Source organism: Phaethon aethereus (assembly GCF_964289735.1).
Source record: "Phaethon aethereus genome assembly, chromosome: 21".
Taxonomy (NCBI): Eukaryota; Metazoa; Chordata; class Aves; order Phaethontiformes; family Phaethontidae; genus Phaethon; species Phaethon aethereus.
Genome location: NC_138597.1, coordinates 4,870,172 through 4,941,410, shown reverse-complemented (window position 1 = coordinate 4,941,410; position 71,239 = coordinate 4,870,172). Strand labels below are relative to the sequence as shown.

The window sequence follows — 71,239 nt, the reverse complement described above, 5'->3', positions numbered from 1 at the left end:
GCATTGCAGCTTATTCTGGAATTCTTGGGGGGGAGGGGAGTGACTTTCTGGAAGGATTTGGTGATCAACAGAGTCAAATTTATAGAAAAAGAAGTAGGGCTGATAAAGCTGTAATAATAGGACACTTAGTCCTTGTGGGGTTTACTGCTGTATTGCAAGATCCATGTTGGCTCATCGCTCTTGTATCCAGATTGTAACATTACAGAGCATATTTAAATGAAAATCCTCATCCACTGAATAAAAACAAAACCCAGGAAAAAAGATGTTCAAATTGTAGCAATTATTGCTCTTGTTTCTATAAAACTTAATCCCAATCCTGGGCTATTAGACAAAGTCTTTTTAAAGCTATGTTGGATAGAAAGGTTTACTGAGATAAATCTGGAGGTCATGCAGAGCTTTAATGTTGTAGCTAGAGGCTCATTAATTTCAGGGGGTCTCTGCACAGACTTCATGGCAGAATCAGGATGTTGGGGATGAGGTAAAGGAAGTAGTCCTGGAACAACCCAATGAACCTTGTATGGTAAAGCATGGAAAATGCTTGGTAACAACCTTGTTACTTAATTCTGGAGTGAAGACAGCAAAAATCAAGAGACAGGAAAGGTTGGGAAGGATTGTTTAAAGCTAAGCTAATGATAATAAAAAAGCACATATGGAAGGTAATAAATCTGATGGGATGGGCAGCCATTTTGCTAAGCATTTTATGCTGATGTTAGCCAATAAAACAGCAGAGCATTTGGTAACTGAGCTCATCTACTCTGTGCATTCCACCCTTACTTAAATTAATTTTATCCTCGTTAGAAGAAACCCTCATGATTTTTAATGGAAAGATTGAATCAAGTGATGGTGTACAAATCCAGGGTGGTGAGAGGTATTAATCTCAGAAGCATATTTCATTTCATTCTTGCAGGTACTTTGTTAGTTAAACTGCAGACAAGCACAAAGATGGGAAACAAAGATATTCAGATCAGATCACTGGCACATTGAAAATTTTCCCCACCTTACCTCTGCTGTAATTCCAGTTGGGGGATGACAAGAGCATGTAGGTAATGCAGTCCATCACCGTTATATTATGATTTCAATTGGAAGCAACTCCAATTCTTCTGCATAGCAATTATATGGTTCACTTGCATTATAGCATTGTCTTAAGACCCCAGCAAGGACCAATGTCCTCTCTTGCTAAACTCTGGAGAGATTCAGCACCTGCTCCAAACACCCTGAGTAGATGACATGCAGGGAATTGTTCCAGGTTTCCAGAAAGTCAGTGGGACATCAGGAATGGCACATATTTACTGAGCCTCCAAGTGATTACACGGGCTCATAGCATGCTGTACAATGACAGTGCTTTTCTAACCAAAAGGACAGTGAATTGAGGTATTCATGTGAATTTACAGCCGAAAATGGTACTGGGTGCATTGTCTGTATATGCATTGCAGCATTCTCGCACTGTCCTGGCTTTCAAGGACTGAGATGAGGACATACTGAGGAAGTAGCATGATTGCTAGAGCCTCTGGACTCCCCAGGGAAACAGAAGCTTGGCCAAAGAGATGCTAATAACAAAAGGATGTCAGTGTGGCTCAGAGAAAACTGGTACAGGAACAAGGTGCCATTTTTCCACAAAGCAAGCCTATGCAATTTCAGTGCAAAGCTGGTTGAGTCCACAATTTGTGTTTGCACTCCTTGTGGAAAAAGGCATAAAGTATGAAGGTTGGATGTGGGTGCAAACTCTCTCCAGCTTCGGGGATATTATTCTTCAGTGATTCTGGTTGTGGCCATTTCCCCCCTCTTTCACGCAAAGACAAGATTTGTAGTTGGTGTATAAGACAGGGCAATTGCACCATTGGTACGCATTGTCTAAGGATCTGTCCTTGATGCTTCAGACCAGTTCTTTGGGATCCAGGACAGACCTCTTAACTCTGTTCACTTGGTCTTCTACAGCTGTCCCTTGCCTGTTAAGTCAGATATTGAGCTCAATTTTATTTAAGTGTAGAGGATGGGCTTTGATAATGATTGCTTTGTTCTTAGGGTGGACGAAAGGAAGAAAATACAAAAGGAAAGAGGGTAAAAAAGAGATGGAGCAGAAAGGAGGATAAGCGTTTATTTGTACGTACACACTATAAAACAGTGGAGAGCCTTGTCTGTGTCCTCAGCGAGGCAGGGGAATCTGTCTCCACCGAATTCCATAGAGGGATTGAACTACAGCCTCTAAATTCAGTCTTCAGCTCCACCAAAGTTGAACGGCATTTGATTTTGCTATCAGTCCATTGCTTGCAGACGTAGCTTCATGGAAGCACCTTAAGGCTTCAGAGCTTGAGAACAGAATGGACTAGCACACTGGAACCCTAATGGCTTAATATGAGTTTGGTTCTAACAATTTAATTTGGCTAGGGAGGGAAAGAGATGTTGCGTGGAAGGTGCAGGGTATGATTAGTGACTTTCACGCTTTGTTGTGCTAGAACTGGAACGTTCCTCTCAGACTGGCATGTTGCCCTAGGAGGGTGGGAAACACCAAACTGGAGCCTGCACCTTTTAAGTTCCCCACCCAGCCCACTCCCCATTCATGAGATATTTGATCCCTGAGCTCACTCCTGAATGGGGTCCAGGTAGCTCCTCCATGCTTCAGCTGCTCATCCTGGAGCCCTGGATCACAGACTCTCCTCCCATATGTTTCCTATTAATCCTAGTCTTGCCTGCAGAGAAGCTTGGTATGGGGATGGAGGGAAGTGGGTTCTCCAAGAGGGATGCTGCTACTCTTTTCCATTGCTCCTCTTTTCATTCTCCACATCTCAGGCTTCTTTCTGCCTATATTTGGCTGTATAAGCTATATTTGCACTGAACTGCCAAGGGTGGAGGAACTCTGCTCACCCACTGCACTTCAGTAATGCCGGCTTTTGGGAAAAGGCTGTCATGGGCTCCTGGTATTCCTCACAGAACCCCAGGAGTTTTACATACCCTTTAGAGGGAAAACTACTGAGGCATCTCAGAATTATGCTACAGGTCATCCTTGCCCACAGCATAAACATGAACTACAAGTCACCAGGATTTTCTTATGTTCGTAGCAGAAGCAGAACTGGTCTTCCCACCGTCAATGGCCGGCATATCTCTCAGTCAGCACTGAGCTAGGCTGTACATAGGCAGTCTTTTAACAGTCTCCCAATAATCAAGGGCTCTCACGGCTCTCAGTCACTTGTTCCAACTGATTGCACCTCCTATTCTTCTGGAGAGAAAAAACAAGACTGTAAATTCTTGGCCTCCATGGCATCCTCTTACCACAATCTCCTGAATCCAGTTCCACGTTAGTGTGGAAAAAATAATTTTCTTTTGCCAGTTTTAATTTTACCCATTTTCTCATTCCCTTGAATTCCCTTCTTTCTGACAGCCTGCTGCTCCTGGTGTTGGGTCAGCCCTGCAGTGGTTGCATGACACAGTATTTAAAATGGTAGCTTCTTCTTAGTGTCTTGGCCCTGAGAGCGGAACGAAGCCCATTTTGGTGATGGCAAGATGATTAGTAACAGTGGCCAAGACTTTGAACAAACCAGGGCCTCCATCTGTAGCATCTGAGCACAGCTGACTGAGAGGCAGTACATGTTATGACAGACAACTGCTGACCTTTGGGCAAGGCAGTCTCTGCCCTGGCCTCATCTCTGCTTGCTCATTTTGTGCCTGCTGCCTTTGTGCTTCAGCTTTCCACATGTAAAACAGGAGGAGTCAATGATCGCGGACTGCAGAATGAGACAGATAGAAGGAATTCAAATTATGTGTGTATACTTTACAGCCTTTAGGATGTTCACTAAATCACTCAAAGTACTCTCAATAAAATTTTGCTGACAGAATAGCCAGGTGAGGTGTCTCCTCACTATGTTTGTAAAAATACCTATGTGTCCTGCATGCTCCTGCACTCCTGGACTTTGGTTACCTTTTCAGACATACACTTTGCTGAAGGCTCCCCCCAAAATATGAGCAGTGAACTCAGCCATTCTTAGGGCAGCTGAGTGCTATCAGTGTCTTCATGACCACCAGAGAGATTTCTTTGATGGTGTTCCTGACAGGGATGCACTTTGGAAAAGAGAACAGAGCTTCACATACGTATCAGTCACCTGACAGACACCCACTTAATGCAGGCTTCTAGATCCCTTTCACCAGGTGCTTCGGCAGCTCTAAGTTCAGACTGTCAGTGTTTTCAGGAAAGAAACATAATCCTTCATGCTCTTGCTTGACTGTGTTGCTGGTTTTAATCTGAATGCCAGAAAATAGCTGAGTTGCAGGCATCTATCTGTTGTGTTGGACTATTTTACCAATATTTCAGCTAGCTGAGGACTTGAGACAGAACTGTTACAAAAACGTCAGACCCAGCTCCAGCTGCACTCGGTAGAAAAAGAGTAACTGACTTCAGTAGGAGCTGGATTGGGACCTAAACCAGTGAGTGTAGTGCTGCTGCAACGTCTTTCATCTCAAAGTTGCTGGGTGAAATCCAGACTATGCTGGTAATGGTTGGGAAGCTGCCAGCTGCTAATGATGTGGAACAAGTTGGTGAGTCCTTGCTCCAGTTTGTAGGAAGCCACCAGACAAAACAAGTCCCAAGAATAGCCAGCTCAACCCTTTCCTGGTTGGGTTTGCGCTGTGCTAGCAAGGGAGTAATTTAGGAACTTCCCCTGATGTGGCTCCTGTGGTGTCTGATCTGTGGAGGCCACAATGCTTCTGTGCACATTTATCCCCATGAAATTCCCTAGAAATACTCAACATTCTATAAAAACAGTGTCTGGAACATAGTGCTTTCCCAAATCTGGCCCGCTCTCCTTGTGCTTTTATATGCTTTATAACAAAACCACAAAACCTGTTTTCCTCTTTGATATCCCTGCCTGTAGCCACATCTCCTGGACTGAGTACCTTACACTCTGCAGTGCTGTTTCGGCTCCTACAGGTGAAGTGCACTGTTTGATGGAAGAACAGACACATGGTTGTGTGGGGTACCTTAAGAGCTCAAATTCAATGGATGGCTGAAGCAAGAAGGAGATTGACTTTCTAACAACATCCCACTGGACATGTGAAGCAGTGTGGGAGATTGGACAGTCAATAGTTTTCCCAATTTCAGACCAATACTGGAAAATTGTGATGGGGAAGGAGAGGCAGCCCACCGCGCAGACTGTCTGTGCAGCTGTTGAGGCAAGCAGATACAAGCGAACATACCTCCTCATCCCACCTAGCTGAAGAAAATGGAAGTAAAGATGATGACAGTCAGGAAGCAGGTAATACTTCTGCTGTCTGGCTCAAACAAGCGAGGTGCCCAAACAATGCCATGGCTTTGTTTTCTGGGGCTTCAGAAAAAGTCATCGATGCCTGAGCTTTTTAAAACGGATCTCTCCTTTGAGAAGTGTTTCGTGAAGAGGAACGAGAGCCACAAGACAGAGTATCTTCAAAGTGTCCAGGAGGGATGATAGGAATATATAGGCAAAACTGGAGGTGCAGTCAGAGAACATGTGGAGGATGGGTTAAAGATCAAACCTTATACACTGAACTCCTCACTGCTGTAAGGTGACTGTGATTCTAACATTGTTCTTACAGTGCTCTCTGCTGGGGAATGAGAGGTAGAGGCTGCAAGTATCCTTTAGCCTAGAAGGTAGACAACTTTCACAGGCTAAGGAACGGTGTGCACAAACTTATCATTGCTCCAGTGAACGTATACAACGTCCTCTGGCCCACCCGGACAAACCAGGCTGAACTGTGCTCGAGGAATAAGCTTCTAGCCAGTGCAGAAGCAGGTGGCACAAATGTCTGGAGCCAGTAACCTGTTGCTGTCATTCTGCTGGCGTGACAGTGGTCCCCAAGGCAAACAGGCTTCTCATGCAGCTTGGAGCACGCTCAGGCTGCCCAGCCAAGGCACCCCGCTGGAATCACGTGTAACAGCCTCCTTAGTGAGCCTGGCAAGACAACGAGATTGGTGTCTTTTACAGCTTCTACTATGCTGCTGGCCATGGTAAATAGGGTAAACGGTAAACTTCACTAGGATAACTGATCACCTAGTAAAATGGAAAACGGTAAGCTGTTGATCACCTAGCTAAGCTAGCTAGGAAAGGCCCTGCTAACCTCGGATTTGGTGATGGAAGAACGCTTTTGTCACCTTAACATATGCCATTTTCAGAAGCTGATAATGGTGGCCTGGGGAAAAAAAACAAACACCTTTCTGTGCTCCTAGATGGTACTTCCACCAGAGGGCTCTGCGGACATATCTTCACGCTAGTGTAGATGAGCAATCCGGTGAAAAGGTATGGTTTTAATCAAAATATTGGTTCCAGCCAGCATGGTGTTATGTTATGGCAGAGTCCTCTGCTTTAATTAGTATTTTTTAGAGGCAGTGCTGTTCATAAATAGCCCGTGGCTGCTTCAATGACATTATACAAACTCTCAATAGCTTTGCAAAATGTTCCTAAACATTCTTAGTGAGGATAAATTGGGATATGTGGTCTCATACCCTACAGCAAACAGAGAACTAAGCAGAAAAGTGTTCATAGGTAGACAGTCTTGGTAGTTGCCTAAGAAGCCTGCACTAGTGCTGCAATGTATTAAATTTAACTGAAATCTACAAACATTTAAATTGATATGCTGGGCTTTAGATGTGATGACTGAGGAATCAACTCCATCAGCTCTTGCTGCCCACGGTCAGACATCTCCTAAATCGCCTCCACATGAATTATGAGACCTCAAGTACCAAACTTCAACGGCTGCCTTTCTGGCAGTACTAAGGGGCATAAAGTGAGCGCAGATGCTTCTGTAAGAGTTGAGTTTAAAGAAGTCATCACAGGCCTGGTAAATGTCACAGAGGGGGCAGGCAGGGAGGTGCTGGACTGCAGCCTGCCCTTATGGCTATTTTCTGTTGCTGCCCATCTTTGCTTTTGTATGGGGCCATGGGATGCAGAGCATACATTAGACCAAAGTTATAAACAGTATGAAGTTTGCTGACCTTCATCTGTCCTACCTCAGCCTAGCCCACATGGAAATAGAGAAAGTGGAAATCAGGCTCTACAGCTTTAACGTTGAGAATTGTAACATGACCTCCCTCCTGCATACGCAACCCTGCCATGGCAGTCAGTGAACCGACTCCAAATGGCTGTGTTTAAAAACAGCACAGCCCTGGACACATCCTTCCCCAGGTCTCAGATCACAGGCAGCCTTCTAGAAACTCTAGTCCAGAGGCTTTTCTGGGAAGCTGTTTGATGAGTGGCTGTCTTGAGCCTACGCCTCCCGCACGCCCCCCACATGGGCTGCCACCCAAGACAAGGGCCCTGGTGCTTCCCTCCCGTCTGGCAGCTGCTCTCGCTCCGGCCCGGCCCTTTGCCTTACAGAAAAGCCCACTGCCCAGTTACCAGCTGGCAGCTGCAAGAAATTCTTCAATGTGCACAACGTAAGGGCAGGGAAAAAGCAAAGGAACTGCAACAGACTAAAACAAACCAAGGGAAAGGACACCCATCCCGTGTGCACATTCTTAAGGACCCTATATGCTCCTGTTACTTAAACTGACTTTTCCTCCTCCTTTGTGCCCAGAAGGCGCAGCTGCTTCTCTCCTCAACCACCCTCGCCGTAGCAACTTCCCATCCTTTTTCATACAGCTTGCACAACTCTGGCCTGTCAGAGCCTGTCAGGACCAGCTTCCTCCATGTCTTTGTGTCCTTAAGACAGCTGACCAGTACCTTTCTTACTTGGACATCTCACCTTCATCCTCTCCCTCCCATGTCACAGTCATCCCACACGCTGTTGTCCAGGAAGGCTGATTTCTCCTTCCTTTCCTCTGCCCCCTACTTGAAGCAGATTTTCTCCTGTCACTCAAGTCAAGCTTCTTGTTTCCACTCTGCAAAGATCTGCCTAGCACCTCGCCAGGCTATACAAACCCATTTTATCTAGGAGCTGTTTTCCTAAGTTTGCTGGTGGGCTAGAAATAACCTCCTGTCACTGCATATCTCTCCACAAACTGTTATGTTTGTGCATGTTCACGCACTGTGAGAAGGGCTGCTTTGCCTCTGTGGAACTGGAAGCACAAGACTGGGGCCTAAAGATGGTTTTGATGGCGGGGGGAGCTTTTTGATTTGGGCATGTGGGAAAATGCTTGGCCAAGTTCTGTCAAACTATGTGCATGTATGTGTAATAGGGCCCTGTGTGTGTGAATTTGAAAGGCTAGCAGTCCTGCCTTTGTGCATTCCCAGTTTATATATGTGTGTAAATGAGAATATTTGGCCCAGCTTTCACTGTATATATGTGCTTATGTGAATCCTTACCTATTTGCAGTATGCATGTGTACCACTGCTGTGCTGAGCTGGAAGTCAAAAGGGGTCCTTAGAGCCAGTTCTGGCTGTGTTGATGTTATCAGGTGCCATAGACGTGTTTTCTCAATGCTTATACCTACCTGGAAGTTTTTGTCATTGCGATAAGGTCAGTGGTTTTTATGGCTGGTGAGAGGCACTATAAACAAGGTGGGTCTCCAAAAATCACATGGTGGGTGAATCAATACCTTGAGCAAACAAAAGAGATACGTTAATAGTCATCTGCATTTTGATAAACCTGCAATGGTTACCAGCTCTCTTCTGGTCACATCCACTCCAGATTTTTTTATTCTTAAGATTCATTTCCATTATCCGTTGGCATTATGCTTTAGAGAAAATTCTTCATTTATCTCACCATTTGACAGGTCCAGCATCATTGGTATGTTTACCGCTAGCAAATTCATGTTGCTGCCTGGATCTCTGATATATAGCGTAGGTTATTACAAAGAGTAACTTTACAGAATCTCGATGATGACTTGGGGTCCTCAGGATCCCAGGATGTATGGGGACCAGGTGGTCAGAGCTGTAACTTGGCCTCAGATCCTATTTGCACTTAATGCTGTATTCATTCCCTAACTTCAGCAAACTCTGTAGACAAGGGATTCCATCACCCTCGCCCACTGGACTGATTCTGCATCAGTAAATCATTACTCTTCAGCCACCACACAAGATCACTTAGAGATAACTGTTCTTTATAGCACCTTAGGATTCACCACTGTCACTTCAAAAAGAAACAGAAAGGTGTAGAAGGACTGTTCTTTGGAGACTGAGGATCCAGGACAGCCACGCCCAAACTGCACTGACCTCAGTGTGGAGCCAGGTATCGCTTCATCTCTTGGTTTTAACCCGTAAGCCATTTTTTTTTCTCTGAGTAGGCTGAAGTCTAAATGCTGGGAATGTGGACACCCGAATTTCAAACTCCACTGCCCAGCAGTATTAGGACTGGGAAGTTTGGTTTGTGCCATAAGGCAGGAGTGAAGTTCATGTCTGGATCTGAATTTAAGCTAGAAGGCTGCTTGTTCAAGCCTGTTGTCAACAATAATAGAAAACTCGTGTATGTGGAAAACATCCAGACCGAGGGTGTTTTTGTAGATTTTGATGTTTTCCTCAGGATTTTAACTTTAATGTTAAAAGCCAGACATTCATAAACATCCTGACTGTGAAATTAGCCCACAGCGTATAAATTGATAGCATCTATCCTACAGATGAAGGTAGATCATTGCACTGGCCAAAGTTCTTCCACTGACTTTAGGGGAGTGTAAATTTTAAAAGCCTCATGTCATCTGTCACTTAAATACAAATACTTCTAAAGGGGAGTGTAAATTTTAAAAGCCTCATGTCATGTGTCCCTTAAATACAAATACTTCTAAAGGGGAGTGTAAATTTTAAAAGCCTCATGTCATGTGTCCCTTAAATACAAATACTTCTAAAGGGGAGTGTAAATTTTAAAAGCCTCATGTCATATGTCCCTTAAATACAAATACTTCTAAAGATCATTGTTGAGCCACTTCTCAGAAATACTCAGCGGATCACCTACTCAGCAGTGTAGATGTCTGAGCTTTCCCCCACGGCATTCAAAGGACTGGAGGAAAGCTGCAGGCTTTGAATATGTAAACAGCACTTTTGATTTTTTTGTTGGATTAGTCAAATAACTGAGGTATTTCCTCTGTTCTTAATATACAAATAGAGGAGCCATTTGCATAAACAAGCATTTGACATTTCTGGAATCCTTGGGGACTAGGGAGGGAGAAGGACTATTTCCATACTGCTCACTGGATGCCACCATTCAGACATGCCAGAGCACAGGCTACAGCACAGCATGATTTTCATACGTTTCTGTGTGTCGATGCCAGCGGCCTGTTTGGCAGATCTATGCTCTTCTTGCAGGGTCTCAGCTTAAATAAGCTGCCTACCACATCCACTCTTGCAGCGCGTGGTTCAAGAACATATCGTGAAAGGCCAACTCATCCGCAATGGGATGTTGCTGCCACAGCTGACGGGATTTACAGCGATGGAGCTGTGCATGCCTGTGGCTCACATCACAAAGGACCTAGCCTGAGCTTTCTTCTCTGTGTGCCTCTTTACCCTACATCTGCACGCAGGTATACATCCAAGAATGTGGGCCCAAAGCAACTCTGAGCTTTAGCAGTCTCAAACACAGGATAGATACGCTCCGAGGAACTAGCTTAGTGAGCTCCGCAGGGGTACAGGTGATAGCACAGGACTAGGTGTACGTGTACGCAGTGGCGTCTGCACTCACGATGACCCGTCACATGAACAAGCTGATATGTATTTCTAAAAATACTGTGCCTCATAACGCTGTCCCGAAAGTGGGATCGTATACCCAGTGTGCAGCACGCCAATATACGCACAGAGTAGAGGTATTTTATTTAAAGCATATTTGCGCAGATATGGGTGCTAGGTGGTATTCCAGAAAGCACCACACAGAGGAATCACCACATATTTATCCCATTACACAGTTTGTGAAAACAATAGAGAACCTCCCAAACTGACGTTCATTGGCTAGTAATTACCACATTGTTTATTACTGGTTACACATATTTAGATTACTGTGCATGCTGCTAGAAAGGGGGGGTGGTAATTCGCATGGTCCCTCAATTGAGTTGGAGGTCGCGATCTCCCTCGGCCACCTTTACCTTTACCCCCGTTGCGCTGGATTCTGCTGATCTCATGACAGTTACATTTTTCAAGAGTAAAAGAACAACTCAGTCTTCATGACTTACTGCTTAAGTACAACTACGTCTTCATCTTCTTGACCACTAAATCCGGGTTCATTAATCTTTCTTTAATTGTGTTGTCTCCTACTGACCTACCCCCTTGAATCTTTCATTTGTCTCCCGTCCCCAGAACGCCACCTTGTTTAACGCTAGAAGGCCCCCGGAGCTGCGGAGGCAGCCCTCGAGCAGCCCAGAGGCCTCGGCCCAGAAACGAAGCGTCCGCCAGCAGCGTAACCAGCCACCACCTCCGCGCGGCTCCTGCGGCCCTCCCGCGGCCGCGGACCCGCCCTGCCGCGCTCCTGGGCCGCCCGGCGGGGCTCCGCCAGCCCCCGACGCCCAGCGGGGGCGGTGCTGTCCGCGCTGACGTCACGCGCCGCCGTGCGACGCACCACGCGCCGCCCGCCGGCGTCCCGTGCGCGCCGCGGCCCGGCCTCCGCCTGCAGCTCCCGCTGGCGGAGCCGGAGCCGGCGGCAGCAGCAGCAGCAGCGGCAGCAGCAGCATGGCGGGCGCCCCGCAGGAGAACACGCTGCTGCACCTCTTCGCCGGGGGGTGAGTGCGGCCGCCGTTGGCGGAGGGCTGGGCTGGGCGCGGGGTTACCGCCGCGGTGGAGGCCCCGCCGCCCGCCGGTGGAGGCCCCGCCGCGAGGGACGGGGCGCGCCCCGCCGAGGTGCCGGGCCGCTGCCTCGGTGAGGGGCGGACTGGCGGCGGAGGTGGCTGCGGCGCGGCCTGGCACGCCCCTTGGCAGCGGGGAGACGGGCTGTGGGCCCCGGGCGCACTTTTCCACCCTCTCCCTCGCAAACCTGCGTGCCCTCTGGACACCCGTGGCCGTGACAGCCAGGCAGCTTTCCCATCGCCGTCTGGGTGAAGGAGGCGAGGCAAGCGGTGCCTTTCCAGAATTAGAAAATACATCCTTAGCGAGCCAAGCAGGAAGGGTAAGAAAGGACCGTGGTGCAACTTGAGGTCAGCACTGGGCAGAGCTAGTTGGGCTGCTGTGACATTTAGCTATATATAATTTCAAAATCTTACACAGCCGTGGCATCCAGCTCTGTTAAATGAAACATTTAAATCCTGCTTTCGTGTGTGGCTTCTGCTCAATCAAGCAGCAGCTGAGGGATGTAACCCCAAAAGCATTGTCCAGACAGCAGGCTTTATGCTTTTTGATGGACCATAGCATGATTTTGTAAAGGAAGGTGAGTATCTGCACAACACTTTAATAAGCTCTGCATAGGTGACAGTTAGTAGTGGAGGCTGTGTAACTGCCTGATCCATAAAATTATACGGAAAAGCAAGTATTCCAAAAAGGGAAACGGAGTGGGGGGAAGGAGAGTTAGAGGAGGTCCCAGTACTACTGATTAAGTGACTTGGCATGCCAGGCCACTTCTTTCAAGTTCTTGTAAGGAGTTGTAAACTTCTTTTTTTGTTTTTTTTTTTTTTGTTGTGCTGAAAGCTTAAAGCAACAACCCTACCCACCCCAACCCACAAACCAACAACCAAAAACCCTCCCAAAAAGCCTTGTTAATTAACTTACCACAGTAATTTTAATAGTAGTCCAGTAAGATCATTTTATGGTGTAAATTAAAAACAAGTTGTAAAAAAATCTTCTCTTGTGCAGATAGTAATTGCTGTTCTATGCCCTTCGTCCTTATCAGAAATCATCTTTTGTTTTAATCTTTTTTTAGTGGCTTAAACTATTTAACTAGTAGAATACTCTGTAGTGCTTGTCAGCTGACAATAGTTAGGAAGCCAACATGAAATCTATTGTTAGTTTAAATCTGTTTAATAGTAGACCATTGTTTTTTCTGTTGCTAAACAGGAGACTTCAGTCTCCTCTGACATGTCCCTGGAGCAGTAGGTTCATTTAATACCAGAATAAACACAACAAAGCTGGGTTTTTCAGAGACACTGCCCTTCTGCTGCTGACTTGAATACTATGCATTGTCCTCTCTTTCCTTGCCTCCCCCACTTGCATTAGAGTAATACCTGGGGCCTGTGACAGAAACTGGGCCTGAATGTGCACATGCAACTTGCTTGGATAGTAACAATGCCTACCCAGAACTCTAGGTGTCCTCACATAACTCATCAGATTATAAATAAATAGGAATTTTAAACTCATCAGAGTTTTAATCTAGTACTGGCTGATCAGCATCTTCCTTACTCATTTAATGTACCCTCTACCTTCTCTAAGGATCCTGATAAACAGCCATTTTCTGCAGCAGGCCTAGGAAGTCACCAGGTCCGACCTGATTTTGAGAGAGCACAGGGGAAAAGAATGGAAACACAGCCAGGAATAGCCTTCTGACCACTCCGGTATAAGAAGATTGATCTATTTCTAAAGCAGTGATGAAAATACAGCACAAAAGAGATGGTCTTTTAGGGTATACTGTCCTTGAAATGTTCATTGCTGGACCTGATCCTTGTTCTGCATATCTTGTTATTTACAGAGACACAGAAAAGTGTACCATCATTATCTTGCTGTGATGTTACAGAAAGGAAAATGAGACAGCAAATTTAGTCTTCTCATACACCAGCCAATGCTAAAGTGTTTGGTCCACTGCACACCCACCTGCCATCCAAACAGTTTATTTCAGAGTGGTTCCCTGTTCAAGGCCCTGAACTTCCATATCCTGTGTTGTGTACATACCTACTAATGCTATTATTTCTGCTTTTCAAGCAAGCAATGCAAACTGGATAGAACAAGAAATTGAACATCAGTTTTGAACTGCTGCCCAAGCTATTAAAGCACCTTTCTGTATATGTAAGAAATGTAGCAGGAAATTCATCATGTGTTTGGAGGGGTGCTGGACCAGGCAGCTGATAGGCAAGCTAGAAACCCAAATCATACTAGATATGAGGCTCTGTGCCATGTTTGCATTACACATTTCAGTTTGTAGTGGTAAAGGAGTCCTGCTCCATAAAATCTGATTAAAGGAGTTCAGCTGTGATAATATTTTGCTAGATCTATTTCATCATAAAAGGAATTTTAGAAAGAATTGTTAGTGTGTTAGTGCTTCAGTAATAGTCTCTGTTGAGGTCCTTCCTCAGTCCTTCAAATACCTTTGCACTTTCTTTCAGAGAACCCCATTATAATAAATGGGTTGTATTGTGATGTAAAGCTGTTTGCAGAACCAGGACCTTGGATAAAATTGCCCCTCCAGCAGAAAAAAGTGAAGTTCAGAATACTTTATAAGTTGTGTAAGATGCTAACTTTTGTTCAATTGTAAGGTTTTTTTTTTCAGATAAAGCAAGAGCAGCCCATTCACTTGAAATAATTTTGATAGAGACATTCTTGATATTACGATAGTTTCCTGGGAAAGTGAGGATGGGGTGTGGTGTCAGTTTAAGATGTTATACAGTATCCTTATGTGTGCACAAAAAAGGCAGGCCAGCCTCAGATAATCCTAATGGCCAGAAGAAAAGTGTTTAATACTGCAGAGGTTTGGAGCAATGAAATGCACTTCACTATTAGAAGGCATTCTCCACTTGTTGAAAGAGACTGCTTCCTATTAGGCAGCTTATTACAGGCAGACTCGTTGGCTTCCTTTTGTTTCTGTTCCTTTTAAGGCTTACACTAGTAACAGCAGTCCAAAGGATCTTGGGATTTTCATGGGAAGATGACTCTGAGGGCAGGAAAGATTTCAGAAGCAGCAAAGAGAATGATGCCCGAGTTGCACAACAGTTGTAAGCATGTTTACAAGTCTGGGTTCCTGCTTCCCTGCTGAAGTCAGTGCAGTTGTTGATTTTTTTTGGGGGGGGGGGAGGGGGGAGGAAGGGGGGGAGGGGAAAACTGTGGATCAGGCTGCAGCAGAGGTTACTCCATCTTGTCTTCCCAGCTGGAGTAATACTTGTTTACTACAGGTTTCCTAAGAAGTCGTATTTAGAGGCTGGAGTACCCTTCATAGAACTGTCAAAGAGCAGAAACTGGGAACAAACTTTTAATGTTGATTTCATATAGGTACTGTGTGATATGTCTTCTGTAGTAGTTTGGTTCAAACTGGGGGGACTGTTTGAATATAACCATGTTTGTGACTTTTTTTTCTGTCTTGGTATTAAGGCCTAAGTCCATGACTTCTTTGCTCCTATGTCTCTGAAAAACAACCTTAGATACCAAAGCTTGCCTAAGCCACCTGTAAGAGTTGGAAGCATACTTTGGGAAGGCTGGTGACATCAAGCTCAATTGAAGGCATAGTGACATCTGTCTCCACAGGCATAGGTTGATTGCCTCGGCTGCAGCTGAGAGGTTTGATGTGCTAGGTTGCTGAAAGCCTTGTCTAAAGTGTTTGGATTTGACCTGGGTTTGCCTGAGGTTCTTGTACAGGTGACAGAACTAATGCAAAGTTACTCCACAAATTAGTAACCAAACACATAGTGGGGAAAGGGACTGGTATACTGCTCCCACAGATGTTAATTGTTAAGCGATGTGCTAATGCTGACAAACCATTTGGGAAATAATGTTTCCATCTGTAAAATGGAGAGGAGCAGTCTTCACTTGAAGTACATGTGTCTGCTATACTCTGTGTAGTATACTTTGTCCAGGACAGCTAGAGTTGATGACGACTGACTGTCTTCCAGCCCTTTACCTAGTTTAGGTTCTCATGGGCATTATGTAGTTCACTAACAGTGTATCGGCACCAAGGAATGCCACAGGTGCTTACAGGAGTATCTATACCTGATGATAACATTATTAGCTGTAAATTTATTGAATGCTTAATAACTCAAAATTGAGGCATGAAGAACACAGTGTATTGTTTGGTACTCAATTTCCTATGGCATCTGAGAATGCAGCAGCTTGTTTTGTTTACAGTCTTGATGATACAGTAATGAAATATCAAAGACATAACCTGCTTTGCTGTTTCTGCTATATGTGTTGTGCTAGAGCATGTGGCATGTTTTAGAAAAACAGAACAAAATTCCTATTGCACATACAATGTTGTTTAAAATTTGCTGTGCTTGCTGTGAATATACTGCTCATGTTGGGATTTCCTTACCTGCCTTCATAGGCATGATCCTATGTCAGCAACCAGGAAAGCAGAGAATACTCTGCATAGGTAGTGCCATGGTTTAGCTCTCTCCTTGGGCTGTGTCACTGAAGTCAGTGGGACAGAGTTGAGCTGTGTTGGGGGAGCTCTATAGGCTTCTAAATTCATCAGATGGGTCCAGTCAACAGTACCAAATGATTTCCCAAGGGGTACTTTGACGTTTACAGCCATCCATGAAGTGTGAATTGACATATACTTGTCAACCTGGTTCTTAAAGTAGCCCATTAAGTATAGTTGCCAGACTTATTTGCACTAATACTTTTCTTGAAAAGTGTTTCACTTGACACCTGTCTGTCAAAAATTCACTGTTAAGTGTTGAGAGTAGGTGCTGTCCTCTGGGGAGGAAGTGGTAATTTCAACTGCTCACACAGCAAAATGTGTCAGGCTGGGTTATAAGTTATGATTCCTCTAACCAAGCAGCTCATCATCTTTGCTCATGATCTTGGTAAAGTTGGTGGTACTCTACTGAAAGATCATTAAAGGTTTGGGTGCTTTTTTTTGTTTGTTTTGCAGAACTTCCTTTCACATTCAGGATTGTGGTGTTATTCATATTAAGAATATTGCTCAGTGATTAAATCTAGGATGGATGAAGCAAGCCCTATTCTTAATTAAGATTCTTGGCATCTCTATCAATCATGTTAAGAGTTTTTTTCATTGGTGTATTGGGGGTGGATTTTGTAAAGATAGAAAGCTGGCAGCAAGAGAAAAATTGGAATTAGATTTTGAGATTTACATCCTTGGCATGTTTTTTAAACAGTGTTTTCTTTTTATGGAAGTAAATAATTTTTCTGCAGCTCTTAATGTCAGTACATTATGTATCTCCATAAACACAAAGTATGTTTCATAGTCTCAGACCAAGAGCTTCCGTAGTTCCTTTGTTTGGACATCACAGAGCAGAGAACTGTATTTTACTGCTCTAATGTCAATATATGCCTGGCCCATCAAGTAACTAGAGGAGGCATTCAAAACCTGAAGTACAAGTACTTTTTTCTCTGGCAATACGTGACAAGCCAAAGCTGATGAATAGCTGGGTGTCTCACATTGAAGAGAGTTTGTATCTGTGGTACATGCAGAGCACAGCGGGGAACCTCTTGTTGTATGCTTGCCATGTGACCTGTTGGAGATACTCTTATCATACTGTTTTGTTTCTGGGGAGGTTTCTATCTTTTGACTAAGGACAGATTTAGAGATTGTTTTGTGATTTTTGCAAGAGACTAGTGCAGTAAACACTGCTTAACGTGTATGGAACTGTAGTTCTGCACTTATGTATCAAAAAAACCCCTGATTCAAACAGGATGAAGACTTGGGGGTTTTGCCTTGATTGCAGCATACGGTTTTCCCAATGACATTTATTGGGCTGTGTAACCATAGTCTGAATCTTTCAGGGTTTATGGCTGTTTATGTAGCTGGGGGAGGCTGTTTGTTTTTCCTTTCTTCCCAGATGTAGGCATTTGGAACACCCTAGGAATACAAAGTGTTTCTTTTATGCACAGTGTGTTATTTTTCAGCCAGCTTTCCAGGGAACAGAGCAACACCAGGGTATGATGCATAGAATTCCCACCTGAAGGAAAATCAGCTCATCTGAGAAAGCTGCCCAATACATCAAAGTCCTTACTTGGAACTATCTACTGTGTATTTATATTTGGGACGTAATGTATGCACCCTGTTGACATTCTGAGAATTGCTCTGCTGGATAATGATTTTTTCTTAAATGTTGCACTGACAGCATAAACTATGAGCTGTTAAAACTGATGATGCAGATATTAACTCATTGTGTTAAGTATCAGAGGATTATATATGCATTACCAGAAGTACTTAAATGTTGAAGGCTGCATAAATCAACTGGATTATCAAACTAAAAGGGTGAAGGCAAGGAGTGGGCTAAGAAGGCAGGAAGACAGCTTATGCAGAAGAGAATATGCCAGAGAGGCTAAAAAATTGTATGGCAAGATGTCACTCCAGACTGAGCTGCTGGTAGTTCAGAAACAGCAAATGGAATTTCAGTGTTCTGAGTTTATGAATTGTTACTGTGAAAGCATTGTTTTATTTTTCATAAATGTGAAATAAATGAGGGCTGAAGACACCACACTAGTGGAGTGTTGGTAGGTAAATGAATTGGGAATTAAGGCAATCAAATTCTCTTCATCAAGTTCCCACAGACTTACAATTTCTCTTGAGTATGTTGATTACTCAGGTGTTAATTGTGTCTGTATTGGATATACGTAGTAGGAAAGGTGGCAGTGGGGATCTGCAAGAGGGATCCTCAAAACACTTCCTGCTCCAAGTTAATAAGTGTGAGCTGTGGGAACAGGGAAGGTTTTGCTGGAGGAGCCATTCTTGACCTCTCTTTTTCTTCCCAAGATCTAATTTCAGAGAAATGTGAGCAATGTGAGATGCATCTGACAAAACAGAGAAGGATGAACTGAAACGATGTCCTCCAGAGTAGTATTGACACAACAGAAGGCTTGTGTCCAGGCCCTAGTTCAGTACACAAAATAATCAGAGGCCTGATAAGGTCTTTGTGAACACTGTCATTTTTGAGCCAAATGACACACAGCTTCAGCTTCTGTGTACCTAGTACTATGAACAACTTGTGACTTTATTCAACAGTCAAAGCATAAGTGGTTTACGAGGGATGGAGGCAAAGCACGCTCTTGTAGTATCTGTCACTTTGGATGTGTGGATTGTCCCGAGTTTAGTTTTTCCCCCACCTTTCAGCAGGGAAGAGGAAGAAGCAAGAACTTAAAGGAGAACTCATTGAAGCATGCTACTAAATCATATTGCCAGTCTCGGTGAAAACAGTTTCTTCTGTTGAATGCCTTTGTATCTGAAAAGCATAGTATTTGGGATCATGTACTTGGACAGAATTTTGCAGAACATGAAAACTGTGGTAAGGAAGTTGTATTCCCCGGCCATGTGGTCTAAGGTGTCCTTTTGAATATAAAGAACCTTAATTTTTGTGGTTTTACAGCCAGGGTGGCCGGGCTGTTAGTGCAAGTGCAGCGGATTCAGGGTTTTGGCATAGAATGGTTACTGTTTGGTATAATACATACTGTTTCAGCAAGCAAAATAAGCTGTACTGGGTAAAGCATTTATAAAGTAGTATGTATCTACAGCTTGGATTTTTCTGCCATTCTTGGCTTACCGTTTTTCTTGGGTTTAAAAAAAGATTCTCCTAGTAAAATAGTTCATGTATAAATGGGGCTTTCGAAAACATGCACTACTACCTTTATTAATGTCCTTTTATGGATCTCTGTTTCCAAATTAGTGCATGCAAACTTCTTATGAGTCTAGCAAGCAAAGCTTTTTTTGTCCGCAAGACAAAGGGTAGGATTTTTATTTTTCTTAATTCATCTCCCTTTCATGGAAAACTACTTAAATTACAGTTTCACATGAACATCAAAGAGAGTGATGTTGCTGACTCGTGTTTTCGAAGGAAAATCACAAACACAGGTTTTTGAGGGAATCGCATGCTTTGACACTTGTGTAAACAAAGAAAATATTTCCTAGTCAATAGATTCAGTTGTAGTAAATGCCCTTGGAAAAAAACGGAAGTCTTCAGTTAAGTCTTCCTAAATCCCAATGTGTTTGATTAATAAAATTTAATCTGTAGTGCCTTTTAGCCAACTTCAGCGTTATGCTTAACTGTGAAGTTGACAGAAGGGACATTCAATTACCAAAGAGGAACAGCAGCAGGGAGAGAAATGGTTTGACCAGTCACTTTCCAGATCACCGATTAAAAATAAAATTAGGATTCATACACTTTATATTCTTGGCCCGGTGTGCTTTTTCTGAGGCTCCGTCTGAGTACAGAAAGATGAGTATATGCCTATTATAGGATCGTTAATTTCTTCTTTATAGATATGTTTATATGTGTGTGTGTGTCTGTATATACATACATACACATGTATGTGTGGGTGTACAGTATTTTATTTTTTCCCTTCTGTTATCAGAGTATAAGAATTCTGTTCTTTAGTAGCCTTTCTGTCATGTTGTGTTTTCCCACCCTCCCTCTCATCATAGAATCATAGAATCCTTGCAGCTTCCTCCCCCTTACCCCCAAAAAAGTAGTTGATATCCATTGTTTTTAAGAGGGCCTAACTTAGTAGTAGTTACTAACATAGTGTAGTTTTGATATTTGCTACTTCTGTAGACAGCTGTTTTAATTGTAAGTACTGAATGGTGAAGAATTAGATCGCTGTGTTTTGAATCTATAGTGTCCTAATCCCCAGTGGCTTGTTCTCATCAGCCAGCTTCCTGCTTCCCATAAGAAAAATCCGTCCAAGGGTATGTCTGGTTTAGGACAACAACCTCTGAAACAGGGATGCCTCTGAAGTTTTTACAGGCAGAATTCCAAGTCCTGGCAGAACATGGGACCAGCAGATGGTCAGTCAGGGATTTTTTGTTAGTGCTGGGTATCGTCTTCATGTTTACCAATCTCATCACTACACATGATCATTATAACAGTTTCTCAACGTTCTCTCCCCTCCCCCAGGGCTTGGGAACAATCCCCCTTGCCTAATGCCAAAACTGCCCTGCGTCCTAATAATTTGTCGACAGTGCGGAGCAAGTGGAGACAGGTCTTCAGATTTTATTTGTATGCCATGCTGTGATTTGACACAACTGTGCAGCTATGTTTTCTTGACTCTGCCTTGTGTTTAAATTGTATTTTACAGATGTGGAGGAACAGTTGGTGCCATCTTTACTTGTCCCTTGGAGGTAATAAAGACTAGGCTGCAATCTTCAAAGTTAGCTTTCCGGGCTGTCTACTACCCACAAGTTCAGCTGGGGACCATCAGTGGTGAAGGAATGGTCAGGCCGACATCTGTATCACCTGGGCTCTTCAGTGTTCTCAAGTGAGTACTGCTCCTCCTGTCATTCAGTGTTGCTTGACATCAGTGATCTGAGTTGCAATTCCTGTGTGCAAACATGGAATGCAAATTTTGCTCCAGACTTGCACTGGAAGGATTGATGTCAGTTGGGCTTCTGCCTCAGCAGTATAAAGATAAATTATTCTTTTAAAAACACATACATATTCAGGACTCCTGAGCGTTCCTTTGAACTTCCACAGAAATTTGTTTCCACCACTTAGAAACTTGCCGAAGTTAATTGATTTGAATAAGTGTCTGGAGGTGTTATTTTTAAATTGTCTCCTCACATTTAGGTTTTTTGGTAGTTATGACTTCCGAGGGTTCAATACACAGGACATACTGTAAACTCTTGACATGCCTTAGCTTGTGGGACCTATCACAGAAAATATTCCAGAGGAAAGGACTTTTTCTCTTTTTTGACACTGAGAAGTGATGTCTTTGTCCCTTATTGTGAATAATCATGTTGAGCATTGGAGCAGGTAATCCTTGCTAGCTGGGGCCAGTTCTTGGCAAATGACTGAAGGACTGAATAAGCCATATATGCTTTTTTCTTTGTCCTGGACCCGTTCCCAGTTTGCTTTGAGTAGATAGTAGAGATACTTGTTGCTATTGCTGCCCATGCTATTTACCTGTTTGATGGAGGGAAGTTTTAATCCCCTGTCTTGAAGCACTCTCTTTGGAGCATCATATAAAAGTGAGAGTGTAGCCTTTCCTTCACCATAATGGATCAGCGGTTTCTGATTCTCTGCACTCAGTGATGTGTGTCGGCCCCTGATCTGTCTTTGAAGCTGGCCCTGCACTGAGCATGAGTTTGAAGCAGATGACCTCCAGAATTCTGTGTTTCCCATATATTTTAAGTTATACTTGTCTGCACTCCTGTGTGGATGAGCTTTAACTGAAACTTACGGGAGTGGGTGAAGGACACTTTTTGCAAAAGCAGCCTCACTAAAATACAATATCTAATTGGGGTCTTGGAAGCTTTTATCTTTTCCTCAGCAATAGCTGACTTAATGAGCTCCCGTCTGTTTGCTATTGGATGTTATATTTGCCAATTGTTATGCATCAATCCTATCTACACCTGTATTACTTACGTTCTACTTGAAAGCTTTGTGTGGTTCAGACTGCAGCAGCTGATGCTCCAGCTGTTCCCTTTTCAGATGCGTATTCATAAAGAGGAAATGTGAAATCATCTAGCTTACAACTGATGAATAGTTTTACCAGCAACTCAGAAGTCTAAATCTCTACTACTGTATTTCATATCAAAGCACCATAAACTTATGGTTCAGACCTCATGCAAATGGATTCAGTTTATTTGGTTCATTGGGCACCCCAGGGTGATGCAGGGAGCTCCTGTTTAGATCAGGTAGCAGAAATGCCAAGGAAAATAATGACTAGCAGAGCAAGTCGAGTGATTTTATGTAAGGCCAACATGCTTGGCAGATTGCCTGGGGAGAAGCTGCACAGTTATATAACAGTACAGTGCTAATTCAAATTCTCTGCAGAACTATCTGGCTAGAGTCATTCTGGGACTTGAGTTTCTGTATTGTAAACAGTGCTGCTTTCCCCTGCCAAACATTTCTTTGTCTATTCAGAGGTGAGTCTAGAGCAATTCGTGACTGAGAATGTAAGGTAGTGCCAGTTGTCTTTGATTTTCATCTCCTTTCTCTTGCTATCTTTTCACCTTGCAGCACTGGACTTTAGGCAGCCCTAACTAAAGGAAGTGAAAACTTCAAGGCACAAGGCTCTTAATTCATCCTTTTGGCCCATCTTTTTCTGGGATTGGCGTTTTTGGGTTTTTTTTTTTTAGGATGAGAGGAAATGGTTTAAAATTGGGTCAACGTTTTAATATATTTATTAAGCTCATTAAATTTGGTGACTATGATCATGATTTCATTTCACTTCAGGAATTGCCCAGCTGCGTGTATCAAAAAGTTTTCAACCTTCTTACTTCAGAGGATTGAAAAGTGAGAGTGAAATATTTATGCTGCCATTCCCTTGCAGGCAGCATCTATGAAGAACAGATAATGCTGTTGATTATGATCTTTCTGATAAAGTACAAATGTATGAAGAAAGAAGTGAAGTTAGGTCTCTTGCTTTTACTCTTCCATCCCTTTCTCAATCCTGGTCATGCCTGCATTGCCAAACTGGATATGACTTGGGCCTTCTGGTTTGGGAAAATTGTGTGGCTAAAGCAGCAGCCATAGAGCCCTACACATAAAATTGCTCTGTAAGAGCTAAAGGTGTTGAGTATGAAAGCCCCTTAACTGCTGTAAATAGAAAGTAGGTACTCAGAGGGGCAGGTTAAGCCTGCTGCTGAATAGCAAGCTCTCCAGAAGGACATGCTGTTTTTGTCTAATGCATTTAAGATTCTCATGAGTCACCCCAGCTGGAATGTGCAGTCGTGACTGCTAAGTGACAAAGAACAAGTAGTTGGTGGATCTGTCTCCTTGGAGACACTCAGCCCTGGAGTTTACAAAGCAAGTTCAACTCTTGCAGAAAAAGTATTTCAGAAGCTCCTATATCTTCTTCTGTCTAATGAGCTTGGTTTTGGAATCTGGGGGGAACATTCTCAACAGTGCTAATGACCTAGAAAGCAGATTCTGAAAAACTGGCAGTTCCAACAGCTGCACGTGAACTACCCATGGAGCCTGGTGTAATCTGGATTTTCTTGCATTGTTTTCACATGGTGAGTTCAGTTAAGAGGGCTGCTGTCTAGCAGATTGTGCACTGAAATCCCAGTGATTCCTGGACTGTACCTGGCTTTCACTGGTAGATACTTGGCTGTTTACTAGTGTTTGGCTGTTGGTTTAGTCCTTGTAAATATGTCCGCTGTTAGTAGTGCAAGGAATTTCTAAGATAAGTCTTTTTTAATGAGGTACTTCAGCAAAGTATTGTACAGAACTTGGCAGCTGCTGGGGAAGCTGTCCAAACAGTTTATGTTCTTCAGAGAAGTCCTAGCCCAGCGTGCCTTCTAAGGTATGAGGGAAGATGGGTGGAAATGGCTTTGGAAACCTGGGATGTAGAAATTGCAGAACTGCAGGAAAGCATTATTTGGTGATCTTCCTGCTTTAGACCTGATCATGAAGTCCAGTCCTGACAGTGATTCACAGCAGTACCTCTGTAGTTGGATTTTACTTAGGAAAGATGATGTGAACTTTTTGAATGCCCTCAAAACCAGATATCGCTGAAGTACCTGGCGAGACATAGGTTGTAGTACGGTTGCCACATTCAACTTCACTCTGGGGGAAAAAACACATTGCTAGGTAATTGTGAAAGGAAAAAGGATTTCTTTTTTTCATGTCTCTACACAGGAAGCAAACTCCTGAATTGCCAGATATGGAGTATGTCATATGTATGCCATACAAAGAATGACAAAAATATTCTTTGTTCATTAGAGTCAACTGTCACTGGATTCTCCATGAAACTTTAATTCAATTTCTGACAGCTTTCAAAGAATGGAAATTATAACCTTGTGCCACATGACATACATCTGCCTGTAGTGCACTGAAGTTTTATGGTATAATGGCTTTTATTCAGTAGCGTATAATTCTGCTAATTTTCAAGTATATTATGTAGCTTAAAAGATAATAGCTTCACAATTAATACTTACTGCTTTTGTACAGTTCTTTTGACTGACTGACAGAACAAGAAGCTTAACTTTTAACCCAAATACTATCTTTTTTTTTTCTCCCCCTGTTTGTTTTTGTTTTAAGGTCAATTCTGGAAAAAGAAGGACCAAGGTCACTCTTCCGAGGGCTGGGTCCGAACTTGGTTGGAGTTGCACCATCAAGGTAAATAGTTAAACTACTGCTAAAACACACATTTAAGGTACCTACTACCCAAATGTTGCAGTGCATTTGTGATTCAAAAGAATAGGTCATGAAGTTATCCTGTCTGTAAACTGAGATTTATGCATGTATACTGCACAGTATACATACCAATACTTCTAAAAATCTGCTTTACACTTGCATAACACTGGAAGGTGCAGATTAACTAAGTGCAAGAGCCACCTGCCATGTGCTTGGGAAAACAAGAGAAAGTAGTGCAGAAAAAATCCGTAGGATTAATATTTGTGTTTTTCTAATATGATTTGCTGCTTCCCTACAAATACATAAAAGTGCTTGCTAAACACTGAGTAGAGGTTAGATGCCAGGAGAGAGGAGTACCTACCTGGTCCTTGATTGCCTAAATTCTTCCCAAATAAAAAAACTGCAGCTGAGGGGAAAATTTCTGCCACATAACCCCGAAGTGGGGGGTGTGTATGTGTCCCCCTCCTTTTTTTTTTTTTAACAGCAGCAACAAAAGTAGCTACAAAGTTTGTTTGTATTTGGAAGTCTTACAGGCACCTAAATGGTTTCTGCATGCACCTATGACTGTCCCATTTTTGGTGGGGATGAAGATCTTTGTGCCTAGCAAATGTTAAAAGTTGTTAGCAACTGGGAAATTGGCAGATGTTCTCTGCCTGAGATTGAACCAGTTAAAAGGGAACTTGAAGAGTGGTGTACTCCCTCTCTGGCCTCTTGCCTACTAGGTAGGATGTTCCCCCCGGAAGTGGGGAATCCTATTTCTGTACAGGTAATCTTGCAGCAGGGATCTGAATCCAAGACTACCTGTTTTTTCATGCAACTCACGCTGTCTTTTGTGTTCCTTCATATTTGTCCATAAGATTGGAATAAGGTACTTTATGGAAATTCTTAAATTGTAGCCACCCATATCCACCTTTTTCTAGAAGTTCACTTCAAGGAGCTGTGACCTGAATGTACTTGGTTCAGACAGCTTCTTACTCATCATATTGACTGTTGCAGATCAGCTGAGCTTCCTCTATTCCTGTGCATTATGTAGGGATTTGAGGTGTGTAAAACGTCTTCATTTCAGTGCAGGGTTAAGCATTTAAAGCACGAAGTGCTGCTAATGCAGTTACTGTGCTGAGCAAATATATGGAAAATATAGGCTTCAGGAGGGAAAGTGACATTCCCAAGTTCACAAAGTGTGTTTAAGGCCAGAGCTGGTGTACGTATCTAATGTACTTGCTTTGTCTGCAAGACCATGTTGCCTCTCATCTCAAGACTTGGTGTGAAAGTAAAATATTTCTACCCTGTGGGTGTCAAGTCAGATAGTGGCACTGTAGTATAAAGAGGAAAAAAAACCCCTGTATCCTTGTAGATGGAAGTAGTCATGTGGAGGCCTCTTTGGAGAGAAAGCATTGTTTTTGGCAGGTGGGGAGAAGAATAATAATGTGTCTAACTTGATGTTATGATTGCATTGCTTTTCTTTTTTTTTTCTTCCCCTCCATAGAGCTGTCTATTTTGCATGCTACTCCAAAGCCAAAGAGCGATTTAATGGCATTTTTGTGCCCAACAGCAACATTGTGCACATCTGTTCTGCAGGTTCTGCAGGTATGTATTTGTTATTCATCTTCCAAATGGTCTGCAGCAATACCCCAGTGTCGAGCCCCTCACTAATAGCAGGCAATACATGCATTGGTATCTGTGTGGCTTTAAGATGCACCTTAATTCTTTTAAGTATTTATTCCAAGCTGCTGTTGCTCCAAGACTTCTATCCCTCTTGACAGTTGCAAAATGAATAGAATGAATCATAAGGCCGGGACTGGACTTTCTGTCTGTCTGTACAGGACCTACGCTAACACACCAATCTTGGCTAACAGCTCTGGATAGTTGTGGTACATGAAGGTGTACAGAGACCAGTATGTGGCACATTCCGAAAATGTACACTTAGCTGAGGCTGTATATGCCAGAAAACAGGAGTTTGCTAGCTCCTAACTTACCTTGTTTACAGAGTGACTGTTTTCCTGTTCAACACTGAAATATTTCTAGGTTGTTGTTTACTAACTTGAGATGAATTTTTTTCCAACTGCAATGCTATGGTTAATGTCTCTGTAAGGAAAAAAAAAACAATATTAGTAGACACCAACAAACATTTGATACTGTTTTAGGATGTTGTATTTTTCCTACCAGGATGGGGGAAATAGTTTGTTCTTGTAAGAAAAATACTGCAGAAGAGCTCCACTAGTTCAAACATCAGTCATGAGAGGGATCATTAAAAATAATCTTTCCCAAACTAACCCCTTAATTACGGGTGGATTCTGTTAATGAGATGGCTCAATGGCACCACCTAGAGCCTTGGGGAAAACAAAAGACTAAGACATGTGTGTTTTGCCCTCAAGTTCCCTTTTATCTATTATTCTAAAACCCAGTCAGTAGGGTATCTTGCCTATAGCAGTCTTTAGGAACATGAAGTATATATTTAAAATAGTTGCAAAAAGGAAGAATCGTTTAAGAAATTCCAAGGCCATTGGTCGATGCCTCCTGAAGCTTAACATGAGATGGTTCTCTGGCAAGAGAGAGACTGTAACCCACGCACCTGCATGTCTCTTGAAATCTCTAGGTGGAGCTGGTAACTGGGACTGTCTCGCTGCACAGTGTATAAAGTTCATGTTTGCTATGGCAATACACTGGCCTGGATTCAGCTATACTTCTGGTTTTCTTTTCTCTTTTTCAGCCTTTATCACGAATTCCCTGATGAATCCAATATGGATGGTGAAAACCAGAATGCAACTGGAACGGAAGTAAGTAATTGATTGACGGAGATTGGATGCCACTGAGTGGCTAAGGGAGCCTCTGGAAAACTGAACTTTCACGTTTTTATTTGTGGCTCTTTGTACTTTGATAGATCTTGCCTAATTGTTTCCCTGACTCTCAATTCCACCTTTCAAGCCACCATGCCTGTGCAGGTCAGAGTTAAGGTTCTGTATGTCCTACTTCAGTTTCATGCACAGTTACTATTGAGATGGATGTGGAAGTTGCTTTGAGTGCTGGCTTAGGTTCAGTTTCTGGTGTCACTGTAAATCTTAAATAAAGTTGGGCATAGCATTAATTTTCTCTTGGATTCCTGCCTACAGAATCTTCTGTACTTCAGGGGTTGATGTTGAGGATAAGTATATCAAGAACTGAAATGCTTTGATGCAGCAATAATAGAAGCTATGATGATAATAGAGAATAATAGAGGTCAGAAGAGCTCTTGTTGGAGGCTGAGCATGAGGTTGCAGTCTGTGTCCCATCTAGCAACATCACTTGTACTGATCCTAGGTTATACAGATGTGTGCGCTACTGCAGCAAACCAGGGTTACTGATACCCAGCTCGGTAGCTGTAAACAGAAAGGGTGATGTTTTTAAATTGTAATGAAGCCATATTAGTTTCATAAAACATTCTAGAGGAAATAAGAATCTCTTGCAGTGGTTTGATGTTCTTTTGCTTCCTTCAGCATTGTATTAGTGTTAACCATACCTCCTGAAGGCAGAGAGGGAATTTGACAGTAATGTCTTTTAGTTGAGTGATTCACAGTCACTGGTGGATATTGAAGCAATGAGGGACTCTGCTAATAATGTGACTGCTTAAAATAGAAATTCCTTCCTGCAAGGACATTTTAAGTCACGTAAGAAGAATCCTTTAAGGCATCACAACTTATACATAATTTATAAGACTTAATTCCAGCACTTCACAGGGTGGCACCTTTGAACTGAGTGTTGCCTCTTAAAATGAAAGATGATTTCTCATGTAGCAGACCTCTCTCTTGGCCTGCTGAAGATGGCTTTAAACGGAATTTCTAGTTTAACACAAAGCAGGGTTTCTTCAGTGCTTATTGTCTTTTAAAGCATTGGCATGAACTGGGACAGAGTGCTAGAACTTGAGCTGAAGGAATTATTGAGTATGTATTAGTGAATTAGTAAAGCCAAGTGTGCACTCTTAGCATGATAGTCCTGCTCTGTGCAGCTTTCCTAGAAGGTTTTTGGAGTAAAACTTAGCAGAGAACCATTTCTGTAGTTACAAAAACTGCTGAAAGCCATGAGTGTTTTAATATTAATTATTTTTCTGGGCTCATTGTATGCTTTGTTCTGTTTGGTTTCTTTTAGAGTCAGGGGTTCAAAACCAATGAATGCTTTGCAGTGTGCTAGATATGTTTACCAGACAGAAGGTATCCGCGGCTTTTATAGGGGCCTGACTGCCTCCTATGCTGGGATTTCTGAGACCATTATCTGCTTTGCTATTTATGAAAGTTTAAAAAAGCATTTAAAGGAAGTCCAACTGCCCCCTTCTCCTCCTAATGGGACCGAAAGGAACTCGACAAACCTCTTTGGACTGATGTTTGCTGCTGCTGTTTCCAAGGGCTGTGCCTCTTGTATTGCTTATCCACATGGTATGTTAACTTTTCCATTTATGATTGCAGTAGAACAGCTGTTGCCTGTAATCCAAGATGAATTGTGGTGTTTAAGGCTGTAAAATTCATTTGCATGGACAAATGGATGTACTGTGACATGTGCATATGCATTGGCATTTTCAGTACTGGTCCCACCATTCCTAGGTAGCCACATAGTTCATGAATGGAACTTCCTAGTTTAAAAACAACTCAAAAAATGCCCAGAAGTTGAATGCTTAATGCTTCTGTTCTCACTGGCAGCCTTAGCGTACCCACAGCCTTTGGGATTCTGTGATCAAGTGGTGGGAAACACTTGTGGGCTGAGCAATGTTATTCTTTTTGGAGAGTCGTGAATGTTATTATGGTTACATAGGAAGAGCAATATTGATTACAAGAACATTAGTGAAGCATTTAGTTCTGTAGTAGCTTGAATGAGCACATAATCCATTTATTCCACAGGCAAGGGAACTCATCTTTAACTTTGCTTCTTACCTGAAGGGCAATGTGTACAGGATTCCATGGCTGAAAGTACTGCAGGCAATTGGTACAGGAATATTTTCATGCCACTGGATTTGCATACGCTTTCCTGGTAATGGCATGTTTCTCAAAGGGAAGGTTTAAGTCTTGTTAACTTTGGGCTCTGTTTTGCTTTTCTGCAGAGGTCATACGGACACGACTGCGCGAAGAAGGCACTAAATACAAGACTTTCATTCAGACAGCACGTCTGGTAGCATGTGAAGAAGGCTATCTCGCCTTCTACAGAGGACTCTTTGCCCAACTCATCCGGCAGATACCAAACACAGCCATTGTGTTGTCCACCTATGAGTTAATTGTGTATCTGTTAGAAGACCATGCAAAGTAGCAGACCCAAGACTCCTGTTACAGAGTGTAGACCAATTTCTTCGTTGAACAAATAGTCCTTTGAGAGACTGGTGCTGGTGGCACTGCTGGTGGAAAAACCACGAGTCTGTGACCACCTGCTGGATATTTCGTTTTGGATTCATGCTTTCTGAAAGGTCTCAAGTCATTAATGTTAATAGTTTAATTATAACTTTTTTTTAACTTAATGATAATTAAACTGCTACTAAATTAAATTACACTATTTAATTTAAGTATATGTTTGTCCTTTTTCCTTAAGCACAGCCATATGTGGTCAAGGAATGTACCTCATACTATCAAGTTATCTCTTGGACTGATGTTCATTAAAACTGTATTAAAACAGGAGAGGAACTGGTTTGGAAATTTGAAACTCTGTGGTCTTATTACTGAAGTCATGTCACTTTTTAGGACTATAATAGCCTAATGCCCAAATAACTTTGAGAGTTCTTCTGGTTTATTCAAGGTGCATCATTCATTGCTGTGTGAACATCCTGGAGTGTTCAAGTAGGACAGGTTTGTAGTGTGTTTCTCTTTTGGTGGTATGTACACTAGAATCTCTTAGAAAAGCCACTTACACTGGCAGCATTGCTGGAATATGATTGTGGGAGGCTTCTAGTAAAAAATTAGAGTACAGGGTGCACCTATGCATTTGGGACACATGCTTATGCTACTGCCTGTAAATAGATCTGTCATGACGTGGCTTTTAGACCTTGATTTTTTGAAGCACTGAGAGCGTAAGGACAGTTAGTGATTGTGGCCTGGCTGCCCTGTGGAAATTCCATGAGATGCAGGAACTTGGTCATGTATTCTGACATCAGCCTTTTACTACTATGGGGATTTTTTGTGTTAGATTTTTCTTATACTTCAATGCTAGGGGTCTGGAGAGTGGAAGAGAAGATAAGATAGGTCCCAAACACTATAGACTATAAATGCAATTCTGGATTCTGCTTTACAATATGATACTTGCGAATATGTCCCTCTTGATTTGATGTCCTTGTAGAGCAGTGCTTCTGATGGGAATGAGATACTACGTTATCTCATAGACATGTCACTGGAGTGAACACCCAAAAAATCCACAGCCTGTGTAAATAGTTTCTTTATGTCATTACTTGATTTCTTACTGAAGGAAGTAAGGACTTGCCAGCTTAGTGCAGCCTGTTGAACAGTTCTCACATTTCCTATAGATAGGATATCTGCCTTCCCCTTCAGATTCAGTATCAAAGGGGAATTTTTCAACAGTAGTCGTGATACAGTTCTTACCTTTCAGTTATAAATCAAATATCCTGCATACTTGAGATTAGTCTCTTCATAAATACTATAATATGCTTTTACTTTTAGTCTCTTTACCACTTGCATTGCAGCAGTACCTTGTGATTAAAGTATTGTATGTGAACAATTACTGGTAGTGCAGGATGAAATATTTCAGAACTCAAATGGGTAGATTTGTGTTTTGCTTTGGCCATACTATGCTCTCCTATTCATTAGTGTCATTTGCTTTGGCAGCTGAGACAAACACTACAGCATTTGAGCCCAGCTTCAGTCTTCCCTGCTGTTGAACTGAACAAGGAGCTTCTCATGATTTGAGCAGGTGTTGAGTTCTTGAGCATAAACAAGTGTTTACGGACGTCTTTTGACTTCAAGGAACGTATACAGCAGAGGTGGTGTTTGGACTTGGAAGGATCATGCAAAGCATTAAGAAACAGCCTAGTAGTGAGTAGGGCTGTCTTTTATAAGATAAAGTTTTCAGGCTAGTATTTTGTTGCAGAAATATAATGGGTTGATAACTGGATTCAAACCTTCATGTTTGTTCTCATTAGAGCCTAGCTGATGACTGGTACTTGAGGTCATATTTGACATCAGTGTGATGGAGGAGCATAGTGCAAAGAGGGTAGAATGTGTGTATATACCTCATTATGAGGCAAAACTGCAAAAATAACTGATTTCTATTATTCTTACTCAAAAGAACATATCACATTTACCCCTAAGCTAAAATAGGAAACAGCTGAGTAACTAAAAACTGGCATAGCTTTTTTTATGGAGACGATGAGCAGCAAAAGCTTTAGTCTCTTTATAGGAGTCAAAACTGTCGCACAGTGCTGTTTCTATTTTTGAGAACTAGGACACTTGTGCTGCTACTTTGAATCGTTTTCTGAGATTTGCTTTCTTAAGTTAGTATTCCTCTGTACTTACAGTACCCTAGCTCACTTTTAAAATGTTAGTCAAATGTGTAGAGTGCTGATATCTTTTGAGAATGAGGGGAGGGAACTCAAACCCTTTTGAAGAGTTTGGGACTAAGCAAGAGGAAGTGAACAAATTTTTGTTATGTCTAAATCTGATGGAAAATCAGGAATTCTGATGGATGTTTTTATTCTTTAAGCTTTGCTACCAACCCTGACAGAATTAGTCTTAATTTGGTAGGGGGTTAATAAGCTGTATTGGGAGCTAATAGAATTTCTGGATTAGTATGATTTACTCCTTTTGCCTTCCTCTCTCTAATAGAACTTTTAAAATTCACTAACCTTTGATTCCTTAACCCTGTAAACAGTTAACATTTTTACGTGATGCTCTGTGAGCAATCCCACTGATGTCACTGAGTATGGAATAAGCCTATTACCAAGGGAAGAATTTGAAGTAGGTTTTTTTTTTTTTTTTTCCCAAAGGGATATCTGAATTTAAAACTTTCTCTGGTAGTGAAAGAAAAACTAAAAGCTTTTTTCACTGTTCATTCTACTTCTTCAACTTCCACAGGAAGTCAATTTCATGGAAGGTAGGTAAATTTATTACTGGTTAGAGTTTCCTGGGCAGGTTTAGGCTTCATTACTAGACGCTTTGTAGCTTAATTATCAGTAAGGTGATGAAACTGTGGTCGTATCTGAAGTGACCACAAAGTTTCCATTAACTTTACCCAGGACTGAGTCTGTTCGTATTCATAAATTAACAGTTAAATTGAAATTACAAACACACAGTTGTTACAATAGTATGACCTACTCACGTTGATTATTTTAGCTTTGGAAGAATTTCTTAGGCATCTGAATAGGCCTCAGGTCCTTACGCTATTAAGACTTACTGCCTCCCTTTAGGTGTCCATGGTTGCCGTGATCCCTCAAAATTGTGCATTTACTGGTGGTTGTAATACATTGCTTTTATTGTGATTGTGCCCCTCACCATGATTTATAGTTGTTTTGCAGAATTTCTTCATTAGCTTCTTTAAGGAGGAAACTTTTGGTAAACAATACATCTATGGTTGGTCTGATACAACAGATATAGTTGATAGGGAGGGAATTCTGTAGAAACGTAAGTCCTAAGGACTTGCCTAAGGACTTGATGTGCCAAATGACTGGGTTCTTCCTCCTATCATTTGGTCTTATAAAACAATCCCTAAATAATTGCGCTAAACAATGAGAGAGAGATGGGAAAATTATGTTCCCCTCGCATTTATCAAGAGGAAATAGTCACTGTTGTTCCATAGAACTAATTCCCATGGTTAAATCTGTGGAGATAGAAATGGAACAGTTAAGACCCCAACCACAGTTAAGATAAGCTTTAAAGTACAGCTTACTTCTAGTACAAATACTTGTCTCTGAAGAGCTTTTCAATTTGTGGATTTTTAAAAACATGATGTTGGCACAACTTGGTTGTCCTGAATTTTAAGCAGTTCTGTCTATTGTGCTGAGAGATTCTTTTTTGTTTTAAGCAGGAAAAAGAGCTATGCAATTTGAGGCAGGGTCAGTCTAAAATTTTGCAGAGGTCTTACCTCTTGCCTTCATGTAAAAGCAGGGCACAACTGTCAAGCGGCTAACTGCTTCCAGTTCTGTAAGAACAGTAAATCCCACCCATGTGTGCTGAGAGGGGCAGAGCATAAATAGGTGTTACTTTGCTTTCTAGGGGAGAGCTTCTGAACAAGTCTGACGTGGGAACTACTCCCATCAGAGACCTGAGTGCTTTCTGTAAAACTGTATTGTTTATCTATCTATCCATGAGAGGGAAAGGCTAGAGCAGCAGTCTTCAACTTCTGGCTCACAGGTAACAAACTGCCCACAAAGCCCTGTATTTTAAATTCAAATTCAAATTCCTGCTCCACTTGCCATACTGTCCCTTGGCTAAAGTGAAGATGTTACTTGCAGCACATGGTTTACTGGGCAAAGCTGATCAGGGACCACACAAGGGTGATAACCTGTGCTCTAAGATCAGTGGGTATAGTAGTGTAATTGGGGATCTTCCATTTTCTCCAGACACCTAGGTGGTTTGTTAGGAAAGTACATCCTGGCAGAGAACCTATTCTCTTGGAACTGTCTCTTCTTCCTCTGCCCCTGTTTTGTTTTTGTAATTCTCCAAACAGCTGTCCTTTTTCCTCAAAACGTATGTTAAATTTAATTGCCAGTTCTCTGCCTCGTTGTAGGCCCCGTTGTTTCTAGTCTCCTTTGTGCAAGTGGTCCTCGACGGGGGAAATCCTCTTGGGTGTAGTTTTTAAAGGCCTTTCCCCGGGCTCGGGCCTGTAGCAGCCCAAGGCCCCGGCTGCCGCAGCCACCCTTCACCGCGGCTTCTCGGTCTCTCGCTCCGCCAGGGCCGGCACCGAGAAGGGCTGGAGCTGCTTTGTTAATCCCGACAGCTCTCGCGTCTAAATTTAGGAAAACAGAGGAAAAAAAACCAAAGGCAAGCTGGTTGAACTCGGCGCCGGGCCAGGCACGACGGGCCTCCCGCCCCTCCCTCGCTCCCCGGAAGGGCAGGGAGCCCGCCGAGCCGCCCCCGCCCCCGCGGCCACGATCTCGGCCTTTGCGGCGCTGACTCACGGCGCCGCCGCACGACTCCGGCCTTTCACGCCGCGCTCCCCGCGCCGTGACTCACGCCGCCCGCCCCCGCCGCGGCGGAGGGGCGGAGCGGCGGCGGGGGGGGCGGCCGCGCCGCGTACAAAGCGCCGCCGCCGAGGTCACAGCGACGGCGGCGGCCCGTGTGGGGGAGCGGCATGGAGGGAGCCGCGGCGCTGCTGGCCCGCTGCCCCGCCGGCGGGCTGGGCGTCACCGTCTGCGCCGCCGCCGCCGGGCTGCTGCTCTACCGCATCGCGCGGAGGTAGGGGCCGGACCGGGCGGGGCGGTGGCGGAGGACAATGGGCGGCTGGGTGCAGGCCGCGGTGGCGGGAAGGCTCCGCGCGGGGCTTGCCGTGCGCCGTGGCAGAGGGAACAGCCTCAGCGGGGCGTGGAGAGACTGGGGAGGGCTGCGGGAAAGCCTGGGGCTCCCGGCCTCGGCGGCGGTTTGGTTTGGTCCCGGCCGTGGCGGTGGTGGTGGTGGTGAGGCGCGCGTTTGGAAAAAGGCCCCTCCGAATTGTCAGCGGCACCAAAACCCTGTAGGTAAGCGACTGGATCCGTTTCCCCGTATCCCCTGGAATTGCTTCGTCCCTTTGTGTGCCTGCACTGAGCGTGAAGGACTGGGCCGCTGTGCGAGCGGCGCCGAGGAGGTGCAGCGCGTTTCCCCTCCTCCAGGCCCTACCCGAGGGGCTTGCGGTGTTACCGATTGCTGAAGGCCTGGGGCTTCCTCTGGCTTTCTGCAGCGTTTGGGGCAGGGAAGGAGGATGTTTTGCTTCTTGTGTTGGTTGATTTGGAGGGGTCAGCACGATTGCAGGGGAACAGGGGGAGAGTGCCATAGAAATAACAACGCGGTTAGTGCAGGGCTAAAACTTGGGGAGACTACATAGGAGTCAAAGTTACTAGTGAGTGACCAAAATTCTTTGGTCATTTGTTTCTTAATTGCATGGAACGTTTCTGACCTTAAAACAAATTTAAACAGATCAGTTGAAAACATGGTTTGAAAAGCATCAGGAGAGAAGTCAGGGTACAGATTTCATAAAAGGAGTAACGCTTAATTTGACAGATTTTAGTCTAGCATAGCTTGAAATGAATTTAGGAATATATGGAATAAAAGGCACTTTAGGCTGTATAATAGAACAGACTTGAGCAGTCTGCTCATCTACTGAATGCTTCTGTTGGAGAAAAAGGTGATCCCGAGGGCTCATGTTGTTAAGGTTCACTTCGAGTTTATGCTTTGAAATGGAGACTTATTTCTGCATCCACAGCAAAATACTTAAGGTTTATATGACCGTATAAATGGTCCGTGTTATATTAGCCCATATACAAGACTTGGCATTTCTATGGCATATTCAGGGCAGCTAAGAAACACTACTGGCCTAAAGCAATCCCCCGTGAAGCAGACAGCATTTCTTTGACCCATTTGAGGCTAATATGTCTCTTGAGGGGAGAGATTGGATTTGTTTTGCTTACGTACATCAAAAGGTCTCTGGGATGGAAAGCATTTGTTCCCAGGTCCTTGAAAACTGCTGCTGAGCTGTAAATATTTTCAGGAGGTGACCTTGATAATTCTTTGGGGCTACATATTTGCGTTTCACAATACTATTCTGATATTACCCAATTTCTTACTTTGCTTACTTTGTTAAATGAATTTTCCAAAGTCATCATGGAGGACAGCTTTATAAGGGACTGATCCAAACACAGACATGATACTGCCTTTGCCTTTGGTGTTAATGTTGTGATACAGCCCTGCTTTGGTCCATTTTCAGCATGAGTGCACTTATATATCTAGCAAGATGCCTTTATCACTCCCTATAGAAAGGGAAATAAAATATATCAGAATAACCTAGTGGAAAGTAGTTCTGGGATAACTTAATATGTAAAATTACACTACCATAACTGTGCTAGCATCTAAGACTCTGCTTTTTGTATCAGGGAGAAAAAAGATTTGATGTCCAGATATACATAGGAACTCCTTAAATCTTAAGAGTTTGGGCCAGACAGGAAAACTCTTGATACTTCTGTGGTCTTTCTTTGAGATCACAGCTTGGCTACTTGTTTATTATGGATTGTTGGAAGTCAGGTTGCTGAGTTCAGACCAGCAGTTGTAGCCACATTTCCTTCATCTTCTGTGCCCCTCCTGGTTGTTAGCTACTGACTTGTCAGCACCAGTATAGAGTATCCCATGAGGATCTCTTTCTTGGGACTCTTTGGGGTCAGTGATGGCAGAGGCCACTCCTTCTATAAGTTAAGTCAAGATAAGCCACGACTCACTCTAAAAGAGGCCAGTAGAAACTCGAGAACTGCCGTGCAATTAGTTCATTTAGTTGAGAAGCCAGTCACAGATACTGAGATGGCAAAAAGAGGCACCTTTTCTGGAGGATCCTGTCCTGATGGCCGATATTTTCCAGAGTATTCAGTGTTGCTAGCTCCCTAAGGCTGCCTTTGAGGGGGACAGCGCAGGAGGTTGTTATGGCTGTGGGTCTGTGTCCCTGCGTATTTCCACTTTTTCCCTGTTAAGAGGACACTAAATCTGGCCCTTGGGAAGGGATAGCATTATAACCTATGACACTGTACTAGAAATCCGGTCTTGGGGCTAAATCCTCAACCCTGTCTACAACCGCTAGTTCTGAGCAAATGCATCTATGATACAGTTTGCCTGCTGCAATGTGTTTTTCTCACGTTGGAAAATGGGGTTTAGCATTGGGTCTGCACTGGCAGACCTCTTTATTGACAGGTGATGGACGTGGGCACAGTTTGGAATTATGGCAGCTCAGTGACCTTCCCTAGCTGTGAACTCCTGTTAACTCAGCCATGCTGACCATACTGTGCCATGGGCTTCTTCTATACTTTGGAGCTTTGGCAGCTTGGTTATGTCAAACTGCCATCAGCTGTTGTTCTGATCAAAACTGATCTGTGCAAAAGAGCTCCTCTTTTTAGTGTGTTTTTTCTTCGGATTTGCTGGCATAGCCATTCGTATAATTGTTTGGTAATCCAGTTGTGCCAGAATGAAGAGTGTTGTGTTAAATACTTTTAATGGAGAATTGTTTTTTCTTTTAATCCTTAGTGGAGGATGAGGGTAACCCAGTGAAGAAACTGCACATCTACCTGTGGCCTCTTAAGAATTTGGAAACCCAAATGTTTTCATCTTCTGAGCTAGCAGTAAAGGAGGGGGAGAATAGGTGTAAATAAAATGCATATAGAAAGCCAGTTTTATTGTTATCAGGTAGCTGATTTGACCTGCACTTATCTGGGAGACTGTTCTGGCAATCCATTAAAAGTGTGAACTCAAGCATGACCTTAAACATACGTATAAATGGGGAATAGTGGAGAGTGTTGGGACTTGGAAGGAGCGCAAGTTCCTTCTTACGTTGTATGAGAGAGATGAACTAGTTCCTAAAGTGTTTGTCCATGGGTATACCTGCAGTCTGATTTTTGCAAGCAATGTGTACAGGACAGAAGGCTTGTTAGCAAAATAAGAGTCTGATAGCCTCTCACAAAAAAACATTTTGTCATATTGTCTGAGCCATATCAGACGTTTGGGTGTTGATCTCATAACTGGAGTTTACTCCAGGTATGCTTCCCCCAGTGTTGTCTTAAGCAAAGATCTTCTACCTGCAAAACGATTTGTCCAAACCTGGGAATTTTTTCTAGCTTGTTTGGGTGTTCAGGCTGCATATTGAGTTAGCAGAAGTCAGCTGTTAATGGAATCTCTCTATGCAGTAAGTAATTCAATCACTGCTGGTTCAATTTGCTGCTCAGGTTTTGTTTTTCAGGGTGGTTCTTCATCCAGTGAGGCTAATTCAAGTTAATACAGTGTTAGATTATAAACTCCTTAGAGATGATTTGCCTAGTGTTTTGCAAGGGACTGAGCACATGGTTATATGGGTTTTGCATTGTCTATCTCCTCATAACAGAATGTCTGGCTTCAGAAGCAATGTGTGTTCTGACTTATTATGTTCAGCTGCTGCCTGAGTTCAGTCAAGGTATATGTAGTTCCAAAGTAATTAAATCTGAATTTGAGAGTCTTTCCAAATGCAGTACCTGTTTTTTGTTTTTAAAGGCCTGCCCAGTTACTAGAAAATCAGCACGCTGCCTACATGTTCTTGCCTCAAATGACCTTGCACCCCCCTCCCTTTTTTTTCATCCAGCAGGTTGGGAACTTCTGATTTTTTGCACCTATTTCTATGGCAACAGATTATAGGTTCACAAAAGGAAGGATTATTGCTTTTTTTCCTAAATAATCCAGGACTTCGCAATTTCTCTTGCATACATTGTGAGAATGAAGGGCTGCTATTTAACCCTTGATAGCACTTCCTCAGCCTTAAGAGTGAGAAATGGAATCCTGTTTGGAAGAGACGAAAGGGTCTTGAGCATACTAAGGGTTTGGTCTCTGATATTAGCAAGTTCTCAAACAGGGTTTGTCATTGGTTCTTTTTTTGCTTTATAGCATGCATGCTTTACTAGTTTTTTGGCCTGTGCTTTCCACTTCTGTGTCATCCTTGAAATTTGTGCTTCTACCTACTCTGTCATGTCATGGAAGTTAGAGACTTGTGGTAGGTAGAGGCTGAAGCGTGGTGCATCTTATTTCCATGGTTGTCACAGCAGCATAATGGTGGGATCACAGCGCGCTCTGCAGTACCAGGGACCTGTGTGATAACCGACATCAGAGGATGGAGTTTAAGTTGTGCTTACTGTCAAAGTCTATGCTCAAGGTGCAGTAGGATTTGTGTTTTGATGGTTAACGTGCTGAAGCCTATGCATTATATTTTCATAGCTTTTACACCTATGGTAATGAGGTTAAACTACCACCCACAGGTGTTGCTGTCCATCCTTCATATGGCTGTTTTGATGTGTATTTGCTTGGCTTTTGGGCAGTGGTAGCTCTTGGATAACTTGGACTAGCAACCTCAATTTCCATCTGGTTTAAACTCTTTTTTTTTTTGCCTGCCCATTTCAGTGGTGGTGTTTTTGACTCGGATCACTTACTGTTTTGAGCTCCCTTGGCAATGAACAAAGTTGAGCGGTGAATACTCGTTTTAAGAGGGGTGTGGGTGTATGCATCTATTTTGAGATGAGAATCTGTCACCCTAGTAGCTCCAGCCATTTTCTTTCAGCATCTGGCAGGGAGTCCTCTGTGCACTCTTTTTTAGGCTTCCTTCTGGTGCTTCATTTCAAGATTATCCTCATCATTAGTACTTAAAACAGGAGGCCCAAGCATCTCTTGAGGGTTTGATATTTTATGGACCCAATTTCAAGACATGGTCTATGGAAATGGGAGTGGGGAAGAATCTTAATTGTAGGCATCCAGCTGCAACAGTGATGACTGAGAGAGAAGCCAGCTTAACTAAGGGGAGAACCACCTGCCTGTTTGGTTGCAGGGTGCCCTGCAACATTTCTGCGGCATTCAGAAGATGTTTTGCTCCAAAATACTGTAGCAGCAGAGAACATTTCCTAGAGCAGGGAGAGGTGCTCTCAACTGGTGAGCACTTTAGCTACTGTTACTTGCTTTCCAGGCCCTCAAGTGAGCCTCTCTGCTCAGTTGCTTTCGCTGCTGCTTTAGGAGCTGCCTAGCGGGAGGCACGCCGATCGCTTGGTGGAGTTAGGCAGCAAACAGGGCTGGTGGCAGCTGGATCCGTCTGTCTGCATAGCTGCCATAGTGAGTCCCTGCCTGGGCTTTGCCTGAACAGCTGCCCTCCCTTGGAGGTGTGATTGGGACTGGTTCTGATAAACCCAGACAGCTGGGCTGTGTTGCCTTGACCTGCCAGGAAGCTTCCTTTCGGGTATTGTGCTGAGGGTCGAGACAAATGCAGACCTTCTTTAGCAGGCAGGCTCAAGGGCCACTGAAGTTCTTTGCTCAAACATCTGTCACAACCTGTTGCAATGGGACCACGCCACAGCTGTTTTTCTTGAAGTGACTGTTGTTTTAACAGGATTGTTTTAAAAAAAACAAGGGGCTCATGGATCCCAGGCTATTAGTCTTTGTCTCTTCAGTTCCAGGGCACAAAAACTGGGGAAGACATGTTGGTTCCTCAGTTCCTTCTTACGTATCTAAAGCTGTGAAGAAACAGCTATTTGCAGTACCTGAACCTTGGGATAATTTGATACGCCCTTGTCCTTGAAAATTTTTGTATCAAGCAGGGTGGACAAAACTGTAACGATGAGCCCATTTCCTAGGTTCCTGAGTACCATTATATACAGTTCTTGTGGATTGTAACTTCTGTTTCCCAGAATCCTGGGTATTAAGCAGTGACTCTACTGCATCCTCTGCATAATACTGCCGATTATGGAGAGGACTTGCACCCCCAAATATGCCTCTGAAAAACAGTGAAGTGGGTTATTCACAAGGTTGTTGTTAAAGTTCTGGCATGTCCATGGTACTAGCACAAAGAAATATGAGCATCAGGCAGAAATTTATTTCTACTTTGCACTTTTAGTCCATCTTTTCATTACTAAAATGACTACTCTGAGTCATACCTTTAAACATACTAAATGGGAAGACTGATTGTTATTCCAGACTTTCTTGCATTTCCCTGTTTGAAAGCCATTGCGTTCCTCTACATCATCTGAACTCAGTGTTGATGCCTAACACATTTCCTTTTCTAACAGGAAGAAGCCTACACATGTGACAGTGAACTGCTGGTTCTGCAATCAGGACACAATAGTGCCATATGGGAACCGCAACTGCTGGGACTGCCCCAACTGTGAGCAGTACAATGGGTTCCAAGAGGTATGGTGACAGATTGCTTGAAGGGTGGCTGGGGAGGCGCGTGCCCTGTGGAGCAGTCCTTGTGGGAAAACCCTGCTCCTCATTTAAGATAATACAGGCCCAGGGCAAATGACAGCTGGCAGCTCTGTGCTGAGCACCTGTGAACTCAGCAGCTGATGACTTGATCAAATTTGAGAAAGAAAGTATTGGGATGTGCTGATACAGAAAGATAAAGACAAATTTTCCTCTCCTGCATCCCAGGGCAAAAAGGGCCTTGACATTTTCACCAATATCTCTTAAGAATCTTTTTTTAATAAGTGGAACAATTATTTTCTGGTTTTCTATTTTGGAAGAGCTGAATTGTTTTATTTATGGTATTAAATAACAAAGCCCATCTTAAGCCAAAATCCACCACCGCCACCAACTGCTTGCAGTAGGCATACAGAACAGTGGATGGGGGAGAAGATTTGAAGCATTTTGTGTCTCTTTTTCACTTATTTCTTTTGTTGCATAGGTGAATGCATGGAGTACAGAGCACCTGACAGAGCTTAGGGAATCTTGTTATCAACCAGAGGATGCCGAACTTTGATATTATGATCTCATGTATGCTTTCCCTCCTGCCTCCCTTTTTGCTTCTGTCAGAATGGAGACTACAACAAGCCCATCCCTGCTCAGTACATGGAACACCTTAACCATGTTGTGTCGGGTGCTACGACTTTCTGTGATCCTACCAAACCACAACAGTGGGTGAGCAGCCAAATTCTGCTTTGCAAGAAATGCAACAACCATCAAACCACGAAGATCAAACAGCTGGCTTCATTCTCACCAAGGGAGGAGGTAAGTGTTTGTTAGGGACTGGCATGACAGGAGAATGTTTGTCCAAGGCATTCCCATGCATGTATCTGCTATTCCTGCTCTGATTAATTTGCTCTGTAATAATTTATTTGGTTTGGCTTTGCAAATGGTACCATGCTGCAGCCTAGTAAGCAGGGGGGGGAGAGGAATTTTTCAGTGTGCTATGGGATGGTGCTCCAGTAGTCTTCAGAAGCACTATGTGGCACTCGGTGCAGAGAAGGTTACTGATTAGTGTTGCAAATTTACCTAATCCTACTCCAAAGCCATAATGTAATGATCTGTTCTAGATGGACACTGGAAGTTGAAGCTTGAGCCCAGAACCAAACATGCACATTGCTGAGATCAGCTTACAACTCCAGTACTTACCATTGACCCAGCTGAGCTTACAGCATCTGGCAGGCACAACAGTCCACTAGTCACCTTGAAGCCTTAATAGATTTTGGTTTTCCTGAGGCCTTGGCTGTGCTGCTCTGCTTTTACTAGTGGAGTGGGAGAGGAATCCTGTGCAGCCAGATCATCTCCCTGGTTAGGCATTTGTGCCTAGGAGGGCAAAGGGATTTTACAGTTACAGCAGCAGGATTTCCTGCTGAGCAACTTCTTGGCCTTCCCATTACTTAATGTGCATGGAGGATAGGGTAGTGAGGTTTCTCCTCCACAGTTTTATGGCTCCCCAAAGTTTTACGCAGAGAATTGAGTGCTGCAGTCCTTAGCTTTCAGCCATGGTCAAGCCTTGAGGTTATAGGACTGCGCTATAGTGGGATGTGTTTATCCTCTGGGTTGCCTAATTCAGTCTGCTTTGTGTAAGTATGAAGTGTTTAATCAGGATCACTCCCAGGGAACAGATTTAAATTTGATCATGTTTAATGAGAACATCTTCAGCTGATTCCCATTTCTCAGCTTTATTTCAAGTCCCTGCTTCTTGCCAGGCGTATCCACTTGCTCAAGTAACACCAGCCTTTGGCCCCTTTTTAGGCATTCAGTGAACTGCAGTGGTTGTACCAACTAAGAAACACGGGACTGTGTTATCCAGCGTGGTTAGATATGTGTCTCAGTGACAGCAGTGGCCTCTCTCAGCATTACTGGCCTGTCCAGTAAGGGGGTGAGCCTGCTGCTACTAGTCTCTTTCATGTGATTCCTTCTCGATTCTGGCAGATGGAGCCTGTGAAACTGCTGCAGCAAGCCCTCAGGCAGCCACATTGCATCTTTCTACTTCCCTTTCCCAAAGGAGCTGCATGCTTTCAGCTGTATGCTTTTGGTACAAGGATCTTAATAGAGGCTGGGAGTGGAGATGGAAGAGCCCTAGAAGCCTCTGTGATAAGTGATGTATCCACTATAGTGACACTGAAAAACGTAGCTTTGGCCCTACTCACTGTCTGTTTTTACAAGTGCCGTTAATGATTTATGGAGCTCATCTCACCAGGGCCTTCAAACAATGACAGCCTTCCAGTTCTTGCCTATTTTTCTTCTCCTATTTTCTCACCAGGGAAAATATGATGAGGAGATTGAGGTGTATAAGCACCATCTGGAGCAGACCTACAAGCTGTGCCGTCCATGCCAGGCTGCTGTGGAATATTACATAAAACATCAGAATCGGCAGCTCCGGGCGCTGCTACTCAGCCACCATTTCAAACGCCGTGAGACAGACAAGACTTATGCTCAGGTACATGGGGGAGACATGAGGGAATTTAGGGGGAAGTGCAGAGAACTAGGTACCTCTGCACCTTGCTGCTGGGAAAGGCAGGCAGCGGCCTTCGGGCGCTCTTAACTCTGCGAACTTGGGTGCATAGCAGAAGTTTAGAGGAGCACAGGATAAGTTGCCGCAGATACTCCTGATGTTAGTTTGAGGTTTTCGTCTTGCTGTTGTCATTCAGTGTGATTGCTGGAAGGTAGGTCTAATGTAATTATAAGAACAGAGTGGAAGGAAAATAGTGTCCAGAAAGTGGACACGCGGAAAAGGGGAGGTAGGGAAGCCAATTTATGAGTACAGTGCAGGAAACTACAGAGGATGAGGCGGGGGGGGAGAAGCAAGAAGGATGGGAAAAGAATTATGACCTTCTCGTTGCCTCACTGCCCTGCCTGACCTTGTCTTCTGCTCATAGCTCTGCTGTTGCTCTTTGCTAGTCTACAACATCCCATGTGGTGCCCGCCCAGTACAGAGACTTATAAGGACTTGAGCAAAACTGTCCGGCAAACCATATAGTCTGGAAGTGTTTCATCAAGCATCATTTCAAAACCTTACTACAGTTCATTCAGCTTCTGACAAGGTGTTTCTCCCTTCCTCTGCAGAATTCATGTTCATCTTCCTCTTCTGCTTCCATAACCACACCAGCTCAGGTGATATTTCTGCGGTTCTTGGCCTTCCTCAGCTGCGCGTTCCTGGTTCTGATGGCCTTGTATGGGTCAAGCGACCCCTTCTCACTCAGTGCAGTAGTCCCTGCTCCTGTCTCCTCTGGTCCAGCATCCATTCAGAACAGGACTGGCACAAGTTCACGTGCAGACTTGGACAATGACGCTTCCGTGACGGTGGCAGGCTGGCAGGAGCTGCTCCGCCTGCTCCCAGAGCAGATGGTGGAGAACCTGAGTGCCGCATGGGCTTACGGGAAGAATCACCAGATGGCAGTCGCTGTCCTTGGGCTGTTCACCTGCCTGTTGGCCATGTTCTTAGCTGGGCGGATCAGGTGGGTGTGCTCTTTTCTTCTGTTCCACTTAAATGAAGACTGCATTATGTTGGAGGTCTTTTGACCTGTCTTGACTCAGTGAGCCAGGGGCACACGTAGTACTAGGTGGCACAGTTCTCCTTGTTATTCTTTGGGTTGCCAGCTGACTGGATGGAGACAGCAGAGCTTACTTTGGATCTCTGCCTTGGTTAATTCAATTTAAGCTTGAATTATTGTGAATGAAAAGCTCCCTTTGCAGCTCCTGTAGTCTGGTAGAAAATGGAACTGATCTATGTGGGTACTTACCACAGCAATGGGAAGGACTGCAGGTGATATAACTGTAGTAAGAGATAGTACATAACCTGCTCGGTCTGTGTACCCTCCCTCTCCTTCCTCAGGACCAAGGGGATTCACTGGTGTTTAAACTCTTACCTTGTGTCTTGTTTGATTTCTTTTTGGCATTGCAGGCTCCGGAGAATTGATGCATTTGCTTCAGTCTTGTGGTTCGTAGTGATGAGTCTGCACTTAGCTGAGAGGTACCTGAAGACGGAAACACCCAACTGGCTAGACACAGCCAAATTTGGCACCACATCCTTGTGCTGCTTGGTGGGCTTCACCGCAGCAGTGGCCACACGGAAATCAACGGGCCATCGGAGATACCGGCCCCGAAGGTCAGAGCCAGAGCAGTGACGCTGGGGGAAGGAGGAAAAAAAGCCTTGTGAACTCTTTGCGACTGGTGCTTCTCTCTCCTTTGTTTATTTTCCTTTCCTCTGTTTCTTTTTTTTTTTTTTTAAAATTAGATAAGCAGTGAAGATATTTTCTTCCATTATATATATGTATCTTTTTCCCATCCTTGCTTCCCGCTGTGCTAGCTGCTTGGAGCATTTCCACTGCTGGTGCTAGCCATGGAAGCTACTCCTGCTGCCACCATTCTCCCTCCCTCCTGAATCTTACGTCAGCAGTGCAAATATCCAACTTCCCCAAAGCCAATTCCTCCAGCGGCTGCTTCACAAACTGTGCTCCATAAATGCAGCTTCCTCCCCATTCTGCTCCTCCAGCCAAAGAGATTCTGGCTTCTCCTGTCCTTCTGGTTCTTCTCACTGCCTGTCCATCCTTAGCCACTCACGGGGGAATCCTCTGCCTTGATCCTCCGTGGGGCCCAGGCCAACTTCAGTTTTCTAATGGTGCTGGTCATTTTAATTTCGAACTGATGGGAACTCGCCTCTGGATTCCAAGTCCTCGTAACATGTGCTGTAGTAACACTGCATGGTGTACAGGCATGCAAGGAGGGACCCACACGTAGTCCATAACCTGGTTCTTCTTGCCTTCCACTGTGTAGCGTCACTTAACTGCATGCTCTCTCACTCTGCCATTCTCCTGTGACTCCTATTTTAAATGGAGAGGCGTCCTTAAGTGCTTTTGACTGGAACTTCAATAATTTATTTAAAAGGGTGCTTTAAAATATTATGTAGCTCAGGGTGTTTTGATTGAATATCTGGAAGTATTCAGCTGTTTGAGGCTAAATTTTCAAATCTACCAGTGGCTCTTGCTTTCAATGCTGGTTTTTGTTAGGTTTTTTTACCCGCCCACCCCCACCACCGCCTGAGGAGCATCTGTGTAAAAGCAAGTGGATAAAAATGTGTACGTCCCTCCATTCCTGTAGCCTTAGAAAGAGTAGAAGAGTGGGACTAACCACCTCGTGCTATGGTATATGGTCAGCTTTCATTGTATATCACTACTTATTCAGTCAATGTTTTCCTTATTGTTGAGAAAACAGATTAGGAGGATGTGCTATAGGAAGAGGTGCGAGCCTCTGCTGTGGGACTTCATGGCAATAGAGGTGGATTTTTCTTGTTACTTGGAGGACTTCTTTTCTGAAGTCTGGCATTGGTAGTGCTGCTGAAGAAAGGGGTCTGGAAATTGCAACTTTGAGTTGAGTGCCCAGCAGTCCTCTGCTGAAAGCGAGGATGACTGGATGTTACTATGTGGGGAGGAAGGAGCTTTCAGCTGCTTGGGTTTTTGTAGGATTAACTTGTTGGGGCCTCTTAGGGTAAGCGGTCCAATTATCCTGCACTGTTTTTTGCAAGACACTCCACTGAGTTTCTCATCTGGATTTGGGTCATTCAAGAGGAAAACAGCATTGTTACAGAAGATCTGCTATCTTCTTCTGTTCAGAATAGTGCAATGGAACGTGCCACATTAACAGTCTGATCTAAGTTAATTGGGTGTCTTGGTCTTCCTATGTATAAACTCTAAAATAATCATAATGAAGCTGTCACTATGAAGTATCTGCATCTCCTGCTGAAAGATTCAGACACTACTGGATGCTGCAGAGGCTGGTGAAATTATAGAAGCTTATTTAAAGGAAACAAAAGATATTTCACATCTTTTAATAGTTCTTTAAAATGGTATTCAATGTGAAAGCAGAAGGGTAGCACTAACAAAAGCTCTATAGAGATTTGTTAACAATAAGCCAAGCTGAGTGAGTCATGAGAAGGTACAGCTCCTGGCTGAAGGACCATGTGCCTGTAACTTAACGACTGGTGTGGGAAAGGGACACACAAACCTGCTTCCCATATGTGCTCTCCTTTGGAACGTTTTTTCTGGTGCCTTCGGGTAACTGCAATATCCACCTCCAAGCAAACAATACACCTTTCTCCATGGTGATGCTTGTGAATGATGTTGCTCTGAGGGTTGTTTACTTACTTGTCCACAAAAGGAATCCAGCATCTGCCAAGTCTGGTTCTGCTCTTCCGTGTTCCCATTGTTTATCAATCCTGACTCAAAAGGTTTGTCTTCCAGCTCACAGTCACAGATTGTTTCTTGTTCCAGTCTCAGATTTTCAAAATGCTGAATAATAACCATTATGTCCCATTTTCCACTACAAGAAGCCACATGACTTCATCAAAACAGGAAAAAAAGCCAGCAGAAGTGTGCAGGGTCCTCAGTGCTGGGTTAGGCTTTCATAGTCCCTCTGGTGCCTCTTTCCTACCCTCCATTAGGAGATTTAGTAGGAAACATTCCTTAAAAAGCCTGTTGGAGCAGGGAGCAATGTCAAGACAGGCAGTAGTAGACTGGTGAAAGGACAGGAAGGAGAGTGGGGGAAAGGAGGGGGACACGACAATTTTGTGTATGGATGTGCTATCACTGTCTACTCAGCTTTCCTTTCAGTGCAGTGATTGCTATAAAGTTTTCACTCCTGGAAAACTCCCCACTGTAGCAGCCCTTGCAGATGGGTTCTGCAGCTCATCTGCTGTTAAAAGTGAGGTGGACAAAGCCCCCTAATGAAATGGACACTGGAACCAAATCCAGTGCCAGCTCTACCATTCTCTAAACAAGCTGCACAGAAGATCTAGGAAACCTTGAACTATTACATCCGTTAAGTGAAATAAGACATCTAGACTTTTTTTTCCTTCTTCCTGCTTCAGTACTTTCAAGTTTTCCCCATAAAGTTAAACGTAGGAAAAGACTGCTGTTTCTGTTTAGCTGTGATTGCCTTCTGCACTTACCTATAGAAGTTGGATTGAAAGTTCCTTCTAGCTTCTAGCACATGAACTTGCAACCGCCTGGTGTGGCAGAGGTGAGCAGTTCCTCTTGCTGCTCTGCTGTCAAATATATCCAAGTGATGGGAGGAATGTCATGTTCAGAAGGATATATTGAGACCACTAGAAGGAGGAGGAGTGTGGGCAGCTGCCAAACTGTTAAAATGTGTGGGGATGGTCATGCTAATGTCGTGCCTGATTTCTAATGGCAATATCTTTTTTTTAATAAGAATAAAATTAATCTACCCAAATTTTCTCTCCCAGTAGCAAGGAAACTCAAAGTGGCAGCCTCTAAAGATGCCTGTCAGCCTCTTCAGGTGTTTTGCTTTCAGGAGCAGAAAGTAAAGGCTGTATTAAGTTTCACTTTGTCCAATTTCATGGGGCCTTCTATCCCTTCTGAGCAGCTGTTATCCTCCCTTCTTCTTAGCAGTACTACTTTTTTTTCTTTCAATTTAAACAGGCTCCATCTTTGAGCACTCTGGGGTCTGGCACCTTTTATAATGTTTTGCTGTTAAGTGTTACACTGCTTTCCTGTGCCTGATCTTTCCTTTTATTCTCTTGTCTTTTTTTCCTTTGCAGTACTGTGATGGGATGGGGAGGAGGCACACTAGATACCAGGAACAGGCAGTTGTTGAACTGTGGGAAGGAGTGGGGTTTACACTGTGAAGCCTGAATAATACTGTTAAGAAATATTTTAGCTGTTTGCACAGCAAGTGCAAATCTATACTGAAAGAGTTTAAAGTCTTTTCATCTGGGAAATATGTTAACTGCTATTGACATGCAAGCAAGAAATCCATTTGTCTTCGCTTTATGCAGATTAATACAAATGAAGTATATTTACAAGTTGCACTAGTTTTATATGTCAGAACATCAGAAAGCTACTTTGTTTTATGGCCAAGCTGTACCAGTGAAGCTCTGGTCTCTGTGGTGCTTTGTCCACAAATAATTGGAGAACTTTTGGGTGCATAACTGGAAAAATGTCAAAGGTGAAACATACTAACAAAACACATATTGAAGTGTGGTTCAATTTTAATGCCAAAGAAACTTCTGTCTTTGCTCAGGTGTCAGCTGATTTTTCCCACTTCTTGGTGCCTCAGCATGTCTGTGCTGCTGCTTCTAAAAACAACAAAAAACCTCAGAGCCTCAAAAACAAACTTGCAGCAATTGAATTTTTGGTCCTCTAGAGAATCTGATACTGGCAGTCTCCCCTCTTTTCTGCTTTTCTCACATGCTTTTGCTGATGGTAGAGGATGATTGATCTTTTGGAGGAGAGGGAAGAGAGGAGAATGGTGTTTTTTCCAGAGGTGTTCTGATTTATAAACTGCTAACATTTAATCTGTACCAATTGCATCTCCTCAGACAACTAGGCCTGAAGAAGATCAATTACCAGTTAGCAGTATTTTACTGTTGACTGTTTCTGGAAAAAAAAAAATAGTTAAACCACCACTGCCTTTACTGAGACTGTTCCTGCAATACCTGATTTCAATGCCAAATAGACTATTCTAAACACTATGCCATGCTGTACGTTCTGCATGGAAGGTGCTTTGCCAACTTTGCTATTTTTACCTGAGGTTCAGTTAGGAAATAGCTAAGCAGTTAGATGTGCTATCTAAGTCTGCCTGGTTGCTTCCCCCACAGTGGGTCCAGCAGAAGGAAATGTATGCTTCCAGCTCAGGTATTTTGGTGCAAGTCTAAAATCTGAGCAGAGTGCCACCATCCTCATGAAGCTGAGGTGCTATTTGGTATGACACATGGGTATACATTTCCTGCTGCTGAGGGGAATAATAGCTAACAAAGGGCTGGTAACTTACTAACACAGCTGACAGAAAAATCAAACAGAACCACTTGCTTTGAGCTGCTTCTTTTCACTTAGCTGGCCTCTTCCCAGCCACAGAGGAACATGTGGTCACCTGTGGTCACCAGATGCAGCTTTGTTGCCTTGAGGATTCTCCCAGCCACGCAGGCCAGAGTATGCAAACAGTTTAACTCAACAGTATTAGAGGATTTTAGCCCAAAAGCCTCTAATTTCAGGTGCTGCTTTTTTACACTGGTCATGTGCTGGTGTCTGGACCAGAGGATGGTACTACAGAATGGAGCTGAGGTGGTGAGGGATTGTTAGTGGGTTTGTGTGTCACTCAGAATCAAATCTGCTCCAGCCCAAAGCGGCTGACTCTGGTCTTTGCTCTCACAATGCCCGTGGCTGATCTGCCAACACAGAAGCTTCCTGTACCCTGCCCAGCAGAGCTGGGTGTATAAAAGGCCCCATGTGGGTTCATTAAGTGCCTTTCCCTGGATGAGATTTTTGACAACACTATGTTGCTCTGCTTTAGTGGAACTGATGCAGCTGCAACTTGGGACGGCAGTGCCTGTATGTCAGCCAGGCCAGTGCTTTTGTCCTTCATTTGCTACCGGTGAGTGTGGCTGGGAGTAAGAGGATACCTGGGCTGCACTCTTAAATTTCTGAGCAACTCTGCAGACTATAGGGGGACTGAGGGAGAAGCCAGAGCTAGCAATCAAGTAAGCATGTCTGCTGCTGCTTCTGGTCTTTCTGAAGCCCCCACTGATATCAGTGCATGCAAACTGATGCCTTTGTGGCCCTTTACAACTCTAGATATGCTATACTTCTACCTTGCTCTTTCCTTTCTGTTAACTCCTCCTTTCCTACATCTGTGGTTAGCACACCCCAGTGAACTGAGTTGGGTGTGTCAAAGGGTAAGGACAGGAGGGGAATATAAAAATGGTGTAGTGGTGTTTTACGTTGGCTTTATGAATATTTTTCAAGTACGCTGAAATTATGTGAAGCTAACAATCATGCTTAGATACTATAGAAAGTATGTATTGATGTATTGTGGACAAATTATTTATATTCTTATAAAAATTAATATAATTAATAGCCAGATGATTGCTCTGGACTGGCTCCACTCATGAAAGCAGGGAGCTGTGGTATACGGCTTTGCTTTGGTTTTTAAAGAGATGCTGTTGAAATTGTGTGCTGTCACATATAACTTGCCAGTTCATTCCAGGTGTGCTGTCACCTGCAAGTACACTTGGAGCCTCTTTGAGTCATAGCAGATGCTCTCATATGAAAGGGTCAGTACTCAGTCCTGAAGTGTACCTTGAGTCATCCCCTGTAAAGCCTCGTTTGGTACCAAAGCTGTCAAATACACAGGTAGAAAAGAGGTCCTCTGAATGTTTTTGTGATGCCAGCGAGGTTTTTGTAGGATTTTATCTAAAGGATAAAAAAATCTACAGGATTTTTGTAGACATGGGATGTGCATATACCCCCCCCCACCACCTTTGTGCCACCAGCTAGGAGGGAAGGCAAAATTGATGCCAAACATCTCTCTGTACTCTCGAAGGTACTCTGTACTCTCGAAGGTATTAGTGCAGGACCTGGCAGCTGGAGCATTTTCAGTTATAATTCAGCCCTCCTTCTTCATCCAAAGCAGGGCAGGAGAAAAGAATTCTTAGTATGGGTAGCTAAAGTTTCTAGCCAAGTCACGTATCAAAATCCTAATGTGTCTGAGACCTGTGCCCTTTTTTAGCATTTTTCTTCCCTCTCTCTGTGTGTGTTTTTTATTCATTGTATTGCTCTTTACTCCTGATTCTGTCAGCGTGGCCAGAGGCACAGGTTATGGCACTGGCTGATGTGATGCAGCAGACCAGACAAGTGACTGCATGTCAGCTCACATGCTGCTTATCTTGCAGCCAGCAGTGAGGCAGTAGTGAGCTCCTTCTGCAATCTGGGCAGCAGCACCCATGCTGCCTGGAGAAAATGGTGCAGGTAGACATGGATAACTCATAGCTAAATTATGATAGGACCTTAAGTCCAGAGGAGGCATTTCAGCCCATGACTTATACATGATTCCCTGTCTGTCTCCAGGCAGGTGAAGCTGGGCACATACAGCAAGCTGCCTGACTGTGACTGCATGTTACCTTCTTACTTCAGGTACTGAACTATCTGATAGTAGGAGTGGGTCCATCTACAGCCCTGTAATCTGACGTGACCCATGCTCTTCCTTGTCTCTCTCTATTTCAGGGTGATGCAGCATCTCTGGTTAAAATGTGAGTTAAAAAGGCACACACGTATGGTGTTGTCTTTGGATAAGTGGCAGGTGTTGGGGCAGAGGAGGGGAGGCTCTGCTGGCAGGAGGTGTTTCTTCAGGACAGTGTACGGTCCCATCCCATGTAATACTCTTCTTTAACATTCTATTTATTTATTTTTAAAGTATCTGTGTAGCAGAGTTGTGCCCAACTGTCTAGTAATGCTGTGATCATTGTAAACACTAATTAAGATACCCAATTTTTGATGTTCACAATACCAAGTTCTGAAATAAACGGCTTCCGGGCCCTGACTATTTCCACAAACTGTCTGACTCCAGAGCCTGTTTTTTTTTTTCCCCCCTTCTTCCTTTTTTTGGTTGCTTGTTCAGTTACCAGACCCACTATTACCACAGATGTCGTGGAGCAATGCAGTAGTCTGAGAGCAAAGGCACAGCTGCACCGCTCCATTCCAGGGCTGTGATGTGGCTGCTTCCTGCCTTATGATCTTCTCGATCTCCTCACCTTTTTTCATCTGCTTCTGAAAGAAATTTTAGTTCAGCTGACCCTTCTCAGGTATGAAGTGCATTCCCGTGACAGCAACCCTGCTTTTCAGCAGCATCTAGCCCTCTTGATATGACAGTGGCAAACACTAAAGAGAAGAGCACATGTTGCAGCAGTTTACTTTGTTCAGAGCGAAGCAATATTTCAGCCATTCTTTGGTCAGCATTCAAACCTAAGGCATTAATATGCTGTCCTTAAAATTTTTCAGCTCTTTGCTAACCAGAAAAAATTCCTTTTCTGGATGGTGCAAAACAAATGATTTATCAGCTGCCCAGAGAATCTGACTACCCTAGCTTGGTGAGGTTGAGAAGAAGTGGGGCTGTTGAGTAGCAGAGCCCATGGAAGTCCGATCCAAAAAAGTTACCATGCCAGTAAAGAGATTGTGGTTATGAGTGATGAACGACTGTAATATCTTCCAGCCCATCAAGTGAAAAACTGCCAAAAACCAATAAGCCAGATAAGCTGTTTTCCATCACAGCGAGGAGCTGTGTAAAGTTGGATCCTTTAGCCCAAAGATACAAAAGGGGCAAAGCTAGGAAAAAAGAGCTATGTTGTTCACCGGCAATGCTCTGATTTGGCCCTTCACACATACGGCACAGTGAGTGGTAGGTATCACTCTTTTTGATATGATTCATATCATAGTCCTGAGCTTCACTTTTAACTTCCTTTCCATTCATTTTCTCTTACAAAGCTGAGATGGACATGTACATCTGCTATTTACATCTGTATGTGTGGTGGGGCAAATGTGTATATGTATGTGCACTAAAGGACTCTGCACGTTTGCGAAGCATGACACCCTTCCCAGGTCCTCTGGAACCTGAAGAGGTTGGGCGGTTTCTGCTGAAAGACTGACGAGTTCCTTGCTGCTGTTAAAGGCATGTCCTGCTTGCAAGCACCAGGAAGCTGGTTGGCTCAGATGTTGTTCAGCCTGGTTAAGCTGGTCGGGATTGTTGATGTCTGCCTCGTACTAGCAGATAAGTAGTTTTATAAGATATTTTAAATTGTAATCGTAACTCTAGATTGCTTCTTCTGGACATGCTAGCACTGCATAATACTGCTGCATCACCTCTTTAATCTCCAAGAGAGGATGGCACATGCATAAATCACCTCACAGCACAAGATTCAGTTATGTATATTCCTTCATGCTCTGATTCACTACTGGCTTTCCTCTGACAGAAGAAAAGCTATGTTGCTTTTCTTATTTGTCTCTGTTTTGATCAGAAGCGAGATTAAACCTCCAAATATTGCAGCTTGATTGTATATTGCCAAGTCCGATATCTCCGTTTTAAAATATATACACTTACACTTCGTTACTACTTAATTGTGACTTATTTGACAAGTGTATTACCTGTTTCTAACTAAACAAAAATCTTACAGGAGATCCTTGAGAGATCTTGTTCATATTCTAGACTTACTTTCATGTATTTTAATCAGTTGTTAAAGATAATACAAAATTCCTATACTTTCAACATTGGTACCTTCTTAGAATGCTCATTTTGATGCTGTGAGGACACAAGTGAGACTCCAAAGCTGACTCCTCATTTCTCATGTAATGTAGTCAACTAATCTGTACACGTAGACTAAAATCAGTACATGATTGCAAGGAGGAATAGTAACAAGGTAAAAATAGGAGTAAGTTTTTGATAGATTGTTCATCTTAAGTTGATTTTTAAATTTTAAACCACTGCAAAGGTAAGTGATGAAATGGACGTATGAGAAATTAATTGCATAGTATATTTGCATACAGTAACTGAGTGTGAAATGCTGTGGCAGTTCTAGCTGCGAAGACTGTTTAAAATACAAAGTCCTCTCATACAGTTATTCTGCCAGTGGAATAGAAGGCAGTTTATGTCTGTAGTACTTAAAAATCCAGCTAACTGGTCTAGGTACCCTTAATATGTTTGGTCTGTTATCTCTTGTGTTCTCAAGTTGGACACGCTGTTTTACAGCTCCACTCTTTCACTTGGAAAGAACCCATTGAAAACAACTTGCAGACCTAGAAATACAGTTGCCATTATTATTGCCAATTTAAATTTTTTCCAGACACTGTAACAGAGATTGTTTTTTATGCACTAGAAGCAAGACACTTCCTGGACTCTATGTACACGAGCACAGTTCCCGCTGAATGGCTATGCTATTTGCGGCTTCTTATGATATGCAGAGAAAGGAAAATTTAATGGTCTAGACCTTTAGGATTGGAAAACCCAGTCTTGTGTCTCTGTTCTATCATAGGGCTTTTGTGTGACCCTCGACAAGTCACTTACCTTCTTTTTGCTTCTTTTTCCCATCTGTAACATGAGGGTAGTGAGTCTTCATTGCCTCACAGAAGTATAAAAAAGGCAAATGTATTAAAGTAGTTTGGATGTTAGTTTTAAAACAGAGCTCTTATGCCTGAATCTTTATCTAGGTACCCGTAAAAATACTTTTCTCTATACTGGCATCAGAGGTAAGTTGTTGATAAAAGACAAAAAGACTAGTAGATAATGCTTCCCACAGTCATGACATTTCTAAGCATGTTGTTTGCATGTGCACACATAAGATGTACTCTATTGTTGGTCCTTTGTGTATCTTGATTTTGCAAAGCGTTCTGGTGGTCTCTGGGTAATTTTCTCATCTCGGGAGAGAATCAAGGTACTATGCCTGTTTGCACCTGAGTTTCTAAGCTGTTCCACCATTTTTTCTACTCCGTATTGTGGGACAGGTTGGTGCACAATAATTTAAATAAGGTTGAACAGTTCTTCCTTCCCCAGTTTCAAAGGTGTAGGACCATTCCCATAAAATCTTAAGCATTCTGCATCTTGCACTCCTGCACTGAAAAATTAATACAAACCTGATAACAAAGCAAGTGTTCATGCAAGAAGTACAACTGAGAAAGGGAGTTATGGGAATGTACTCATTGTTAAATGTCTGTCGTGCGTGTCATTTGCAGGTACCTTTCTGGGGATTCGATTACGGTATTTCCCAGCGGCACTGGGACTGGCTTCCCTTCCACTGCTACGTCTCTCTTTGTCCCAACACCACCCAGTATCCTCCAGCTGACAAACCAACAGCTCTTCAGATCCCCACGCAGACCTTCTTCTTCCTCTCTTCCTGGTCGTCTCAACAGGGCACTCTCGCTGGGTACCATCCCCTCCTTGGCTAGAGCAGGTAAGCGTGTGTGAAACTTTCTGGCCCAATAGAAATGACAATAGAGTGGTACAGTGCTTCAGAAGGAAATGGGCTGTCCACATGTTACAGTCCTGTTTAGGGATGGCTGCTCCTGTGGCACAGAGGAGTATCCGGCATTGGTAGCTTGGGTTTTGGCATTAAGAAATTATGCGGCGTACCACTGCCATCTTGGTGAAACAAAAAGTGTCACCGAGTGCTTGCCTGCTGTGGCTTTACTGAAATCCAGAGGCTTCTCCAGGCCTTCATGGCAGTATGGCACAAGCTACAAGGCTGTGTGTGGGAGAGAGACAGAAGGAGCAGTTAGACATGGGAATGGAGAAGAGCGGCTCTTGGAAGTGTTTGGGAGCATTAGGATAACTGATCTGGCATGAGTGATCGCTCCCTTCCTTCTAGCTACTTTGTGTGGTTTGCTTTTCTTGCTACAGCTGAAGGGAGCAGAGCTGGAGGCAGGCTCTTCCCTAAGCCTGGATTTAGTATTCGCATTAGCACAACTATTGAAGCTGCTTTAGAGACCCTGTTTTGTCTTGTTTTTAAGGGCTCTGTGCGATCCAGGGAAGATTTATAGGCCTAAGGAAAAACTCTCTCCCAGTAACTCAGTAAGCCCTCGGTTTTGCTGTGCTTGAAACTAACAGATGGGAAATAGCATTCAAATGCTGTTCTCCATCCAAGGAGAGCTAAGCTTTCCCGTGTCACTAACTGATTACCAGCAGGTCAGAGGCCAAAATGGGGCAGCTTCTAGGATAACTGCAGCAGAGAGCGCAGTCTTGCAGGGATTTTTTTAGGTCATTCAACATTTCTTTAGTTCATGCTGACAACAGTTGTGCCATATCCACTAAGAGCAAGACCAGCCGTGCAAACCTTTCCGCAGTGTGGCAGCTTTTGGCACAGCCTTCGCCTTCCTAGTTACCAAACTGCCACCGGAAGGGCAGGTAAATGCACCAGATGGCTGGGATTCCCCCTGCATGTAAACCGCCCTTGTGAGGTCTATGCTTTCTTTTGCTAAGGTGCAAAGCCAGGCAGACTGAAGAGAGCATCCTGTTGGGGCTCAGTATTTTTTGCAAACAGCAAGGTTTTAAACTTCCAAAGCTGTTTGCCTATAATTATGTAAATCAAGTGTCTAAGAAAAATAATTTATTTAAGCTCTGAGCTTTCATTTATAGCATTTCTTTTTCCTGACTTCAGTACTTTTCATTTATTATTTTGGTTTGGTTTTGTTTTTTGCTGCCTCATTATTATGGCTACTGTGCCTGACAGCTAGATGGGAATTCATCTCGCTCTATGATCTACCCTTACAGCTCTTTTAATGTGAAAAGGGTACAACCATATCTTCACCTTCTTTCTTTTAAAGTAGAGGCAAGCCAGGCTGCAATACAGTCACAGGATTGTTTTTGGAGCCTGCTGGACAGATCTGTTCTGCTGCAGCTGGGAAAAGTAGATTATTCTGATGCTGGCGTGTAGTCTACCCAGAAAAACAAGGACATTTTTCCTGCCTATATTTACCACCTGTCCTCTTCTGAGATTGATGACAAGATGATGCAGTTACATTTCTGAAGGACAGACCTCCAGCAGCCAAGCCAGCTGGGTCCAAACTGTTTCATTTTTGCTTTTTAGATTCTGGCTATTTGTTCAGTGGAAGTCGACCAGCCTCACAGTCCTCTCAGTCCAAGGAGTCTCCTACATCAGGTAATGCACTAGGCCTTCCAGAGCAACTGTCTTTGCAGGATTTGCAGTGAGTGGGTTGAAACACACGATCCAAGTTTCCTTCTTTCCTCCCTACTCACATCCCAGTGAGAATGTTACTTTTGCTGTTAGAAATGCTGTGCAGAGAGTTCCAACTAAGAGTGGGATTCATTAAAATAAGATGCTGGACGTGTTGGATGTTCTCCCTGGGTGAGCTCACAGTGAAATCAGTGAGGCGAAGCAAGGATCCCTTCCCTGCTCTACGGCTGCGTTGAGATTGCTTTGATTGGAGACTTTAAACTGTTCCTAGGGCAGGTCTTTTTTCCCCACTTTCTTTTCCCAGTGCGAGGAGCTGCTAATTTGGCTACCCTGCCTGCCCTTTTGCTCCCATGTCCTCCAGTGACCTGTCTGCTGCCCTCCTGACCCCAAATGGACCCTTTGGCTGTTTGTGCTACTTCAGTGTTAGCCAAACAAAGAATTCTGGTACAAGATATGTTGGGCATTTGTGAGTCCTGTTCCCTTTTCTAGTAGAATCATTAATGAAAACTATGCCTATTGTATTGCGATTATAATCTCATTATTTTCTCTTTGCGGATGTTTCCATTGCAGAGCACTTCTCGCTGCTGTCCGGCAGCTGTGCTCCGTCCCGCATCCCCTCTCCAGCACCATCGGTGGCTGGCTCTGTGACTTCCAGCTCAGGTTCCTTGCGGTACCGCCGGCCACTCATCAGCCCTGCGCGCCTGAACCTGAAAGGACAGAAGCTGCTGCTTTTCCCATCTCAGAATGAGGCTCTGCTGACCCCAACTAGCTCAGAGGAGCACACCCACTCAGACAGCAACATCTTTGCCACCGAGCTGTCCTCCTTTCCAAAGAAGAACCTCAGCGAGCGGGGAATGCATGGTATGCTGGCAGCCTGCTGCACTCCTGGAAATGCATTTGTAGGAAGGAGTTGGCTTGCAAGCAAAGCTGTGCGTCGTCTAGGCCACACAATAGATGGGGAACCTTCAGGAAAAACCCAGGTGGTGATGACTGTTAGTTTACCAAAGCTCCCTTAAGAATCCACTGGCCTGGAGAACCTTTTGTCTGCCAGAACAGATGTCCTTTTCTCAGCGGTGCCCCAGGGATCCTACTGCCACTGCCTTCACCCTTGTTTGGATAACTCCTTTAACCATGGATGTGGTGATGCTGGTATGGACAGTGTATGAGACAAACATAGTGATATGGACGAGAGGAAACGGCCTTAAGTTGCTCCAGGGGAGGTTTAGAATCGATATTAGGAAAAATCTGTTTACGGAGAGAGTGGTCAAGCATTGGAACAGGCTGCCCAGGGAGGTGGTGGATTCACCATCACTGGAAGTGTTCAAAAAATTTGTGGACGTGGCACTTCAGGACATGGTTTAGTGGGCATGGTGGTGTTGGGTTGATGGTTGGACTTGATGATCTTAAAGGTCTTTTCCAACCTTAATGATTCTTGATTCTGTGAAACATGCAGGTGACTTCTGCTGCACAGCAGTGAAATTTGCCTTTTGTTTCCAGTTCCTGACCTCAATCCTTTCATGATTTTAGCAGCCAACCATTCATTACTCATGTCTAGCTTTAGTCTAGTATTTTCTGCTACTTTTGACTTCCACTGGTGCCTTCCGAATTTTAATATCTTCTTCTCCTTGCAGATATGAGATCTGCTATGGAAGGAGGGAGTATTTGCAGTGATAATTCCATCAAGAAGGAGGATCACTCCTCACGCTCATCTACCTGTGTGGTAGACACAACTACGAAAGGGGAAGATTTGGCAGGCTGGAGAGGTAGGCGCAAGTCATGCAAGTGCTTCATGTATGTGTGAGCATTTCTGTGAGGGTAACTGAGATCTTTCCTGTGCTGTAGTAGTGATCGGACCTTGAGGTCAAAAAAGTAGTAGCAAAACGGATCTTCTGCCTGCTATTCTAAGACCTTAATAAGGCTATTCCTGTTCTTTGGACTGTCTGAAGAATACTGACAGGGTGCTAAACTGAGACAGAAGGAACAGGGTGGGGATGTGGGTGTTGAGAAGAGCGATGAGATGAAAATAGAACCAAAGAGAGCAGGGGAATCTTTCCTGACAGGAAAAGTGCTTCAGCAATTTCTGCTTACAGTGAAAACGCTGAGCAAAGAGAGAGAAAAACCACAACGTATGTTCACTATTATTTATCTCATCAATTCTTTAATATCTCTTTCTACTGTTCCTTTTTTTTCTTTGTGTTGTCCTTCTCTACTAAGGTCATTTCGGTAACTCCGCTCTCCGAGGTCTGCTAGCTGTGAGTCTGACACTCAATGCTATCTTCACATCAGCCTATGTCTACCGGAGCCTGCGTTGATTTGTGCCAGCACTCCCTTTCTTTCTGGTTCCACCTGCTTCTGAGGAGACAAGAAGATTTCAACCATGGCTTCATGTCTAATCGCCATGCCACTGGTGCATGCTGTTTTTTTAAAAACTACTGTATGCTCAGCTGTCATGACAAGGAACCCAGGTAGCTGCTGCCATCACTTCCAGCTAGAACATACCACAGGATTGTCCTTGGAGGTGGCAGGCAGAATTTCCAGAAAGCTCCAGTTCAAAGCAAGAGGCCAGTCAAATGGTCCATGCGCTTTCTTTCAAAGGAACTGACCTGACACACAAGCCTGGAAATGTCTAAGCTACGTTTTTAGGAACTTATCCCCAGCTCCTCTTTCTGACATATTAACCTCATGCTGATGGTGCTGGTAAAATGAGGAGAATTAGAACAAACGAGCTGGAGAAGAGGGATGGCTTAGTAGCTGGTGCTGGTCTTTGGCTCTGTAACAGCATTCCCAGCCTCTTTGCCCGGTGGCTCCTCTTCTCTCTTCCCTTTGGCGCGCTCCTTTAAATTATCAGTGAACTTTCTTTAGTTGCCTTAAGCTTGCCTAAGCACATGGGTGACCTTGGCTGCTCTGTCATATTCTTGCATCTTCTATGTCCATGAGCTTCCACCTGGGCTGTGCCCTGAGGCCGCTTTCACCAGTTGCCATTCTGGTCATGCTGGTTCTCAGAAACCGCTGTGTACCTCCAGCCAGCACTGTTGCTGTAGGTATGCCCCAACCCCAGACAGACATCTTGTGTAGTTTACATTAGAAAGAGGAATCCTGCGCTTTGCTTTACCCAGGAGGCATTAATTCTGTCACAATTAATTCTGTAATAAGAAAGGTTCCCTGTGTGATTTGCATCATAGTCAAAGGGCTTCAGCTCACAACTCTGCTGGTGTTTTCACTGAAGCAGTGAATGGCATAGCTTGTTCTTGCTGTAAATCACACAGAACTATTCTATTAGAAGATACATGAGGAGCTGTCTGATTGTATACATTTATCTAGAAACCTGATGCCTCAATCTGATATTGGGATTTGCTGAGTAACCATTTTAGATATTTCTTACTTAGTTAAATGCCAAGGTGCTCTCAGTGAGAAATGCCAAACCTGCTTCTGGACAATTCAGCCTGATGTATAGATTCTTCTTTTCTAACCCAAAGGAAGTAGCCCTAGGTTTTCAAAAGCAGTTTATAATTTGTGCGCTTCTGCTTTTGGTGAGTCTTCAGCATTACTTAGAATTCAGCGGCCATTTAGAGTATTGTGCTGAATACTCAAAATAATTTAGTACATCTTAGGGGGGAAAAAAAAAAAGATCTTTATGTTTTGATTCTTAAATCCCAAGTGCAGAGAGAAGATTACCAAGGTGTCAAGGATACATGGTGAAAAGAGAGCCAACTGACATTAGCTATGTATTTCCTGAAACACAACTGACTCTATTAAGAATTTTTCTATGGTCTCTTCCTTTGGGCTCCTTTACCTCAAACTTCTTTTCTCTTTCCTCTCCTTCACCCCATTGTCCTGTGTTTGCATCTTGAATTACAGTGTTATGCTTACTGTGTCTTTTCCTCGCTTTCAGTTCTGCTGCTGTTCCCTCTATTGTATTCTTGCATGTGCACAAAACCAAAGTGTATCTCTGCTGATAATTCTCTGCTCTGAACCTGAAATTCACACTTTGGAGTGATGATCACCCTTCCTTTCACTTCACTTTTTATTTTCTTGCATGTTTTAATCGTGTTCCTACTGCAGCCTCACTTAGTACATCATGTGAGTGATAGCCAGACTCTAATCAGCATGCTCTATGACAGATTAAATGGGGCTTTACTGCTGGTGATTCAAGCACTGAAAAATTAAGTCACTCTTTGTCTCTTCCATTTCTTCCTGCATTGTTTTACCAGCCCACTTCGAGCTGCTCCTCCCCATCCTCCCTTGCTAGCGAGGCCTGCTCACTGCCTGCAGGGCATCTTTCCAGCAGAGGACAGACCTCTGCCCGCACGTGCTGATCTGAGAGACTGTGGAGATGCCGTTCCTGACTCTGCATCTTTCAGCCTCTTTAGAGTGTTGGTAAAGGGCTGCACAGCCAGCACCACCTATGCAAGGGCCTAAATCCAGGATGGAGACCCGCAGCAGAAGGATGTGCTGCAGGTTGATGATTAATCCTTTTGTAACTTGCATGAATTGCTACTTGTAGCCGAACCTGACCCATAACGTTACTGTTAAAGAGATTTTTGTCCCTTTTATAGACTTCTGCAGGCTCACTTGAGCATGTGTATAGGGAAGATGCTAGCAGACCAACTTACAAGCTTCTGTTTAAAACCTCTGCTGTTTGAGTCCGATGACGTCCTGGTGCAGTGTGTGACGTCCCATTCGTTGATCCTTGCCCTGAGTTCCAGCATACCCAGGAGCCTCCTATGCAGAGACAAGCCTGCCGGAGAATACTGTGGGTTTCCTTGTCTTTATTATGCCAACAGATATGCACTGTGACTTCATGTATGCAAACTTTCCACTTCCACTCTCGGTCTGCGCTGAGTTTTACCATCGCACTCACCTGGAGTCCAAGTTGGCCTCTGTCTCTACCAGATTGCAATATACATTTTTCTCCTCCTTTCCAGCAACTAAGACGCTGCAGCCTCTCAACACACCTCTTCTTGCCCTATTCCAGAACAGGAACACTTTAACCTGTCACTGCACTTCTGAGTCTGCTCACTGAAACTGTTCTTGGAAGGGTATTTGGTGACTTTGTCCAAAGCAATATACAGACTTTGGATTTTATTGCTGAAGAGGGAAGACAACCAACTTTTTCATTCTGGTGCTAGAACACTCTCCAGTGGTGCTTTCACAGTTGTGAAGCCTTTGCTTGAATAGTACACACAAGTATACATGTGTATGTGTGCGTGTGCATGCATATGTATAAAAATGTTTGGGGAGTTTCTGCATTTCAAAAGATCTGAGCCCATGTTTGTCTTTATATTGTTGGCCTTAACCTAGCTCTTGGATACTGCGTCTATCTTGCTGCTGTTTTCTATATGAAGCTGGTTTGGAGGAAACAAAAGATTATTTGGTCCCCCTGTAAAAATCTTGGATGATGTTGATCTTCATACAGTGTTGTTCAGGGGTGAGATTTTATTTTTCTAGTATTTTTCCTACTGTAAAAACTGCTGGAGTGTATGGAACGGAAAAGTTCTTTACAAAATGGTCTGATCAAGGATTGAGCATTACTTAATAATACCAACAGTTAATGATCAGGTGGGATATAAATGAGCTCCGTTTCCAGACCTTTTCCATTACCTACCTTCCCTTGAAAACACCCAGGTACTTTTTAATTTGGATATGGGCTTGTTAGGCATGTTCTGAGACTTTGCAGAGACTTTGAATGATTTTGCTGTTCTGAATTGGGAAGAATTTGGATTCTAGAGTCTGATTCCAGTTCTGCAGTCTGGGTAGTTTAGCAGTTGTGACAAATGTTATGCACATATCTATTTGATGGGATAGAGAGAATTGGTAGAACAAGTTGCTGATTTCTGAAGGTCATCATATCTTTTTGCATAAAATCTTAGACGTTAAATTGGTCACTGTGGCAATGTGGAAAAAAACTCATTGCAGGCATATGTAGGCCAGATTCACTGAATTTTAGGCTGTCTGCTCAAGTGACAAATTTGGCCTGTGAATGTTTTATTCCCATTCCCTCTTCTTGGGTGATGGGAACATCTGTAAAACACTGCTGAACTCACTGGGTTCCTTAAAACAGGGCAGCTGGAATCAAGGGCTTGTGTTGCCTGTGGATGCTGCTATATTTTTTTCTTCCAAGCATCATTCCTGGAAATAACTGTGGTCTTAACCTCTTTCACAGACATTTCTTACAAAGGCTAAAAAGGGCCAATTTGGCCAATACTTTTTTGGGGTTGTTTTGGGTTTTTGGGGGGGGGGGCATTGTTTTTGTTTTTTTTTTTTTTTAAATATACATTGCATACAGAAATTATCATCACTGTGTCCTGTGGTGGGAGTAAGGGACAGAGTACTTTTGGATGTAGTGGGTATCTAGAGAGGGTGAGGAGGGCAATTTGAGTCATAAACCTTATTTCCTGTGAAAGAAATACTATGTCATGTGTGTATACTTGTTTGGGGAGCTCTAACACTGTACAGTTTAGTTAAATGCGCTCCAAGGGAGGAGAAGCTGTTCCTCAGAGGTTTTTATTTCATGCTTTGTGTTTAAAGAGGAATATTTTTCTTTAAAAAATAAAAACAGATAAGTTTTCACCTTAGTGTGATTGTATTTCTTGGGGAGCTGAGTATTTTTGGGGGAAAGGGAGGCAGTATTTGTGCTTGTGTGCGTCTGGTCAAATTAACATAGATCTCTTCACTCTTTCAAAGCTAGCAAGAACTAAAAGAAAGGACAAAGCTTTGTGAGCTTCCCCAAAGCAAGGAGAAGCTCATGACCATGAGTTGGAGATGGAAGAGGAAGGGGCAGTACATTGTTACGCTTTGAAGGCTTTCCATCGGTTAAAAGGGAAGTCATCTCCTGCCATTAACTGATGTTCTGAACTTCTGCCCGGATGCAGCTGCACCCCCGTAGGAACCTTGCTGTCTTGAACTGTAGGTTAGGGACTGTCATTTACATACCTGTTTCCAGAGAACTGTGACCTCAGCTGATGACTGTAGGGTCACGTGGTAACACCGTTACTATTTCATTTTGTCTGGATTTTCAGTACTTTGGAAGGTGGGGAGGGGGGGTTGTAAGGGAGGTGCTGAATGCAGGTGCTTTGGTCCTGAAGCAGTCATCTTCCCAGTGTGCATATGTCAGCAAGAAAGCCAAGAGGATTATTTAGATGGGTAAGGACTGTGCATGTGTAAGGGGTGTTCAGTGAAGCCCCAGAATTCGTTCCAACATACGCACGGTCACAAAGTTTCAGAGCAGTCAAGTTGTATGCACACCTTACACTTTGCATTCATTTAGCAGTTAAGGGATTTTTTTCCTCTGTGAGATGGAGGCTGAGAGTCTTTCCAAGATTTTGGTGTTATGTGTTATCTTCTTTAATTTATGTTTTGTTTTGTAATGTAAATTAAGAAACAGGTGGCATAAGCTTTTAGACATAGGCTTTCTAAGCACAAGCTTCAAAGGCTGTAGTTTTCCTCCATTTACACTTTTATGACTCATGTTTTACTTTGTTAGAATGTGCTGCTAATTTGTTTTAGGACCTGGCAAAGTATTCTGTCTTGTCTTTAAATACCTGGACAAGTTCAGTGTATTGCTATGCAGGAGGGGATGCACTTCTTGGGCACTCTTCCTTTCTCCCCCTCTTCTTTCAGTGGCAGAGACCTGTTTGGTTCTGCAGCCTGTTTTTATTTTCAACAGTGGTGTTCTGTTTACTTTCTTTTCCATTGCACAGGGCTAGCAGAAAAAGAACTAAACTGTGGTCATACAGGTGAGTCTTCCAGTGCTCCATCAAAGAGCTTCCTTCTCCTGCGGTTGGCAGGTTTGGTACAACCAGTAGGGACGTTTCATTCTTAATAGTTCAAATATTTCCATCTAGCCCAGCGAAGGCTTTCCGTTCAAAGATCTGTACGGTATTTTTAAACTGAGACATGACCTATAGAGCTACTGGTGGTAGTTTTTGTGAAGGGAGAACAAGAGCCTGATAGTCATCAATGTTTTCCTTCTGTTCCTTAGCTCTGTACAACTTTTGGAAAGAGGAACTGATTCCTTCCAGACTAGTGAGTCATGATATTTTTTTTTTACTTGAGGGCTGTTGGTGGTTTTTGATTGTTTTTTTTTTTAATTAATTAAGGGTGGTCAAAGAAACACCTTTAAAGGAGGACGTGGTGTTTAATGAGCTTACTCCAAAGGCAGTTACCAATCATTCCGCTAACAATTCTTCACATACGGGCGTATTTCGAAGCGTTGGGTGAATCGCGGTGCCTGCACGACTGCGACACCGATAAAAGCCAGACGGCTGCGGCACGGGGCTCCGCTCCGCCGTTCCCCTCGCTACCTGCAAGGCCCGGCTCCCGCTCCCCCTCGCGGCCATGATGCCGGGGTACCGGCTGGGCGCGCGGTGACGGCGTGCGGGGCCCCAAGAGCCGGACGCCCTGGCGCCCTAAGGGACAGGCTTGCAGCTGAGCCCCCCATCCCGCCCGAACGGTAAGAGCCGGTATATTCGCCTGGTTTGACCGCAGGTGCTTCCCCGGGGCCCCGCCGCAGCCTTTCTGCCCCTGCCCCGGGCTCCGCTCCCCGCCCCCCCGCCGCCGCCGCCTTTGACCCGCTCCTCGGTATTTGGGTTTGCGAAGCCGAAGCGACGTCCTGACCCGCCCGCGACCCCCAACGGGCCGGGAAGGGGGGGGGGGGGGCGGGCGGGCAGAGGGTTTAGAAAGGCGGCGGCGGGGCTCGGGGCGCGGGGCCATGGGGGAAGCGGAGCCGGGCCGCGCGGCGGCGGGCAGCCCGGGCGCGGCGGAGGCCCTGCAGAAGCCGCCGTACTCCTACGTGGCGCTGATCGCCATGGCCATCCGCGCCAGCCCCGAGCAGCGGCTGCCCCTCAGCGGCATCTATGCCTACATCGCGGGGCGCTTCCCCTACTACCGCGGCGGCCCCAAGGGCTGGCAGAACAGCGTCCGCCACAACCTCAGCCTCAACCCCTGCTTCCGCCGCCTGCCCCGCCGCGGCGGCCCCGCCGGCCCCCGCCGCGGCGGCGACTGGGTGCTGGACCCCGCCTTCCAGGACATGTTCCCGGGGGGCGACTACCGCCGCCGCCGCCGCCCGCACCGCCCGACCCCGCCGCCGCCGCCCCCCGCCACCGCGCCCTGTCCGCCGCCGCCGCTGCCGCCGCCGCTTCCCCCGCCGCTTCCCGCCGGCTGCCGGCACGGCCCCTGCGCCGCGCTGCCGCTGCCCCGCGGGTGCTGCTGCCCCGAGCTGCCCGGCTGGGGCCCGCCCGCCCTCCTGGCGCCGCCGCAGGGGCTGCCCGCCTGGCCGCTCCCCAGCCCCGCGGACCTGGGCCTGGGAAGGAGCTGCGACCCGGGGGCGACGCTGCCCCCCGCCTTCAAGTGAGCCCCCGGGCCGGGCGCCGCGGGGCAGCGCTCGGACCGGCTTCCCGCGGCGGGTTCCGGGGTGCTTTTGCATCTCGACCGGATCCCTGGGAAAGCGGCTTCAGCACGCTCAGCTATGGGGAAGGCGGGCCCAAGAAGTTCCTGTCGGCACAGCAGCTCTGCAGCTGTCTGAAGCCGTTCTTCGGTGGAGAGAGCTGCGGTGACTGAGATGTGCCACCCTGTTCCTCCCCTGTGCTGCGAGGAGTGTGACCTGTGCTCCTGCACCGCTTCAGCCGGTTTGGATTTGGGTGGTTGGGCGGGGATTATGATTTTGTTGTTTGAACCTTCAGGCACGCCTGAAAGGGAGCTGCTGCACTTGAGCAAGCTCATCAGTATCTCGTGTCTTCTCGAATCTGAACGTACATGAAGAGTCCTGTAGATGCTGGTCCTTGCAAGAGTGAAGCTTGGTTCATGCAGGGAAATTATTTTTTCAAGTGCCCTTAAACTCATCTTGAAGCTTTTCTTCCAAGGTTTATGAAAAAGCAATATATATGTTTTTTGGTTTGGGGGGAAAAAAACCCACCACCACCAAGACACAAAACCCAGAGATCTTCAGAGTAATACTGGGGATCTTGTGGTTTTGTATTTAAAGTGAATATATATGGGATTTTTCATACAGTAAGGCATTATTTTATATTGTTGCTTGTTATATATGTTTACATATGTTCATTGTTAACATTTTTCTCATAAATGATGCTATAATTACTGTGTAAGGTCTTTTCCCCTTTTAATTCCAGAGGGAGTAGTTTCTATGTGTTTCCCTCAGAATAAGGGTTCAGAGATAAAATACGCATCAAATAAGAACTGTTTAAGGGAGAAGAGTTGAAATACTGTTATGTGAAGAGCAGCACTTGCTTTATATTTTATGACTTGTTTAATAAATAGTACTTCATAAGAGTTGTGGCTTCAGAAAGTACTTAAACTATTTTGACGCTTCCTTGATGATCCTTGAAAGAAGGTGCAACTTTAGTCTAGTTTTATAGTTATCTTACACGTCCTTATACTTACGAAGTGATTCAGAATGTCATCTTTAAATTCTAGCATGGAAATACTGTTAATTTAGCTGGGGCAACAACTTCACAGTAGTTCTTACAGGATGCCAATGCACTAAAGATACTGCAGTTTTATGATTTTTCAGGTTGCTTTTTGTTTCCTTTTGGTTTCGTTTTTCATGTAGCTCCTAATAATCTTGAAGATTTAAACCACTTGCTGTGCTTTGAAAAACTGTATTTGAACTGTGGTTATAAAATCAGTTCAGTGCCCAAAGTGGAGTTCAAGTGCGTAAGAATGGTTGCTTTTTGAAGCTGCTGATAAGTCTGTATGTAATTGCAACAAATTCTTCTGGGTTTTTTGTTTTAAATAATGCATGGCTCTATTTTGGCAAAGTTTTTAAGTCCCTGCTGTGGTTTAGAGCATATGTAAACAATACATGTATGTGAAACTACAGCTGCTGCTGAATTTTGGGTATTGAGTTTGACCTCTGCACTGCCATTAATTCCACTGTGCACAGAATTATGAAAATAGGAAGAGTTTCTGAAAGTCTGACTTTGTGTGTGCTTCTCACAGGTGGTTTTATCAGCTAAGCACCATATGGCGGTCATTGAATATGATGATGTTTCAGCTGATGTCTTTTCTGTAAAACAGACCTTACTCTTTGGAGCTTGAAAGAGTAATAACTGTTTTCTTCTAAAGGACTCCCATTTTATTCTAAAATAATGAATGGAGGTGTGCGTACAAAGAACAAATCAATCTGTTTTCTTGGGTAATTGTTTTGGTTCAAATAGGATTGCTTTCAGGGTATGGTATAGTTGGTGTTAGTACAAATAGACACAGTATTTCTTCTTCCTATTGCATTGTAGGTAATAGGTAAAGAGTGAAAATGTCCGGTGTCATATGTGAAATTTCTTGTGCACTCATGCATTAACTAATTGTTTGCCCAAGTATTAACTAATTGTTTGCTCATGCATAAACTAACTTTGCCCTCCTGTATGAACCGGTTGTGTGCTTATGCCTGAACTTTAAGCTCATGCATGGACTCGTAATGTCTTCAGGCATAAACTAACCGCTTGTGTGTAAACTAATGGTGCCACTGTGCTTTCAGAGTACGGTGTAACCAGTCTTAGTAAGATGGACCTGGACCCTGATAGTATCTTCTTTCTACTTTATTGTGTAGATAACTTGTGAAGAGTGAAAGTGTGTGCTTTTGTGTACGTGTCTGCTTTTGTGCATGGGTCTCCAGAGCCAGAAGTAGAAGAAAATCAAGTCTTGGAGGAGACTTGCTCAGAGTTTTCTCTATGGCCTTGGCTGTAGTGCCACTGGGACAGGCACCCTCACTTACTGGCTCCATCACACCCCATCCCCACGAAGAACGGGATTTTCTGATTCTTTCCCAGGTAAAGGTCCAGTGCATGGGGTCTCCTTGGACACCCTGTGGTGGCCCTGTTGCAGGCAACACAGTCTTGACTCGGGGAACTTTTGCAGAATTAAATTTATTGCCAGCTAGTATCTAACTTCTGGTCACTGATTTAGGTTCTGGGGAAAAAACCCATAAACAATCATACACTTGGGGAAATTGCTCTCCTCCTCTTCCCCAGGCTCAGTTTAAGCCAAACACCTGTACTTCTGCTTCCTAGGCTCAGCTTCCCTTGTTTTTGCCTAGAGTTGTGCTCAATCCATCCCCGTTCCTTTGGGGAGGTGGCAGGTGGAGCAGGAGGTTGATTGCCTGCATAAGGATGTCCGTATGCTGCTCTTGATGCTTCTTACTGGGCTCCTGTCACCTGTGGGCTGCAGGCTCTCAGCAGGGTGTCTTGGTCCCAGTCTGGGTCATATTAATTGCGCTAATTGTGCCCTCCTGTGCAAATGCAGCAAAGGCTGCAGTTCACGCCCCGTGCAGGCTGCAAAGCGGGGGCTTTTTGAGAAGGCCTCTCTTTTTTTGTTCTGTGGAATACCTTCTGCTGGAGAGGGGCAACAGCTGCTGCAGTTTCTGAAGGGCCAGTTAATCATTTTTCTCTGGGAGCCTCGCGTTACCCAAAGGTCCAGGGTCAGCCGGGGGGTGCGGTGCCCTCCCCTCAGCCTGCCCAGGCACCTGGGAGCACGTGCAGCTGCAGCTCGTCTGTGCTAACGAGAGCCAGAAGCTTCTTTGCGGGCACCGCTGGTCTCAGTGAGTTGTGGTGGGGCTGAGCGGCCCTCCCTGCACCAGCCACCCACGCTCGCCTGAGCCTGTGGGTCACTGCTAGCCCCTGGTTTCTGCCAGGTGTGTAGTGGGGAAGCCAGGCCTGAACCGGCGGTTGCTTTTGGAGCAAAGCTGCCTGTGATGGCGGCGGCTGCCCGGCGGGGGATGGACTGGGGTGAGTGATGGCAACTTCTTATTTCCGTAATGGCCCGTTTTATGACCTGGCACCCTCATGCTGCGTCACGTGAGGGGAGCTTTCTGCCTTCCCTGTTGTGGGTGCTGTCTTGTGTGCGCTCCCACAACGTGCGTAGATATGGCTACTTTTCTGTGCCTTTAAGTACAGATTACTCCTGCCCCCGCTATTCCCCTTGAATATAACAGATTATAAGGCGTGTATAAGATGAATTTTATAGGCCAAAGAAAGCGGTCCAGGTGGTTTTCTGTGAGGCTGTGTGCCCATGGCTCATAAGGCACTCGGCAGCATTGGCTTTGCATGGTTTTGTGGTTTGTTTTTGTTGTGCTTGTTTTTTTTTTTTTTTAATGAAAAAACACCAGCTGAATGTCCTGGTGTTTCT

At 44.2% G+C, this 71,239-nt stretch overlaps 3 protein-coding genes across 3 annotated transcripts; all 3 read left to right on the top strand.

Annotated features, from left to right (window-relative positions):
• Positions 1-11,546: 11,546 nt before the first annotated feature.
• Positions 11,547-30,242, top strand: SLC25A33 (solute carrier family 25 member 33; the record flags this gene model as incomplete). The annotated part of the gene is made up of 7 exons (XM_082009306.1): positions 11,547-11,596; positions 20,760-20,939; positions 24,668-24,745; positions 26,250-26,350; positions 27,474-27,540; positions 28,886-29,169; positions 29,829-30,242. The coding sequence occupies 7 exons, from the start codon at positions 11,547-11,549 to the stop codon at positions 30,029-30,031; spliced, it is 963 nt and encodes a 320-aa protein (XP_081865432.1). The 3' UTR covers positions 30,032-30,242.
• Positions 30,243-34,917: 4,675 nt separating this feature from the next.
• On the top strand, positions 34,918-60,414 carry TMEM201 (transmembrane protein 201; the record flags this gene model as incomplete). Its single annotated transcript, XM_082009511.1, has 11 exons — positions 34,918-35,115; positions 41,457-41,577; positions 42,199-42,393; positions 43,895-44,071; positions 44,698-45,089; positions 45,536-45,739; positions 56,145-56,362; positions 57,995-58,066; positions 58,673-58,963; positions 59,734-59,865; positions 60,317-60,414. Exons 1-11 carry the CDS (start codon positions 35,012-35,014, stop codon positions 60,412-60,414), a joined length of 2,004 nt encoding a protein of 667 aa, XP_081865637.1. The 5' UTR covers positions 34,918-35,011.
• Positions 60,415-66,812: 6,398 nt separating this feature from the next.
• LOC309412454 (forkhead box protein L2-like) lies at positions 66,813-67,454 on the top strand (the record flags this gene model as incomplete). The annotated part of the gene is made up of 1 exon (XM_082009357.1): positions 66,813-67,454. One exon carries the CDS (start codon positions 66,813-66,815, stop codon positions 67,452-67,454), a length of 642 nt encoding a protein of 213 aa, XP_081865483.1.
• Between the last annotated feature and the right edge of the window lie 3,785 nt (positions 67,455-71,239).